Here is a 71,525-nt window from a genome sequence, read left to right on the forward strand (position 1 = left end):
TCTGAAACCAGGACTGAAAGCGATTTAGTCTGAAGCTTCACAAGACGGATGCGCTTTGTGATTTAGGAATTGAAATCTCAACTAGCCAGCTGCCAGGTGTGCTGAGGCGTCCCTGACTACTTGACAGCATAATGGACACTAGGAGCGTGTGTGTGTGTGTGTGTGTGTCCTTTAATAAGACATACGTGCAGATAGCAGCTCTTCCCCAGCTGAGAGGAAATGGCAGCGCTACTCCTGCCTCTGCTAGAGGGTTCTAACAGACAGAACAGCCGCCTCCATATATCTTGCAGCTCAGTGCCGTTTTTTTCTTCTTCTTTTTTTTAAAGAAAAAAAATCTTTTATTATCGCGAATGGCACACGGAAGAGTGCTTCCAAGTATCTGACGGTACAGCCGGCCAAACAATCCTGGGCGCATCAATCAGCCTCGGCCACAGCCGCTGATAGCCGGGACGCAGTGACAGGAGGTGAGTTGGAGGCAATTTGAGCTCGTGATCCGTCATCTGCGGACAGATTGACTTGGGCGGAGGGTCACTTGGGTGGAGGGATTAGAAAGGCAGTCGGTCAGTCATGTTGCAGACTGATGGTTTTCCAAAGAGCCGCTAATGTCACTGACGCCCGTGGCAACTTTTTATTTTTTTCATTTATTTTTTAAGCTTTAGAATTGTCTGTCACACCGCTACAATATGTGACATTATGTAGGTTTCAAGTGCCATATTTCCAGTTAGTGCACTTTCTTCAACATGGAAAATGTGTGTTTCTACCGGCCCTTGATGTTTACAGATGTATCAGAGCGTCTGCATCTCTTGTGAAAACTGTGCTCAAGACACCTTAAAACTCAAGGTTACCTTTTCCAGCAAAGCATATTAAATCTTCCTGTTCTTCTGTGTATTTTCTGCCATTTAACATCACGGCCCCGTGTTTTGTGTGAGAGTGACTTTTTGAACAAGACTGATCGATCTCTGATGGACGCTCCAGGATGACAGCAGCGTTCTCTCTCTCTCTCCCTCCCTCTTTTTTGAATGTGCACGTGCAACATTGTAACAGCCATCAATGTTTATACACTAGTAACCAAACCCCGAAAATCTTTCAAGTGCTAAACTCCGTGTCTTTGCCCTTTTGTGTTTATCACACGCAGGTCTCATGAGGACGAGGGCACGGGAAGTGTTTGACCTCTAGTTTCCTCGGTGCTGCTAAGTTTGATAAATCCGAAATGACACGAATCATTAATTAAACAAAGTTTATGTTATTCATTTGTATTTAAAACTAACAAAGCCCGACACTGTAATTGACCTCATGGGGTTTGTTGGTTTCAGCCGCTGCCACTTGGTTACACAAACGCCACAGTTGACACTGACGGTGGCTTCGACGCCGCTCGCCTGTCGAGGATTATTGTGTCATTTTTCCTTCATTAGCGAATGTCTGCCGTCATTTAATGTTAGACCTCAATGATTGTTTTTTTTTCCTCTCTTGAAATCTCTCCATAATGTTTTTCACTGAAGAAAGGAAGACAACGACCAAGCAACAGGTTGACTCGCCCGCCAGCTCCAGAACACATTATGCTGCCTTTGCCGTGCTGCATGTTTGAGCGCTTTTGATTTTTTTTAAAATGCTATTTTACTCTTTAAGTTCTGTAGAATCATGAAATAGATTTGTGAAATCTCTTTGGGGTCTGAACACTGACGTTGTTCCTTGAAAAAATGAGAAAAAATGACATCATTTCAAAAAGTAATCCAAAATCCAGAAAATTATCATTTTATTGACTGCAAACAAAACAATTACATTTAAATATTTTCTAAATCAGCTCTACAGTCATGTGTTAGACTATTTTTGTCACTGTACAGATTGACTACAATATTTTAATAACAAAAATGAACAGACTGTCTAATGTCAATGTCCTTGAAGAAAATGATCAGACGTCTGCTGTTTGTTCTTGATCTAATAGAATTCTCAGTTCCAAATACGGTAAAAGGTGAAATAAGATGACGGTAAAAAGACATTTTATGTAATTGTTAGTCAGTGATATTCCCTCTGACAATGTTTTCAGATTATCCTCAGAGGACCGGCAATGTATTGACACACACAACAAAAAAAAAAAAAATCAAAAAGGAGACATTGGCTCTGCCGAAGCGCAGAGAGCAGCTTTACATGAACGTGTTCTGGCTGATTCCAGGTTCAAAAGCAGAACCTCAAGGAGTGTCGGAGGAAGTGGTACCACGTAAAGACACCGAGATTTTTAGTGAGCCGCAGTGACTCGTCAATGACTCCGATCGGTTTGCATTGCGATGCAAGTGGTTCTTAACGCGGGTAACGAAAGACATTAAGGCCAATGAACTGGACCGTGTGATCACTACATGACAAAATCATCTTCGCAGCAGCAACAGTTCCTACAGAATAAGGCGCCGGGTGTGAGTAACTCAGTTCATCCACTGCAAAACAAACGCTGCCACTTCCTGTCGGATTATTTGTACATGGCGTTAAAGGATCGTCCAATGATAAGTCGGCGAATTTCACTCGTGCCGGCGCCGATCTCGTACAGCTTTGCGTCCCGGAGGAATCGGCCCATGGGGTAGTCGTTGATGTAGCCGTTCCCACCTGTCGACGGGGCGACACAACAGGTTAGGGGTGCGGTGGCGGCAAAACTAGGAGACCATGCAGATCTGAGTGCTGTTTGTTTTCTTGTTCTTGAAGTGTTTTAATTGTATTTGATTTTTTTTTTCTTCTGTATAGCGTATTGGGACCATGTTTCCTGATGAAGCTAATTGATCGATTGATTGATTGATTGATTGATTGATTGATTGAGTCAACAGCAGGAACACAAGCATTAAGGATTCGAATGGACCACATTACTTCAAGATGTTTTTTTGTTTGTTCTGTGTTATAAATCAGACCAGTTTGGCTGAAAGGCACATATGTTAATACACAGCAAGGAAATAAGTCCAAAGAGGCAAATTCATCATGACAGTAAAGACCATGACAAGGTCATTAGCACAAACACAATAACCACTATAATAAGAACAGCAAATATCAAACACTGACACCTGGCACTGAAACCTGTTGGTCAACTACTGACTTCTATTCCAAAGCGCTTACCAGTACTTCCGAGTTTCATTAAAAAAAAAAAAACAAAAAAAAAACAAAAAAAAACGCCACCTTGTGGCCATAGTTAGTCACAGTTAAATTGAAAATCCTTCAAAAAGCACCCTTTATGTCATGTCACATCAAAAGTTTTTGAATAAAATTCATTGAATAAAAATAAAACACCCTTTCAGACAGGTCACAGATCAGTTCAAAACCATTTGCATTTTCTACCACTTTTGGCTTCTTCTTTTTTTTTTTTTAACTTAAGCCTACTAATTATCCCAAATATATCATATGTTGCAAAAAAGCAGTGATTGATTGGGAAAAAAATGGATATTTGATGAAGATTTACACACTGCCAGAATCTCACACTGGCCTGAGTCTATTTCTGACAATGCAGCTGGTCAGCCTGCTGTCCTGCGCACGCTGCAGCCAGTCACTTGTCATCTTTCTGCTTATTTGGGGAAAGAAAAAGCTCAGTGAAAGTTTCTGCCTCCAGATTTTGGCATTGAAGAACTGAATCAAGCCATAATGCAGCTGCCTGCATCCCAACGTGAGGTTTAGAGCAGAGAACTACAGATTTCTAGCCTGTTCACTTGATTCTCAGCTCGGCACTGCTTGAATAAAAGCCCCCAGTTACAATCTTATTCAGATTTTTTTTTTCTAATCAATCATTTTTCAGCCACCTACCCAAACACTGAATGCCGTCCAGGGCAACTTGGGTGGCGTTCTCGGCACAGTACAGGATCACTCCAGCACAGTCCTGCAAACGCAAACAGCCGCCGGCGCAGGAGAAGATGTTACTACACAAAGCAGTAGTTTTATTTCAAGTCTTTCTACATTTTCTTATGCAGTGAAATAATTGTTTCTTGTCAGTGATAGCAGAAAGCAACAAAGGATTTCTCACCATCGCGCTGAAGTGTCCTCTGTCACAAGCGCGGGCCACGTTATACAGGTACTGCCGACAGGAGCTCAGTCTGGTGTACATGTCGGCCATCTTGCCTTGCATTAACTACACACCAACATAAACAAGACCAGCGTTGGTTGCCACGGCAGTGAAATTACAATATTCAAATTGTACAGAAAGACTCTTCCAGGTATGCATGTCGTGAGGGACCAGACCTGGAATTGACCAATCTTTTGCCCGAAAGCCTCTCTCATGTGGAGGTACGGGACGGCGTTGTCTATGACCGCCTGCATGATGCTGCGAAACAAAGACAGGACTGATTATGGCTAAACAATCAATTTCTTTTAAGCGTCACACCGTCGCAACCTCTAAGCCACCATTATTTCCCACACACTTACATGTTATAAAGGTGTAATGAAACTTTTATATGTTAACAATATGTACATAGTTTGTAAAATATACCAAATGTCAATATAATGTGAACATCTTGTGAATATCTTGTGTTGATCGCCGTTTGTTCCCTTTTAACCCATCAATACATATATTATTCTTATTTAGTCAAAAGGGAGAAAAAAAATAGCAGTAATATCAAAAAAGATCCTCGCAAACGTAAATACTTCTTATTGGATTTCAAGTATATTCAACATAGCACACAGCACACAATAGAAAACAAGAAAGAAAGAAAGAAAGAAACAGAACGACCAGCAACTCAATAGAATCAGTGAGGTCATGTGATGAATAAAGACACAGGAGAATTTACTCGTTTCATCATTCACTCATGTTTTCACACACTGGTCACTGTTGAAAGTGTCTCACAACCAGAACCAAAAATACAAACCAAATACATAAACTGATTGCATTTCACATCACAGGCAGCTCTTCATCTCTTTGCACGGTGACGCGTGACAGGCTCAACCTACCCGACGGGTCCCGACGCCAGCACCAGCCGCTCCAGATCCAAACCGCTCATCATCACATACACGCCTTTGTTTAACGGGCCCAGGATGTTTTCCGCTGCAGACCGTTGAATAAAACAAAACAAAAAAAAAAAAGTCAGGGAAACTGTGAGATGAGAACGTTGCCATTATTTGTAGATGAATGTGCAGAAACTCTCGATGACCAACCTGGGATTTTACAGTCTTCAAAAACCAGCTCGGCTGTGTTGGATCCTCTCATGCCCAGTTTGTCGAGCTTCTGAGCTGTTGAGAAACCTGGCGTTCCCTTTAAAAAAAAGGAGAAGAAAGAAAGAAAAAAAAATCAAAACTCTCCGTAGGGCCACAACGAGCCATTGCCAAAAAAACGCCGCTTGGCCCCTGATTTACCTTTTCCACAACGAAAGCTGTGATGCCTTTCTGATAGGCGTCGGGGTCGGTCTTTGCGTAGACAATGAGGACGTCGGCGTCCGGCCCGTTTGTGATCCAGAACTTGTTTCCGTTCAGGATGTAGTAGTCGCCTGAAGAAGAGAGCGCCACACAACGCAAGACTTCAGAAATGATCTTTCCAGCATTTCGCTGTTGTTGTTCAAACAGCTCCTACCTTCCTTCTTGGCTCGGAGCTTCATGGAGACGACGTCGGAGCCCGAGTTGGGTTCGCTCATGGCCAGCGCGCCCACGTGTTCCCCCGTCAGTAACTGGCGAGGGCAGCAGAGTGCACGGTGAGATCACGGGCCAGTCTGCCACCTCAGTCTGTGGCGGCCGCTGCGAATGTGCTGATCTGCGAAGCCGTTTGTTTGGCTGCTGACCTTCGTCATGTACTTCTCCTTCTGCTTGTCGTTGGCGTGCCGCACCATCTGGTTGACGCACAGGTTGGAGTGGGCGCCGTAGCTGAGGGCGATGGCGGCCGACACGCGCGACATCTCCTCCATCACGATGCAGTGCTCGAGGTAGCCCAGGCCCGTTCCGCCGTGCTCCACTGGCAGTGAGGGAGAAAGGTTCACATCAGGGACGAAGTGGCTCAAACAACAAGAGCTTGAGGATCACGGCACACAAGTTAGTTGATAGAAACTGAATCCTCTCCAGTTGAGGGTGAAATTTGAACCACTTTTGCAAACATCTTCTGACCCTGTTTGCATGTCTGCAAGCTTTTTACACCCACATCTGTATACTCAATTTTCTGTTTGCACCTGGCTATAAACAAATATGTTGACTGGATAAACTTGACCAGACGTCTCACCTGGAGCAGTTATCCCAAGCAGTCCCATCTCTCCCATTTCCTTCCAAAACTCCTGAAAAAGAAAACCAAAAAAAATAATCAATGTATTACCAAGAACACATCCTGCTGACTGCGCCAGAGAAAACGCTGACCACCACAGACTCATTAACCAGTTCAGACTGTCAAGGTTCTTCACCATGTTCATGAAAAGGCTGAAGTTATCCAGGCTAATAAAAGGCGTTGAATCAATGTGATAAACTCTTCTATGCAACTCACGCGCATTCTTGGAAACTCATTGGTCTTGTCGATGTCGTCGGCGTGCGGGGCCAGTTTTTCTGCACAGAACCTTCGCACCGTTTGTCTGAGCTGTAAAAAGACAGACTAAGATGAATAAAAAAGAAGAATAGGATGGAAAAAACAACAACCTTGTCTTGTGCAGTTATTAATATTTCATTTAAGTTATTTAAGTTCAGAAATATGCAAAATAAATTAGCAAAGTATTTAAACAGCAACATAACCACCAGTATTTCCTTGTCGAATGCATGTTGGCAACAGGCAAGACCATTTTTTTATGAATCAGTCTTGCACTGCACTATTCAGTGGCAGCCTCCTCAGAGGGGTGACGGGCCTAAATGTGACTGAAAAGATGCGTGTTAAACAATGCCTGCAGTAGACTTTTGATGCTTCTAATGACAATAATGCGTCATATGTAGACAGATTCACAAAATTTGAGTGACGATGTACAAGCATTTGATAAAGTAAAATTGACAACATTACTATTAATGTGCCCTGACACTCTCCCAGCACAATAAGTACGACTAGAAAATAATTAAATAAATGTATTAATATTAATCATAATAATAATAATAATAATAATAATAATAATAATAATAATAATAATAATAATAATCCTCATAAGTGATGACATGGAAGTAGTGAATAAATAATGAGAACATAATTAGACAAACATTTTTAAAATACAGCCTTGCGTAATAACGCTTCATGGTCACGTGTTCATAACACAACGACACAATGCCTCTGACTTGCGGATTGATCCCTTCATCCAATCAGAAGGCTTTATGTGCCCCCGCCCCTCCTCCCATATCGTTTTCTCTTTGCCACACATCACCGCACCGTTGTCAGCTTGTGACTGGCGATCCAAACTTGGTCAAGAACAAAACAAAACAATTTTGAATACACATTTTGACCCGCGTGTCGAGAAACCTGCGTGCATACAATACGTGACGTCAGGATGTCATCTTGACGTGCTTGACGCTCTCAGCAACCGTTTTACACCTTTCAGCGTGCTTAAAATAATGCACGCCGGACCGGAGACATTTAGGCATCTACTGATATCATTTAAACCCACTATCAGTTTACAACGATAACACAGTCTCCTCGGAGAGCTACAATGAACCCGCTACAAGGTTAGCTCGCTCTGTGTCGGCTAACTTCCATGTTATGTCACAAGCCTCCGTCAATAACCTTTGAGCAAAACACCGAGCTGCTATTTGTTTCAGTCTGAACCTCGTAATATCTGTGTGAAACGGGTGTAACTCTGTAGTCTGCGTATAACAAAAGAATGCTGAAAAGTTAGACTGAGGAGTTGTGCCTGACAAACCTGAATCTGGTCTTCGGTGAGTCCATTCACCACATCGTCCACCGGGACCGCAGCTCCAGCGCATCCCCTCCTCGCCACAGCGGGGATTGAGATTCTGGAGGCGAGGCGGAGAGCGTTTCTGACGGCCAACATGTCGCTGCAACGCAGGAGAGTGTCCACTTGTGGTTGATATTTGTCAAAAACCCAAGCTCGGTCCCTTCAGGGTAAAGAGTAGACGCCTGCCCTTTCCTCTAATTTGGCTTTTGGCAAACTCGAGGCTTTAGTGGCACCCGGCTGCCCTCTGCTGGTAATCGTGCGCATTTTCTTCTTCTTTTGGTTTTATGGTGGGTTGCAGTCATGACGCCGGGGGATATACTGCCATCTACCGTTGTGGCGAGGACCTTGCGTAGCACAATCTCGATAAAATGTTTTGAAATTATATATTGTACAGCATTGTTTGCTATACAAAGCAAACAATGCAGGGCAACGTTTGTAAGTCTCCACATATGTTAAACACATTTGATGTAAACAGTTTAAAATTCAATCAAAACCTCAACTTTTCCATTCATGCTTTTTATGGAATTGAAATTTTGTATGGAAATGAAATACAAGGATAAGTTATTATGCACGCAGTCAGCGGCTACCTCCTCAAAAGACAATGCACTACATTGATTCCAACAATACTGTGCCACAGTGCCCTCCGGTGGGTGGAACGCAGAACAACCAACTCTTGTGACGATCAATTCTGTTCTCCTCGCCACCTCGTGTCCTCGTGTGTTATTACTGGGCCGTGACATCAGTATTCTAATACCTATTTGTCTTACACTACTTTACGGCATTTACGTTATTAATTAGCATGTATCATTGACTCTCAATTAGGCATTTATTGGCATTCTGGGGGAAGTTTTACATTTTAATTTATGTGTATGACTAATCCAAAAATGCTGTCAACTGTCGAATCTCATACTCGTTTGAAACTGATGTAATACTCGGAATGTGCTGCTAATGACAGTATCTGGCGTGATTCAATCACAAGTTGTGAAAACTGAATAATGGACCCATCAAGACGATAGGTCTTGATAGGTCACTCCAGTTCATCTCCAGATTAGAGGGCACTGTGGCTCCATCGACCCTCGCTCACGTCAGTTCAGTTGACTGCCAGGAAGCGGCAGAGAGGTAACGCGGAAGATAAACACTTTGTGAACGAGCAAGGCGCAAGTGCGCCGGCGCGCGCCGCGTGCGTAAACTGCGTCGGAGCGCGAAAGCAAGCCGCCGCCACAGAGGGGTTCCCCTTTCTAGCAGTGTGCACGGCTTGTTCGCTTCTGACAACTCGGAAAACCAACAACCAGGAAGTTTATCTTGAACACAAGAGTGCGATGACGAGATTTGGCGATTAACTGTGCGCCTCTCGCCGTGCGCGGTACTCTCTCTGTCTCTCTCCAGATGCCCAAAGAGTGCAGGAGGCGCGCCTCGAAAGACCTGAAGGCTTCTGGGAGCGCGTCCGCGGAGGGCTCGCGTCTGCCGGCGAGCGCAGCCGAGAGGTCGTCCCTTACCCGGGATGCCGCTCGGATCTCGGGGTCGTGCGCAAGCGAACCGCCGGCCGTGATGGACGGGCGTCCCGTCCCGCAGGTCACCATCACCCCGGAGGGAGGCGGCTCCTCCCGGGAGATGCAGCAGGAGGACATGGAGGAGGTGGTGGACGGTCCCCTGCGCAGGAAGCTGTCCAACTCCTCCATCTCGTCCACGGGGTCTTCTGTCGTGGAGTCCGAGGACGATCTGCTGAGTGACAACGAGAGCAAAAGCAAAGGCATCGTCACTTTGGAGCATCTGGTGGACGCCGGAGAGGTGAGTGCATGGGAGAGACATATCAGGTCAGATCCCACTACCATGCATGGACAAATGTCCATCCATTACATAGGACTTCAGATATGCTACACTTGCTTATTATTACAGACATCATTTGGCTCTTGTTCCTGACAGTAATCCAGGAATTGTGAATACATACTGTCCTCCGAGTTGTATGACAGTCATATTCTGCAGGAAATGTGATTTTTAACCCTTCTCTCATGATTGGTCACTTAATATCCTCCCCCAAAATAATTTTACTTCTCTTTCCCCCCACTAATCATCACTCAAACACACATTATTCAGATTAATAGTAAGAATAAGGCCTATGTGTTTCTCTTTAAATGTCAGTTCATTGAGTCATTCTGTGTTCTAGGACTGCAAATCCAGTCGGCCCCTCCTTTAACACACACACTCACACACACACATGCATACCATGCAAGTACTGAAGGATCACAGAGGGTGTCAATTTGTTTGACTTTGCCATTCTAATAGAGCCCCAGAGCCTTTGTTGCCTCCAAAGATTAGTCTGAAAGCAAATGAGAGGAGCGCCGCCTCCATCCAAAGCACAAATTCACATGTTTGACATTGAGATTTGAATGGAACAGCAAATATTTCTGCAGCTGCAGCGCTGGCTCGACGACTTGCCGCTCGTAGGGAAGTGGTGTTGCGAGTGCAGCCAGTGAGTCACCTCTCGGTTTCTCCAGTCAGCAGCAGGAACAAAAAGAAAGAAAAAAAAAGATAAAGAAAATCTGCTTTTTGTCACCACACCGACGCTCAGGGTTGGATTGTGCGGCCGCACGTGGGCGTGCGTTCTCACATGTCTCCCTACATGGCCGGGCACTTGTCACGTCTCTTGTCAAACACGTCGAGAACATATGGCCTGTTCCAGCCGTAGTGTGTGCGAGGAAAGGGGAAGGAGGAGGAGTGGCTGGATAGCGGAGGGCCTCTGTGGCGCTGCCCACCGACCTCGGCCGCCCTGCCAAGCTTAATGCATCTCCTAAATGCTCCTGAAGTCGTCGTAACCGAGAGGAGAAAAAGGCCCCCGCAGACGCACTCGCGCAGCTCAGTGAAAGCCACCAGGCCGCCTGGCAACGCTGTGTTTTCATGGTCAGTTGCCAGCTTGAAACCTCTGACATTTAACAAAGAAAGCACTTGAGGAAGCGCAGAGCACTTTAGCGGACTTTAGCAGACGAGCGCTTGGCCTTTTAGCCCATTCGAGCTCCTTATGAGCAAATGAAAGGGGCGAACTGTGGTTAGCCTGCGCCAAAGTGCTTTATTTTTTAATGGAAATGTAACAGGGGAGAGAGATGAAATAGAGAGCAAGGGCTTCAAGGTGAACGGAATCGCACGCAGCGTGAGTCACACCATGGTTCCTCAGACCTTTGTGGAAAATGTGGATGGAAAAGTGGAAAATGTCTCTCAAGGGCCCAGCGACATGCGTGTGACATGTGGTGAACGTGACGCAAAAAAGAAGGAGAATAAAATGACAGAAACCAGCTGACGGCGGTCCTGCCTGGAAGTGTTGGAGTTGAACACCCTGAGCAGGCAGAAACACTCTAAAGGTCATCTGCTATCGGGACTGGTAGGGAGACTTTACTCCACAAGTACTGAAAATCCCAGTACAACTGGTATTTTCAGAATCAGAATCAGAAACACATTTATTGCCAAGTAGGTGTTACACTTACAAGGATAAAAATATTAAAAAAAAAAAAAATATATATATATATATATATGTATATATATATATATATATATGTATATATATATGTAAAGGAGAGATAAAGTTCACAACTTACAAATTTACAAAATAGCAGAAATAATAAAATATAATATAACATTGAACTATATAGGGCAACATAGAACCGTTGTGCAAAGAAAAATTAATTTACATAAAATTGTTAAAAATTAGATGGAATTTTCCTTTGGAATACATCAGTTGAACTAGACAGATGATCTAATATCACCAAGAGTAAAATTACTTTTTTTTTTCTCTCTCCAACCTGCCCGTGAAAAATCTAATCACTCGTCAGATTTACCATAACATAGTGGTATTGTAGCTAAAAGTGCAAAAAAAAAACTGTGAAAACCACAAGAGTGAAAAGTCGTCACAGCGGCAATGATGTGCAAGTTGTTTTGTTTTCCAGGCCGTGATGACGAGCAGTAATTCCCAGTGGCAAACCGTGATGACTCGCACGTTTCTGAAAACAAATCATAACGTCTTGCTTTTGCACACTTGGAGGTAAAAGAAATCGAACAATTATACGTCAGACCAAATGTGCTTCTCGCTTGATGTAGCCTTCGTGCTGCCTTTGATTATATAAGAAAGAGGTTTTATTTGTTTTCCTTTTTTTTTCTGTGTTTGAGTAGTCAAATCAACATTATTATTTTTCTTAATTTTATGGGTTTTTTATTTGGTCATGGTTGGCCACCTTTATGTCAAAAAAGTCTTTTACGATTTTCAAAGTGTTTCTTTGGCGTGCCTTTCAGCTTTTTTTTGGCCTGGGGGAAAATTCAGCTTCAGACCGTGTGACGAGAAATATAAATATTGGCCGTGGAGCCGCAGGGCCGATGGGTGTTTACCTCCAAACTGAACGTGTCGCATCGACGCCTCCATTCCCTCCCTGTCGCCCTGTTTGCCGCTGAAAAACGGCAGCCGCCTGCTACAGCGTGAGACAAAATGCACCAACAAAAGTCAAACTACACCATGATGATGCAGTGTTATCGGTAAACAAGTGGCCCCCTCGGCAAGTGAAGCGTATCAGCTGACATTTACACTTCTGCTGGTCGTCAGGACGGCGAGCCGAGAGAGTGAGAGCGAGACTGAGAGAGAGCGAGAGAGAGACGCTGAAGCATGACCCGAGTCACAATCCCTCCTTCGTTTCCTGCCAGAACAAATGACCTCCGTCGACCTGTGAAACACACAACCGAGACACAACTTGACTGATTATTCTTTTGAGGGGGGAGAAAAACATTATCTTCTTTCTATGTGTGTGTGTGATGTGTGAGGAGGAATAAAACAGGCAGTTCCACGCAAGTGTGAAACGCTGTTTGTCTGTGAAAGATGCAAGCTGTTGCTGTGTTTCTGTGTGTGTGTGTGTGTGTGTGTGTGTGTGTGTGTGTGTGTGTGTGTGTGTGTGTGTGTGTGAATGTGCGAAAGAGAGGAGCACAGAATGTGAGGTTGCAGGGGGGAGGCAGCTTAAAACAAAATAAACACCTTTGCCAAGTAAAAAAAAACAAAGAACCTCCCTTCTTCTTTAAGGTCCGATGTATATTTTTCAGTCCTGGAAATGTCGCGGGTGTGTGGGTTTCGTGCGGTAACCGGCCAGTGTAAAAAACCTGCCAGGACTTGGATGACAAACTGCGTGCGATAGTCGGCGTGAAATTCTAAAGCCTGCGCCGAAACCAGCTGCACGATGTTAAGCGCACAAGACACACGGGGGAGAAATGGAAGCCGAGAGCCGGGAAGATTGACGGCGTGTCAAACAGACCCGAACGCGACGGGCCTTTCCACTTTTAATGACGTCTCTTTGCCGTGTCCCTGCATTTTTCCCAGAGCAAGCCGCCCTGGTGGAAGCTGAAGACCATCGTCCACTGGCCCTTCAGCGCCACCCAGAGGAGGAAACTCAACTGGGTTCAGCTGGCGGGGCACAAAGGTCGGTTTACATCATCTCACGTCTCGAATGGAAAAACCTAAGTGCCTCCTTCTTGCCTGCGTGTTTTATTTCCGTCTGGATCCTGTTTGCGTTAAATTGTCAGACTGCTTATGCGAAAAGACGAACGGTGTGTGAATGGACATACTGAACACCCTCCTCCCCCGCCGCCCTCTACTCCCAGGTAACTTCAAGGCCGCAGACGAGGGAAACATCCTGAAGAAGTTCTCGGAAAACGAGATGCAGTGTTTCGAGAAGCTGAGGGGGGACGAGCTCTTCCCGTACGTGCCCGGCTACCACGGCGTCATCGAGAAGGACGGCGAGTCCTTCCTTCACATGACGGACCTGCTGGCCAGCTTCGAGCACCCCAACGTCATGGACTGCAAGATGGGAGTGAGGTAACGAGACAGAGGAGAAACGACTGTGGCGTAGGAGGCTGCGAGCGCTTTGATAGTTTGTCCCGCCAATAGTGCGGAGGTCGATTGTGTCGATTGTGTTGACGCGAGCTGCGCGCCCGTGCGGCTGCATTGATGAGTCGCGGCGGCGGCGGCTGCTGCTGTGCAACCCTGGGGGCCTGTTTTGCTCTACAAGGGAACACCTGTTGTAACTGCAAAGCTATATGCTTGGCTTCCTGCCACAGCGTGTCAAGCGCGCACACACACAGGAAAACACGCTCGGCGCACACACACACACACACACACACACACACACACACACACACACACAGGAAAACACGTTCAACACACAGTACACACACACGGCAGATGCACAGACATTGTGCAGGTGAGCAGTGGAGGACTGTTGTCGTCGTCGTTGTCGTCGTTTTAATTCAGTGTAATAACTAAGAAACCCCCCCCCCTGCGAGCACACAGAAACACACACACACACACACACACACACACACACACACACACACACACACACACACACTGTATCGTGATAGACAGATATCTTTCGGCGTCCACAACAAGTGTGTTTGTGCGACTCTGAGGCGACAAACACACAGTTTTTTTCACTCATGGAGGCAGGGTGTCCCTGGAGACTCCCCTCTGTCAAAAACACACTCGACCGCAAAGCTGCAAAAACCACTTAACTTGCAAGCACGCACGCGGGCAGGCACGTACACACACACACGCACGCATGCACGCACGCACGCACGCACAGACACACACACACACACACAGCGCTGGAGTCTCCTCTGCACTTCCCTCTTCACCGCTGAGGAAGTGCTGCTGCTCGCAAACTGAAACTGAAATTTCTCGTCTGTTGGCACATTTATTTTCTGCGTGTGTGACAAGCGCCAACACTCGCTCGCCGCCCTCGAGCCGAATCTATTCGCCGCACGGCATGTTCACTCTCTGCGCGGCTTGCCCCTCCAGCACTGAGCGAGGGCGTGTTTATTGGTCGAAAAACACCTTACAGATTATTTCCATTGAGTGCAAACACACCGAGGCCGAAGGGGAGAAGAACGCCGCTCCTGTTTGTGCGCAGCGTACCGAGCCCGGCCTTGAAAGCAAATAGCCGCCGCGAATAGCTGACGGAGGGGCGTGCGCGGCGGCAGCACAGGCTAATATCAGTACTGTCGATACCAATGTTGGTATCAGTATCGATTGATATTAGCGTTGTGGAGATCGATGCTTTAGATTTGTATCTAGGTAATGCATTTGTGTGTATTGATGTTCAAACTACTAAATTCAAGGTTGCCCATCAAAGTCGGTTTGTTTGACCTGACAGCCGATAACAATTTAAATTAAGTGCAATTTCTTTTTACGCTGCCCTATATGTAACTTAACAAGAGAATTATTCCCAAAATTCTGTCAGAGGTTTTAATAATTCACAGCTCAAAAAAAAACAAAACACTTGGAACTTGAAAACATCATGGAATTCATTCAGATTTAGCAATTTGATGATAGATTCACCTGAATTCAATAGTATCGGTATCGTATTGGTATTGGCGATACTGGCCCTGTTTTTATTTGGTATCGGCTCAATACGCGCACGCTTCCAATGTGAAGGATTCAACTCCTGCTGCTGTTTCAGGACGTACCTGGAGGAGGAGCTGGTGCGGGCGCGCGAGCGGCCCAAACCCAGGGAGGACCTGTACAACAAGATGGTGGAGGTGGAGAGCGAAGGGCCGACTGGCGAGGAGCACCGCCAGCGGGGGGTCACCAAGCTGCGCTACATGCAGTGGAGGGAGACCATGAGCTCCACCAACACCCTGGGCTTCCGAATAGAAGGGATCAAGGTAGTGAGAACCGGAAAGCACGTATGGCAGCAAACCTATCTGTATGCATGCATGTATGTGTGCGTGTGTGTGTTTGTGTGTTTGTGTGCGTGCGTGTGCGTGTGCGTGTGCGTGTGCGTGTTCAGAAAGCAAGAAGCAAGCACTTTTTTGCCACTTTCCCTGCTGCAGCTCCCCGGAAGGTTTCAGTTCCCCTCATAAACTGCAACAGATGAAAATTACAAAGCTTGAGCAGCCAACAAAAAAAAAGTAAAGTACAAAAGACACGGCAGCTCAGATTCCAACTTGGAAATCTCACTGTCTCGTCATGCTCCAATACACAGTGTTTGCAATTGATCTGTCTAACCGGAATTTCATAATTTCATAATAACAATGGATTCCATAACCTGTCAGCTTTGAATTAAGAAAAGGGGGTTAAAGCGAGAGTGGAAGCTGCTATCGTGGTAGTTATAGCAACTTTTTCTGAGTCCAAAAATTCCTTCTTGAGACCAAGATATTGTCCGACAACATTGGCAAAGGAGAATCAGGCAAAAAAAACAATAGGACCTGTGGATGTCCCAGTTTGGATTGGATCGCAATCCTTCCTTGTTGTGTTTTAACTGAATGCACACCTGCACTTTTAATGTGGCCAGTCAGATTACAGTGTGAAAAAAACCTTCACGACACAGTATGTACGTAAGCAGCATCATATATATTTTGCCGACCTTTCAGAAAAGTGACGGTACGTGTCGGACTGACTTCAAGAAGACCAGGTCGAAGCAGGATGTCATCCAGGTCTTTGAGGACTTCGTTGGAGGAAACGTTTGCATTATAGTGCGTGGGAAAGACTGAGCCGACAGGCAAAACACACACACGCACACACACACGCACACACACACACACACACACACACACATAGTTCGCGTTTCCAGAAGTCAACAGACATGGACAAACAAAACCTAAATGTGCACAGGTACAGGTGGAGCAGGCAGACACCGCACCTGAAAGGTGTCTGTTCCAATTAAAGTAACCAATGGCGTGAAGCTTTCACATCCTGCTCCGTGTTTGGACAATTGGCAGTCATTTTGTTTGCTCAGTCTTTATACAGGGGTAAGATTTGCGCACAGCTAAAGATGACAGCAAACAGCCTCCGAGTATTTAAACTGTCAGAGCTCCGATAAAACTGCATCGCCGCCGAACAAATATTTACGCAGAAGTTCCCAAATTACAGCGAGAGAGCTTCCAAAATTCTGCAAGCTGACATCTTGCAAAGACTCGGAGCCTCTTTCAATTGCAATGTATGTATGTTGTATGTATGAATGCTAATTCTGCATGTTTTTCTCTCCTGACTCAGAAGTCCTACCTGAGCAGGCTGATGGAGATCCAACAGGCCCTGATGATGTCAGAGTTCTTCAAACAGCACGAGGTGAAGACTTGATTAGCTTCATACTGGTCCAACCACTGTTGCCAGTCTTGTTACTTGAACCCAGTTGGACCAGATCAGAGTCAAATTGTCTAATTATACATCAGTCCCATGCTGTTTGATTACAACAGGGACCTTTATTGACTTTTGATGTGAAGCAAAACAGCTTTCGTCCTCCTGCTTTGACCTTTTGCTTTTCAAAGTTTTTCCCACTTCACTAATTACCTTTGCTTCAAAAAACTGTCTTTCCAACTAACAGAAGTGCAATTATGATGGCATCTAAATTCTCCCTTGCCTGGTTGGAATCCTCTGTTTGAAATGTTATATCCTGTCCCTACATAAATTCCATAGTGACAGCTGGGTCATCTTTTAACAAACATATTGTATATAAAAAAAATTAAAAATAGACATTTCACCAAATATTTTCTAATTAAATATAGGAACATCTATTGATTTGTCTTGCATAACATGCCTTAAACCTGTGAAATCACAAGTGGCGTCTGTGAATTATTTCAGGCATAATAACAATATAACGTACGTGAACAAGGTGTGTTGGTGCAGGGAAACATAAACATGTGAAACATGCAGAACAGGCAACAAAGTGCACTTAATGAAATAGCCAGGTTGTCAACCTGTCTGCTTCCAGACATTACGCACCCATCTGTGGAGATGTAGAGAAAATCACACTGTCTCCGACTCACTTCTCCTCCTCGTCCACAGGTCATCGGCAGCTCCCTCCTGTTCATCCACGACCACACGGGCAACGCCCAGGTCTGGATCATTGACTTTGGCAAGACTACGGCGCTACCTGAGGGCCACACGCTGAGCCACGACATTCCCTGGCAGGAGGGCAACCAGGAGGACGGCTACCTGTGGGGGCTGGAGAACCTCATACACACACTAGAGTCCGTGGACTGCGACGGGACTAAACCAGAGAGCCTCGACTCAGACATGGGGGAAACGAAGCAAGGTGCAGACGGGGACGGCCTGTGATTCCCAACTGACCTCTGGATGAAGTGGACTGAACAATACTCCAAAGGGAGGTTCAGTCTACTAAAGCCTCTGACATAAAGTCAGCAAGGGACGCTTCAAGGGGGAAGTGTCTCTGGTTTGAAAAAGAAAAAAAAAAAAACAAGAAACTGACACTAACTCGTTTCCACAAAATGAAGTGAAAGAAAGTGTGGGGATTGTGCAGTGTGCGGGAAGGGGGAGAAACTCACGACCAGAGAGTTTAAATCAAAACGTGAAAGAGGAAGCAAAAATTTTAATAGAAACTGAGTCTCAGTCGTCCTTGCAAAAAGTGACCGAGTAGCCACAGTGTTGTGTACTGTTAGAGCGAATCACTGCTGTTCTGGCAAACAATCTTCCACTGTACCTGATCTTTATTTCACTTCCATAATCAAACTAATTTATAGATTTTTTTTTCCCGGGCACGTCTGCTTGATAGAAGAAGTGAAAGTGAGGCTGGAGAGAGGCGCAGGCAGAGGCCTGGAGTGGAGCAAGCTTGTATTGTGTTCACCCGTGTTAGTGACAGACATGCCACCAAATTACAAGTTGATTTTAATTCAAATTCAAAGTTCATTTCAATAATGAGGATTGGTTGTTTTAATTCCTCGAATGGTTGTCAATGCTGCAATGTTTGTGAAAAATATTTAGCAAGGACATGAATGAACATTTGTACATGGAAATTAGAAAAAAGGGTAAATACACTCAATGATTTTCCATAATAAAACATCACTGTGGTATGTAACAACTGTGCCACGACTCAGTTCACTGTGTTGCCTTCTTTGCTTTTGGGGGGAAAACAACAGAAACAAAATAAAACACTGGCCAACGGTCTAAACACACCTAAGATCAATATATTTATTGGATTTATTTGGGGCACAGTCAGGTTAGACAAAGTGTGAAATACAGGAGTTTGCATAGAGTGCACTTTTGGTTTGAGGCAAAAATATCTGCAGGCTACGTAAGGAACGCAAAGAAAGAAAAAAGAAGTTGTAGAGCTAGTATTTCTTCAATGGTAAACGGTATTTCTACATGGTGCCAATGAATAGTATTTACCTGCCTCTGAAGAAGAGCTTATTTTAAAATGTAATATTTGGAAATTTAAACGACCACACCTTATAACCAAACCGAACAAGAATATACAAGAAACTCAAAAGAACCCCTTTTTAAATGTAACCACTGACTTACAAAAAATAAAAATCAACTTTCAACACATCGAGGCTACAGGCACAGGAGCAGATGCATCTACCAAAAGGACTAAACAAGAAAAAAAATGAAACTAGGTTTTCACAAACACAAACTCCGATTAATTATATGAACCGAGAAACTCACAGCAGCATGTTCGGCATGTCGAAGCTAAATACCTCCCCCTGCTGAGTAAACGTAGGTACAACCAGCACTACATGAGACGCAGTGTCAGGTATCGAATGGCAGTGATCGACTACAAATACAGAACCATCATCAACATGAATAAATAGAAGTGAACGCATAATAATAATAATAAACAGAGTAAATGCAAATGGGGTTAGTCCAGTGTTTGGCTGTCAGTACAAAAATAGCAAATATATTCACAGCAACATTATCATCATCAACGTTCTAGGCTTTGATATTAGTGAGTCCAAGTAAATAATATTAGGACATTGGGTTACACATTAACCAATGGTCAAATTATGGCAAAAATGTATTAAAAAAAAAAATGTAACTTTCACAGCACCGACTCTGATGCAGAACATTTCAATCACTGCTGAAAAAGATGGTTGAAGCAAAAAACAGAAAAGGGGGCGACATGCTGCAACAACTAACAAAGCAAAACACACACCTGATTTTCATTTTGGTATACACACAAAACATAACTGCCAACTGGGCAAAAGAGCCTTTCCAGCGCAATAGCAGCGTCTCCAACAAGAAGTCTCCAGTCACCGAAAAACCAGCAGGATTTAGAGTTGCCACAAAGCGTTGACAGAAGATGCCCCTTAACTTCATCTAACCTCTACGTCTGCTCACACAGCTCTTGTAAAATACTCAACGTGTAAACCTGAGTGTTTTTGTCCTGATCGCATAGTCAACAGTGAACTTAAGCGACCCCAACAGCTTGGTCCATCAAACTTTCTGTTTAAAACATAATAAATGGGGTTATGTTCCAGCCTTTGTTGGGTTTCGTTTTTTTTTAATGAGGAGCTCAAAAACAAAAAAATGGACAAAGATCTTCCCAATGTCTCAATATTGTTTGTCTTGTTTGTGAGTACTGTACACAAAATACTACAAATCCGGAGATATTGCTGACTATGATGCAAAGTGTACTACAAGGAAAAAACAACAAAAATCCAAAAACAAACTAAGTCTCTGACTTTAAATCTAAAACTGAGAGACAAGATACAGCAGTTATGATTGGCCGCCGCGGGGCTGCTTCAGTGCTCAGCTACCAGTAGTATTAGAGGCCCGAGAGGGAGCCCAGAGTCCAGCATCGGATCTCCGGATCACAGTGCGCGGGAGAGGTGTTCCAGTAAGTGAGTTGAATTTTCCCCAGCATTCCAGTGACTTTTTAAACCAGTGTCACGGTTCTCCGACCGTGATGGAGTCCTCTCACTGTTCTCTCAGGAGCCCAGAGCTCCACTTGTGTGACATTCAGTTTCATTAAAAAAAAGAACAAAAAAGACGCTACAAATCAAAATCCCTGCTACAGAAGGAAACCAGGTCCTACATGGGGGTGACACTGAGGTCTTCGGACAAAGAGAAGCCTGAGTCGCGGTCGCAGATGGGTTTCTCGGCTTTGGCGTGTTTCCTCACGTCCTCGTGGCCGTAGCTGGCGTGGCGCTTCAGCAGCAGCTTGGGCACGGCGGACTGTGCCGTGTGGTGCCCCGTGCCGGACTCGGAGGAGACGCTCGGGGCGGAGCTGGTGTTGGCGATGGCGTCGGGGGCTTTGGGCTTGACCAGGGGGAGGCTCTCCGTCTCGTAGCTCTGCTCGTCGTAGGCGTAGTTGACGTTCCCGCACGGGAAACTCTGCAGCTTGGCCAGGTCCATGCCAGCTCTGGTGGCGCCACCTGCTGGAGATCTGTGGTTGGAGGCGGAGGCGGAGGGCTGAGTCGATGGGCTGCAGAGGCCGGAGGGGCCGAGGTGGCCGGCGGCGGCGCCGTCGCACATGCCGTCGTTGCCGTCTGAGGCGACGCTGCCGGTCTGAGGAGCGGCGGAGGAGGAGGTGGAGGAGGTGGAGAGCGGCATGGACTGAGTGTGAGCGAGGGCTTTCTTCCCTCTGAAGCTCTCCAAGACCCAGGAGCCGTAAGTGGGGTTCCACAGGTTCTTCGTCTTGTTCTTCAGCCTCTGGCTCCCCGAGGAGGAGCCGTTCCTGGTGCACGGACGGTGATGAGGAGGCTCAGGGTGGAGCCAGTGTCCCCCCGAGAACACGCCCGCCGCCGCCGTCGCCGTTGACAGGCAAGGTGCGGGGACGGGCTCGGCCCAGGACGGCTCCAGGGCTTCGCGGCACGACGTCACTTCGTGGTGGACCGGCCGGCCCTTCTGGAGGAGCAGGCGGGGTTTGGTGGGCTGCAGGGTGTGGCCCAGAGCCGAGAGACCCAGTTGGGAGGTGGGATCCTGGGGGACGGGGTGAGACGACAGCAGGAGGGGGTTGGGAGGGCGGATGACTTTGCCGCCGTCGTCCTCCCCAGTGGGGGTGTACTCCACCGGCAGGGGCGTGTTGATCACATCCGGGTCCTGGCCCAGCAGAGGAGGGAAGTAGGGTTGGTAAATGAATATTCCAATTTTGAATATTTCTCGAACAGTGTTGTTGGGATTACTCCATAAAAGTAATCCAACTACTTATTACTCCTTTAAAAAGTAATCTAATCTTTGATTTAGACAAGATCAACTCAAAATAACGCTTGTATTTCCAGCTAGAAACGCAATTGCTGCTTTTTCTTTTGCTTGTTTTGGTGCGTTGTCGCATATCCATGACGTAGCATGCATGGCTGCATCATCAATTCGCGACATAATTGTTTTTCTAAATTTCAGACATTTTGTGGATAATAAGACATTTTTAGCTTGCAAAATATTTCAGAAAAGTAATGGAATCGATATTTAAATAAAGTAAATAAAGTCATTATGATACAATTACCATTTTTGCCAGAGTAATCCCATTACATTACACTGATACTTACCTGGGAGCAGTAGTTGATTCTCTCCAGGATGGTGGAGAAGTTGGGACGGTGCTCAGGGCAGTGCTGCCAGCACTGGGTCATGATCCGGTACCTGCGCAACACAAAACACCAATATCAGGTGAATTCTATGTTACAAAAACTGGTCAATCTACATAACAAGGATACTCGGCTGGTAAAAAGAGGACTCAATGAAAAGTGCTGTAGCGGAGAATGATTGAAAAGCTGCCGGAACAGCATCAGGCCTGTTGATCCAGAGTCTTGCCTGCACTGGACCTCCTGTCTATACTCACACAGGGCCCGGACAGTTCTTCGGAGGATCCATCCTGCCTCCGCTGGTGACAAACTCCAGAACCTCTTGGTTGGTTTTGCAGGGGTACGGCATGTAACCCAGAGAGAAGATCTCCCACAGCAGTACTCCAAATGACCTGCAGGGGGAGGGGCGAGATCAAGAACAGAGTTGACCAGGCCACATGGACACTCATGTGCAATATATTAAAAGCCTCGCTAGTCTCTGGATATTCAGACTGAGACTGCCATTAAATTGAAATGAACAACTTCTAGCAGTTTGTTGTTGTTGTTTGTCTTCTTAGATATCAAAGCAATATAAAAACAAAACCTCAGCTGTTTGCCAAGACTATGCAAATCTAAAACCTCAAGTCTAAAAAGAATGTACAAATGGGACTATTTCTTTCATTAGAATCAAATTATGTTCTTCCATTTATTTCTAACAAGGTTACATTCAGCTTGGTGAATTAGCCTTATGAATGTGATGGAAGCAGAAGACATTTGTTTGTTCTGGGTTTACTTGGAAACAAGATTTTGCTTCTTCTCAAAATTTGCATTTTGGTCATTTGTCAGTTTTCTTTTATTCAAGGATTGCAGGATTTAACTCTGTGTCTTAAGTACAGATGCTGTTTTGTCTTGCACTGACTTGCACCTTGCTGCTGAGACTAAGCTGGTGACAGCTATATCTCTTATCTCAGCAGCCCCTACTAATCAAAATATTCACAAAAAGCATCTTGGCCTTATTTGAACTCCCACTGCAGTTTACGTGATGAACTGAGTGCTTTTTTTTTTTTTTTTTACCAGGTGTCAGTCTTGCAGGTGAAGATTCCTTCCATGAAAGCCTCGGGTGGCATCCACTTGACCGGCAGCATGGCACGACCGCCTTTCCTGTAATAGCTGGCTCTGGGAAAAGAGAGATGGAGTCGGACGATGAGGATTGGCGAGAAATCCATCATTTGGAAAATAGATTTAAAAAAAAAAAATACATCAAGTTGGTACCAACCTGTAGATGTCTCGAGCCATTCCAAAGTCTCCGATCTTGGCCACTCTTTCCGGTCCAGGACAGGTGAGCAGACAATTTCGGGCAGCGATGTCTCTGACGAAACACACATACATGAGTTAAACAATGTAAATTCAGAAGGCACGTGCAAAAAACACCAATGAACAAACCTATAGTTCATAGTATTATAAGTAAAATATGAAGTTAAATAATGATAATCAACATTTCTATAATTAAAATCTAAACATTTTATCTCTAAAGGAACTCACTCATGACTGGTCGTTTTTTTTTCCTACTTGTCTCATTATGGTTTCAGCACCTTCAACAACCAACCCAGACAGCCTTAATATACAAGTTTTCACATTTCATTTCCAGACAAAAAGTCGTCTCGAAAACTCAGGAATGACGGGAAAAACCGAGACGCCGCTGCCCCTGCGGCAGTGATCAGTGAGAAAGGCTGCTAACCTGTGAATGAAATGGTTCTCCTCCAGGTACCGACACCCAAAGGCAATGTCTCGGGCCATTTGCAGCAGCTCCCGCATGCTCAGAGAGGAGCACTGGCCCTGGAGAAAGAGTGGTCTTAATTCAATGCACGGCGGGCGCGCTATCTCACACTGGCAGAGAGAGAGAGAGAGAGAGGGGAACGAGGTGAGGTGTGCACTCACAGCTCGGGGTCTGTTCTGCCTCAGGAAGCTCTTCATGTCTCCTCCGGTCATCAGCTCCAGCAGGATGAAACGTGGCAGGATGTTCAGGCTGACTCCAATGCAACGGACAATGTTTTCATGGCTGAATTTGCTGCAAAGCACACAAAAGCGTTTGGTCAGCAGGCCCAAGTTGTGGTTATCATTTGAGTCTGAAAAACTAAACTGCTCGCTGCTAAAACTTGCTGATTCTGCTATTTAGACATTTGTGTGAGGCGTTATTTTAATGGAAACCTCTTATCCTCAGTAACAATGAGTTGTGCATGTGATTCTATTCAATTTTGATGTAGATTTTGCGTGCCTCCCTGTGTCTGTGTAGTTTCTCTCCTGTTCATCCAGCCTCCTCACACGGTCCAGAGACCTGCACGAGGCCAAAGGTCAACTCTAAATTGTCCTTGGACGCAAGTGTAGGTGCAAGTGGTAGTGTCTGCCTCTATAGCCGCATTCAGACTGCCAGCCAAAATCCCATTTTCAGCCCATCCAGATTGAAACTGGATGGCTCTTTTGTAGTCTGAACACTCACAAATCACATCAAATCCGATTTTTGCAAAACAGACTGAAACCACCTTTGGGAGGTAGTTTGAAATCGCATTCACTTCGACTACATGAACCTGTCAGATGGGTCAATAATGTGGCCCAGTCTGAACACAGCCACATCCCATTTGGAAAAACAGTGTGGACAGCCAGCCCTAAAAATTGAGAAGGAATCCGATTTGAATCACATTTGCCTGCAGTCTGAACGCAGCCTATTAAGCCCTGCGAGAAACTGGAAACTAGTTCAGGGTGTAACTCAAAGGCGAAGTGGTGACAGAAAATAGATGGATGGATGAGAAACTGTTACTTTTGCTTTTTACCTCCCATTAACCTGACAAGACTGCAACTGATCTATCAACACGAGCTGAAACTAAATTCCAAATTCAGAAATTTTCCGTTATCTGCGTCATGACACATTATTCCCCAAACATCTCCCAATAGGAGCCAAACACAAAACAGGTGTTTTTCAGTTAGACAATTCATCACTGAGACAAATAACTCACTGCCATCACACAATCAGCTGCAACAAGCAGATAATGGTGTAATAGGAGCCAAATACAGTGCAAGCAAAATCCTCTCCTTTTTTAATGACCACAGTTATACATCTGGCTCCACCTAATGGCCCAACACAAAACAAATGCCGTTTCTGTCTGAGAATGTGAGTGGAGCCAGCAGGGTGTGTGTGCACGAGTGTGATATAAACAAGATGTGAGCTGCCGCCGCCACAGCCGCCACCGCACCTCATAATGAGCGCCTCCATCAGGAAGTCCATCTCATCCTGTTCGGAGCAGATTTCTGGAAGTGTCTGTGGAGCGGAAAGAATCAGGAAGTTTAGGGCAGTTTGCGTGGCACCGCTGAGGAAGAGTAAAGTCACCACTGGACATGATCAGCAGACTCCGGAGAAACACGCGCTGCCTCGGGAATATTTCTTTTCATCTTCTCAACAGAAGCTGCCGATGGGACGCGCGGTGAAGCCTTTATGTGAACATGTTTCTGAAGAAACACATAAACTGAATTGTACTAAATTTGGTATATCAAAGCTCACATCTTTATTATTATAACAATGAGGTGAAGATGATCGTATAAACGATATCAAAACATTGTCTTGGATGTTTTTTTCTTCTAAAATCTTCTAAAAATAAATCAGCTTCCCCTCAATAAATGCATTGTGAATGGAGTGTCATTTCTTATCTGGCGTCAATTTGTGACCTTTAGATGTTGAGCGGAATTACGTGTGAGTCACCGGACTTATCGCGATGTGGTCTCATCTGTGATTTCAACGCAACGTTTCCTCCCGATTATGGACTGACCTTTATGGCCACCTGCATGGGATTATTATCGCCGCTCATTCCAAGGACTTGTCCTTCATAGACTTCACCAAACGCGCCATGGCCCAGAGCCCTGCAACAACAAAAAAGAGAGATCAAAACATAACTGAAAATTTTTTGTCTAAAAAAAAAAAGAGGTCTGTTAAAGTATTTGATTTGATGCAATACCTCAGCAGAGTTATGTTTTTGCGTGGAACTTCCTTAAGCTCGTTGAGCGAGGCGGCCTTGCCCGCAAAGCAGTAGTTGGGGTTGTAGTCCGTCATGATGGTGGAGGAGCGGATCTTGCTGAGTTTGTACTCGGGGCTGTGCAGGCGACCCCTCACTGCGTGCAGGTCGTTCTTCCTGCGGTACCACACTAAGCACAAAGATGAGACACGCAAGCTTATTTTCGCTCAAATGAAAAAAAGAATATCAATAAGAGCACTAACTGGACACCACCCTTTTGCATGTCAGCTGTACAAGTAACTCCCCAACAGCCTGCTGGCCGTAGGAGCGGTAACGCAAGGAGGGGTCAAGCTCGATCTCACCAGCTGCACCTTAATACGAGATGATGCAAGGAGAAGAACGGCAGGGAGGTTTGTGTTTTTTGGCCATAGACAGAATATTTCATCAATAGCACTCCCATGCCACCAAGCAAGCAGGACTTCTTTCCATGCCGGGAAAGTCACATTTTTCCCCCCAGAGATTAAAGGTCACAGTGCTAGTAAGAGGCCAGCTGATGCTCTCAAATTGCAAAGGGCTGCACGGGTCTGGCAACCTCACCTTCATCTAATCCCCAAAACTTGATTGTTTGCTCAAATTGTATCTTCCCGTCGTTCAGCCCAAGTCGTTGCCTGAGGAAAAGTGGCCAAACTTTCTGGAGTGTCTTTTTTTTTTGGGGGGGGGGGGCGGAGGGGGCGGCGCTCCGTGAGATGCAAGTCCTCTCCTTTGTTACTGCTCCTAGACTGTCGGTGCCAGTGAGTTTCCACTCACCCGCCAATGGAGGCATGTTGCCCGATGCAGGTTGGTAGTCTGCCAGGGGATGGGGCGTTGCGTGCAGGTAAGAGGTGCCGTCGAGCCATCGCCCGGTGGAGATGCTAGGTACTCAGGGGAGTGTTAGGGTGGGGCTGGGGTGAGGCTTGGGTTGAGTGTGAGGAGGAGAGGAGGTGGAGGAGGGGGTGGAGGAGGAGCGGGAGGAGGAGGAGGAAGGGGAGACGACAGAGGCAAGGAGGAGGTGGAGGAAGAGGAGGAGGAGGAGGGGGACAGGGAGGAGAAGGGGCGCCCAGGGAACAGACTACCTCCCTGCATGGGGGAGAGCTCAGGTGAAGAGACACCATTAACCTACAAGGTCGGGTGTGTTGGGGGGTGTTCTTCTTTTGCGTGTTTGATTGTTTTTGCAACACAATGCATTTAAATGCACAATATCACATTTTGTGTCTCAGTACCTTATTTATTAACTTGTAAATTCACACAATTACAAAACGGGAAAAAAATTTGCAGTTAGTTAGAACATTTTCCTATAAAGCAGAGGTTTCTCTGACAATGTTGTGCATAAAGGTCAACCTGGTAGCACACTTGCAATGTCATGTAGTTGTGCCTCATGGTTGATTGTTGATGACTGCTTAACATTTGCAACTAAATTTCTGTCCTAACTGGATATCTGATGAGTCAATAATACGTTTTTTCACGTCAAGGTTCACCAAAGCAAGCTTTTGTTTTTATCTCCTTTAGTTTTATTTCAATCAGCATCAGTTTAAGGGACATGTTTATTCTTTTATTAGCTTAACAGAGCTGAAATTAACATCACCATTAGACTGGGCCTCAAGAAAAAAAAACTTTTTTTTTTTATTGTTGAGTATCTTCACTTTGCTCTTTAATCCTCCACTTCCTTTGGACCAATCACTGTACTTACAGAAAATATCATCAGTTTCAACAAACTGCTTTTTCCGCATTTGGCTTTGTTGACAGGTGCTGTCAAAACTGTAAACTGAGAAGTGGTGGCACGTGTCCATGGTATTATCGAGGCTGTCTTGTGGAATTCTGCAGAACGTCCGCGCACAGAATTTTGACGCACTCCAAAGAGAGGCGAAACGCTTGGGTGTGACTTATTATTCATCGCTGAGTGAGGTAATGGAGAGGATGAGCGATAATCTGTTCCAACACCTCCGACAGAGCACATCTCAGAGGATTAGTGGGTCAACGCAAATGTCAGGATTCCCTTCACAATGATCTGCAGCAGGAGTGTGAGGCCGACAAAGGTGCAAAAGTCTACTGGCTGTATAATCCCTCACTGTCCTATATGACTGGAGAATTACTGTGTATATATGTTCACGTCATGGCTACACACGTACAAACTGCGGCTGGCTTGGTTAAATACACACGCGTTATTGCCACTGAACACTGAAAGGTAAATGTTAATTCCCTATTTAATCCTCGAAGCAGTTTATCTGTGCAAAAGTATCCGTTAAATAATTTACAGCATGTGTTAGATTATGTCAGATTACAGAGACAGGCACTTTCATTTGTTCCTGTACAGCAAAATAAAAATCTAAAAAGGATGGATTTTAAAAAAACAAACTGTTACCACTATTTATCATCATGATAGTTAATACCTGAACTGCTCTTTAAAATACCGGTAATGACTAAATAATGAGCCTGACATTTCCTCCCATCTATGTTTATGTTACCCAACACACCTCCTACTGGGAAGAACATCCTTGTTAAATGTCAAATCTCTTTATAGCCAGCGGTGGTTTTTTTTATTCCTGACACAATACTATTAGAATTAATGCAGCCTGTCCCTCTTCAGAAACGCGTTTGAGTTCAAGCCGCTCAGTGGCATTTTTATAGGAGATTAACATCAGGTGGTCATCATTAGTGGCTGTGTTAAGCATGGTCCATGCCTTTTAAATAAGGGCTCACTGTGTAACCAAAGGTGATTGGCCTTGTCAACCTAATTGAATCACACATATATATCAAAGGACTGGATTCATTGGGGTTTCTCCCTAAACAACCAAATGCTTTTCGTAATGCCAGCTCTTAAACCTAAGAAGCGGACAATTGTAAAACATGGCAGTCAAAGGTCAGCTCGTTGTGAGTTAGTTTGTAAGAACAATCCGAGAGCAATAAATACAGCGCTTAAATGAGACAGCGTTTAACTGCATTGTGTTACTACGCAACAACAGTGTCATCTTGTTTCACAATTTGCCACAAAGAAATTGCGACTGTATCTGCACACAGCCAGCTCCACAACACTGAGTCGGCCAAAACAACGCCTTTTCTGTTTTTGCAATAAATTCCAATGTCCATATTCCACATGTGCACACTTTATATTGTGGCACACGTGTCTGTTCAGAACCACATTCCACCCCCCCCACCCCGACCCCCCCACCTCTCAAGCACGCCGCCTGGGGAAAACACTGATACAAGTCCAAAAGCGTTTTTTTCACGAAGGCAACACACGTCCACCTCCGCTCACAGGCGGTGGAAGGTGGAAGGCACAGACTGAGCGCAGAACTGGACGAGTCTCTTACTGAGGATGACGCCGGCGCAGATCAAAGCCAGGCCGCTCGCCGTGGTGGACACCACGACGGCCAGGATCAAAGACGTCGATATCTGCCCCTGCGGCGCCAGTTCTTGAGGACCTGCAGTGGGAACAGAGTCAATTAGCGGAGCTTGAAAACGTTCAACGGGAGGGATAATCGTTCGAACAAACTAAAACACTATATCAATTATAGGGGTGGAAAAATATCTAAGATTCTGAGATTAATCGCAATTATGACATTGAAACAAGAATTCGACCGGTTCCGCCAGCATGTGGCGGCGTGCTGCCGACGAAAACTCGTTTGTTTGTAGCGTGTCGCGCTACAAACAAATATTGTGGGAACACGACGATCATGACAAACCGTATAGCCCGCTCGCAACCGCAGTTGGACAGAAAATCCTGCAGTTGCTCAAAAGCAGACAACCATCCCCAACGCCAGAACCAAGATACCAATACAGTCGCAAAGGGCAAGGCCACCTACAAAGTCCATTGGGACTTTGTGGTTCCACGGTACGTTGAATGCTTTAGATATAATCGTGATAAATCACGATTTTCAATTAATCGCGATTTATTGCATCGTAGTCCTCTGAATCGGAATCAAATTGAATCGTCAGGTGCCTGGCGATTCACACCCCCAATGAATTGAATATTCAAGTCGGGACTGGCACGGCCGTGACGTCCATCAGCGTACTTACTTATGGCACTGACGCACGTGACGTTGTCGCTGGCAAGGACCTCGTTGTCGCAGAGGCAGACGACGAGGTGGCTGTCGTCGTCTCGCTTGCAGCTCTGCGTTTCGCAGTGGCTGCAGTTCAGCTGCACCTTGATCTCGCACTCGCCGTGACCCTCCATGGCTGGCCGGAGCGCAACGTGGAAACATGGGGGAAGAGAGCAAAAGGGCGGAGAAGAGCAAAATGTTCAGAAACAACCTGTACGCGGTGGTTCATATTTCCGATTTAACACAGCGCCATGCTAATAGTGCAAAATCAAAAATAAAACCACTCCCCCCCAAAGAAGAAACACTGCACCAAGCCCGAGTCTAGAATTTTTCTCCAAAGGTCGCCTTGTGTCGCAGTTGTCATACATTTAACATGTGTCTTTCCAACGTGCCGGTTTTTATTATATCACAGTCGCATTACAACCATTTCAATGCATCTCTCTGTCTTGGATGGGTTTTATGCTTGGACAGCGCAGAGGAAGTCATCGTGTCCCAGGCCAAAACAACGGTGTCTTTCACGCGAGAACCAGGGTCTGCCTGATGGCGCCAGGGGCAACAGGCTGCATGACGCTGTGAATTAGTCAACGACTTTCCTTCTCCCGAAGCGAAATAATTAGAATCAGATGGCCACTGACACACACACACACACACACACACACACACACACACACACACACGGGCAGTCTCAGGCACACACACTCACTCGGCACTAACTGGGTCGATTGCCTGCTGAACTAAGTGAGCAGCCAAGAGCTCAGGATTTAATCTCCCCACCGGTGGTGGAGTCTATTTGCATTGAGATCAGCTGTGTTTCGAGCTCTCAACTTCTGGAGTTACTGGAAGCGGCGGCTGCGGTGCTTTCTGCCGCACAACTTCAAAGACGGCCTTGAGTTTTTCCTTCTGTAACAAGATAGAGCCAAACTCGGTCCTGGGACACATGTATCCTCTGCGGGCCACTTCCTGAAACTTCAGTTATTATTAATTCTGGCTTTTTCCTCAGTATTTTGTGCCCGAACTCTGTTGTTACTAAGCTCCCTGGTGTCCGGTCTTTCCACACTTCAGAGTGTCGGTCTCACCTGCCAGAGGCTGAAGGAAAATCTCTCCCATTGGGTGAACGAAAGACACTCCGCTCTGGCCGTCCGCGGTGATCTCGTCCTTTGGGGCTGCATCGCCGCCTGCCAAAACATTGACTTTGTGAATTTTTAGATTCATTCTGAGAAATGAAGGTCCATAAACTGATTCGCTTCAGAGAGTTTCAAAAAATACCAGCAAAAAACAACTCGCCGCACCAGGAGAGCACCCGATTTAGAAATGGCTAGATACGGAGATTGTACTTCAGAGTGCAGGCAATTAAATAATCAGGGTAAGAAAAGGCACGGCAGCACTGTTAGAGGGGCCGTGAGGTGCGGGAGAGCGGGGTTGGAGGTCGGAGATCTTAATGCGGAGATTGGAGAAAATCAAAACGAGTGTAATTAAAGAGTCGGCATAACAAAACTGTTACCTCTGTAACCACCTCCACCGCCTCCAGCTGTGCAGGCCCCACCTCCACCTCCAAATCCCCCGTAGGTTGACCAGCCGAGCCTGGACATGGCCAGAGGACACGACGTGCCCCCCTCGGCTCCCTCCACCAGAGACTTCCCCGCTCTCTGCTGAGGGCTCGGAACGTCCTGCCAGCCTCCGCCTCCGCCTTCAAGGTGGCAAGGAAACAGGACACAAAATGACTCAGACGCTGTCAAGTCAAAGAAGGAAGGTTTAATACCAGCATCGTCAATCAACAAATATTTTTTAATCTTGCTGTATAACAGCTGTGTTCCACGAAGGACGACTCGAGCTTTGAGAACTGCGGAATGTTTCCTGTTGGTTTTTCATTCTTTGCTGTGGAAGAGCCTCTTCCTTGCTGCATTCAGCCCGCTTGTGCAGTGCACTGCACCTTTCCTGTGCAAGTGCACCGGCCCGAAAATGAGTAAGCCGCGCAGGAGCCTGCTAATCTGCTGGAACATGTCCAACTATTTTTCAATAACCCCTCGGTGGGAGAGAGACGCTCCAACATCCTCGGCGCTCCGGCTTCCAGAGGCTTTGTTGGGCAAAACACGGAACTCTCAAGGAGGGAATTTCAATGAAAGCAACCATACAGCACTTTAGATGTACTAGCAAAGATACTTGGAAACAGTAACAGAGATAGTTTTCATCTTTCAACTCCTGCCAAATTGCAGTAAGGAGCTTAGACTTGTCAAATGATTTTTTCAAAACGACATCAATCAATGTGGCTATGACAAATCCACTGGTTTTTGGGTGAAGTCTCAGGGTTTTCACTGATATATCTGCTGACAAGAAAAACAACTATATAGCATATGACTATGCTGTTATATGTTGAGCTTTTTCACTATATTGGCAGGCCTTGTTTCAATAGTTATTGTTATATTGCTTTTAGTGAAGAAAAATCCATCTCCATCCAGCAATGACGTAGATGGGAGGCTAGGACACTTCACAAAACAAATGAACTTCTATCACCTGGAACTAAATAGAAACCTGCTGAGCTTGTGTTGGACTACAGCTCCATGATTACAGCTGTAATTTGAGAGAGATGAAAAACAGGCGCCCAACCAAAGAATTTCCAAAATAAAGAGGTAGAAAGGGCCAGAAGTGGACACCTTTAACTCAGCAGCGCTGAGGATTTATGGGGTGTTCCATTAGACCCAGGAGATTGAATTTACAACTTTGAATTGAGATGAGACAAGATAAAACCTTGTTGTTGCGGGTGAAATTTGTCTCTGGTACAAACTGCTTTCCTCTACATCCAACATACGATTCACATAAAAAGCACGTAGATGACGAAACAAAATACCACACAAACTAAACAAACAACATAAAACAACAACACTGGTTTGCTTTGGTTTGTTTTCGTTTGTTTGCTGTCAAGAATGGTTGCTATATTTTTCTCTTTGATTACTTGAAAAAAATATTCTGTCTCCTCCTCCGTTCAAACATAACGCACCATTTTCACTTGAAGTGAACTGGTCACGTGGCCCCCGTACGACATATCCGGTGACGTGTAACTGTGAAAAAAGTGTTTCCGTTACACTTTTGTGGTATACCTCTATATGGATATGTCTGGAAAACCACCGCATGAGAGCGTAAAAACCTTTCAGCGACATTTGAGAGGTTTTCTGAAGTTAAGCTGTTTCCATTACCAGTTTTTTATTGCAATATTTCGGTTTTGCACAATTCTAGGGGTGTTGGAAACACAGCTACTGTCTCACAACTGTTGATTGTACATTCTGAGTAGAAAAAAAAGGTAAAGAATGAGCAACACCCTGTGGCCAATACAAACAAGCAAGTGACCGCGGAATCAACTCAATAGGATCTGCTGAATCAGGAATAAATGAATGCAAGAATAAAATACAGTAATAAAATTAATAAGATCAGCAATAATATATTGTAACCGCAAGGAGCATCCTTGGAGGGGCCTCCCCTGACACACTGCAGGTTGCTGCAGCCCTGGGGGAAGAGCCGGCTGTTTATTTGATGGAGCAACAGCAGCGGGGAGGAAGGACAGCTTGTATCGGTTACTGCAGTACGATTCCAAGTGACTGACCTAAAATTCCTACTTCAGGGGGACATTCCTGAGGACGCAGTCAGCAGGGAACTCCAATTTAAAAAGGATAATGGGGGCCCACTGTTATTGTATCGACGCATGTGGTTTATTGACCCTTGAGAACCCAAACAAACGACTTAATCCTTAAAGTACACGTGAGCATTTATGTACGTTGCCTGTGGGCATAAGCAGAGGCATCTGTGGAAAAGGCAAAACATCTGAATGAGTTCATAATGCTCATAAAACCTGTTGCCATCGATGAGGAGTGTAACTGCTTTGACTGGCAGAGACCCATTGGTTGCATTATAGGAAGGCGCTTGTGAAGTTTGAACAGGTAAAAATCTGGATGATAATTGTTCTCTTCTGTCTCCAGCACATTATGTTCACAATTTTGAAATCTATGGAAATTAGGACTAAAAGACAAGAGGACAGATTTATATCTCTTTCATTCTATTTCAGATGAATGCATGTCCAGAGAAGTTGCTTCATGTTACCAATGTGTCTTAGTCTGCACTCTAAGGTTTGCTTATAGCTTCAAACAGCAAGGCACAAATTTGACGAGCAAACACGGACTGTGTTTTACCTGCAGCACCAGTTTGACCACTGGCACTTGGGGCTACGGTGCTGTTTTCATACTGTTCCAACGCCAGCAGGTCCTGAGTGGACTCCGGGTCCTCCATGTAGGCGTTTCCTCCTCCACCGGCCGCAATCAACAAGGGTATGAGTTCACCCTCCTCCATCTAAAAAGACAGCAAAACCCTCTTTCCTTCACACTGTATTGAACTGCATATGCTTGCATTTCAATGCTGAAATTATGGAATGCCAGCTGCAATGCGCTCGGCCATTATTTATTAAAATTTGAAATCAGGCACTCGAACATTTTTTGTGAACAATAGTTACATAGAGTTCTTGTCCAATCTGACTTATTGTAAAAGGTTAGTATAAGGCTAGCCAATCCCAATATATATATTTTTTCTGCGACATAATTGCAAAGATTGTACCGCAAAAAACCACACAGAAGACACCGAATATCAGCCAAAAAATATGGGGAAAAAATGTTCTTATATTTCTGTCACCTTAAAGATGTAGGTGGCTCCACCTCCTCCGCCACCTCCTCCAGCCCACTCGGCACCAGACTCTCCTCCAACGTTGTCTTCAATCACAGACGACTCTCCCAGGCAAATCTTCCGGGTCTGAGGATTTCTCTGCAGAGCGAGAGCATCGACACTGTTATGAGAAATGACCCAGATTCTCAAAAGTACGGAGGCGGCAAGCAAGAAACTTTGTTGGTTTTTTTTCCCTGAATACAGCAATTGACATTCCCTTGTCTCGTCACTCCACTGCAGGCACTATCCCACTGGGGAAAAGAACAAGTCAATAAATAAATGTGTGCATTGGCTCACCCCAGGACAGGCGTCTTCCCCTTGGTGGCCAACCAAAATGTAAAGAAAATCTCCTTTTTCCAGGGGAAATATGGCTGATATGAACACGCCGTGGTTCCGCTTGTTGTGATTCTTGGCTCCTTTTCCTCCTACAGCCCCATATGCCGTAATCCTGAAGGAGATCACCGCAGCACACAAACAGGTATTGGCAAGTGGCATTACACACACGTCAGGAGACAGGCGCGGATATCCTCTTGCAAACAACCACTTTGTTGACTCTGACAGCAAGTACAGCTGTGGATAATTTTGCGTAAGTAATTGGACAATCCCATGATTGCCCCTGCCACTCTGCCGATGCCTTGTTTCAATTTGCCAGTGTGCTGCTTAGATGAAATGGTCCGCTGCGCAAAAGCGTTGCAAAGAGCTTGAGGTGCTGGTCTGGCAGGATGACAATCGGTTATGCGGCACGAGTTGAGTTGCCCCAGCGCCCCAGTGCAGTGCATTATTTTTATGCACTGCACTCAGCCACACATAAGTGTCAGCACAGCTGCCTGTTTCATGCTTATTTGTTTTTGTTAGAAATAAAAATGGGATGAAAAAAGACGCAGAGGAATTGAACCGTTGAGCACAAGGGCAGTACTAATTAGAGACCGCTCTGACTTACAGGTATCTGTTAGTGGCTGGGACCCTCCAGATCTGAACCCCTTTCAAAGTGCCTTCCTTTCCCACCGTGACACTGACATTTTTGTTGCGGTAGGTACTGTCACACTGGGCCTGCGTCGGGCCATATGGACCGCTAGCACCACAGGAGTTAAACCACCATGTCATCAAAGAAACCTCTAAGGGGACAAAAAAGAGAGAAAGAAAAACATTGACATTAGTTCGCAAAGAGATAAATTAAGGTACTGGTTATTTTTTGGGAAAATAAACAGAAGCAGCCGAGAAACTCTCGAGTTCTCAGTGAACTTTTTTGGAACAATGCCACCAGTAAATCTTCAGCATGCATATGAAAAGTTCAGAAGGCTGAAACCAGAGCATACCTGAGGCGGAGGGCTCTGGCAGTGGGCTCAAGAAGTCCTCCAGGTCAGACATGGGAAGCAGAGAGTTCAGATCTAAGGAGAAGTCAAAGCATTCCACATAAGAACTGTTAGTGCCAAAGGAATTCAAAGATTTACTGTGTTCTACAAGAACATAAAGCATTTTCAGACACATTTAGAGGAGACGTTCAGGTTTATGCTCTTTGGAGGGAGTGTGGAATAACCTTCACTGACTTCCTGACAGAATACAAGTCTTTTTCATATGTCTCAGTTTAGTTCAAAGAGAGCCGGTGTTCTTAGGTTGCTCTTCAGTGGTAATTTGAAGTGGCAATGTGAGATTTCTTTCATCGCTAGAGAGCACAAGTGAGCACAGCATGTAATCTCAAATAAAGAGGCGTCGTGGTCGCGCTCCTCATTTCCAACTCGTGGCCATTGTCTGTGTGAAACAACAAACAGCACATGCTGTGCATGTGAACAAGCTGGACATGCTAACATTATCTTAAATTATGCTGGACATAACCCTCAACCTGGAGGGTCGCCTTCTGTTACCAGAACTCTGTCGTGTTTCCAAGGAGACCACTACCTAATCTGCGCCTTCCTACTTTTTTTGTATTAATGTTCTTCCACAGTCTGTTAAAATAAAACTAAACCACTATTTTATCCCATGACGTGAGCAGAATTCTGTGTCGGATGCAGATCACTGTTAGTTTTCCCCTTGAAAACAGGATGTTGTAGGAGTTCTAGGAACAAATGGCGACTCTGTGGATTACGGGTAATATCCAGCTTAATTCAATTCAATTTAGCTCATGTTAGCATTCATTTAGCATCTGTTTCATGCTACTTGCATTGTTTTTCTGGAGTTGCGGCACATTTTTATTACCATAGCCAATGATGAAAATCCCTTATTGCCCCTTCAAGGCCTCTGCTGCTCTGTTTACTCTTTGAACCTGACGTAATTGAAAAAAATACTACACTCTGGTGTAATTGCAAAAAGGCAACAGCCATCTGTATACTATTGCCAACAGCTAGTAGCATACTTAGAGCTATTATCACTGTTTTCCTGGCGTTTTTAAACCAGTATCCCCTTAAATCACAGCAACAGATCACAACAAAAACAAATATATCCCTTTAATCCAAGGGAAATAAAGCACATTAACACATTAAACACATTTTACATCTATAAAGAATGACGCACGCCTGGAGAATTGTAATTTAAGTGATTTCTTTTTTGTTTTATTTTGTTATTTCACACAGTCGAGACAATGAGAAACACAAGGCCTACAAAAGACACAGGAATGTTGGCGTGCATTGCTGTAACATGGTTGAATTGCAACACAACATTCAACATTGGCTATAATCGCACTAAAAGCAGTAACTGCAACAGGCATCAAAGAAACAGCTCCAGATGAGAGCCAGGAGTCAGTCCCACCACTGAAGGAGACTCCTTGTGCTCCCCTGCTCGCAATTTCATTCTAATCATCTTGAAATGTGCAATTCAGTTTGAAGGAACGAGCAGAGACATTAATGGGGCAGATCTGTATGTGTTTCATTTCCTCTGCCATGATTTCCGTGACCTCAAGTGCTAATTTAACATTCAAAGCAATTCACTAATAAACAATGGTGCATGAACCAGAGACTAAACAGACACATTCCATAAAAGTTCCTTCTTATTTAAAAAGAAAACCACTTTAGGACAACAACTATAGGACTTTCTATTTGAGCTGACAGCTTTATTATAAGAGAATTTACAACAATAGGAGTCCTATGATTCTGATCCACTGCCACGTAGATATTTAGAATTTTTTTTTTGTTTAGCTCTCAAGCTTGAAATCGTCTGACGATGGCTGCAGTGTACCTGTATCGAAGCAGGCTGCTCCAATGGCAAACTCATCAAGGGCGACGTCAACATTGGATCCCTGCTCCCAGGACGCTGTCACCTTCACACTGAACCTACAGAAACGCACAAGGAATTCCAAGATTTGGTGAACCACATGTTTTATGTTTTTGGCTGATTTGACCTTTATTTGCTCAAAGCCCAATTCATTCATTCATTCATTCATTCATTCATTTTCCATACCCGCTTAGTCCCGAGCTCAGGGTCACGGGGGTCTGCTGGAGCCTATCCCAGCTGTCATAGGGCGAAGGCAGGGGACACCCTGGACAAGTCGCCAGTTCATCGCAGGGCCACATAGAAACAAACAACCATTCACTCACATGCACACCTACGGACAATTTAGAGTCTTCAATTGACCTCACATGCATGTTTTTGGACTGTGGGAGGAAGCCGGAGAGAACCCACGCAGACACAGGGAGAACATGCAAACTCCACACAGAAAGGTCCCAGGCCCGGAATCGAACCCACAACCTTCTTGCTGTGAGGCGGCAGCGCTAACCACTGCTCCACCGTGTCGCCCTTATTTGCTCAAAGCATTCAAAGAATTCAAGGTTAATTCTATGACTTAAAACATATTTTATTTAATTTAAACATATTGAATTTTTTCATACCCATGCTGGAGGCCAGTAAGCTGTAGGGACACTGCCTCCCAGTCGTCTGTCCACGAGCCATTTCTCTCCCACACCGTCAGCGCCGCGTCGGCTCCTTCTTCCTCTGTCGCCACTCGTAAAGATCCATTAAAGTTTCCATACAGGTACAAAGAGAAATGTATCTGTATTTAAAAAAAAAAAAAAAAAAGGTGCACTGTTAATATTAACAAACCGTGGGGGGAGAACAAACTGATCGTTGAAGCCATATATTCACCAGGCAAGCGTTGGCAGAGGAGAGCGGTGGCGGGAAAAAGGAGCTCTGCATGGAGGCGTGTGGACGGGAATTTGTTTCTCGTACCTGCAGGAACAGGAAGTGCCCTGCAGAGCACAACAATTATCAGGCAGGATATGGCTGACTCGAGAGCAGAATGAGTATTCAGGAACTCGGGGAGGCGAAATACACAAGGCAGTACATACAGAAGGTCATAGGTCGGAACAAAGGAATAGACTAGAAAAGGGGAGACGCACGCACACACATAACCAACCTGGTGTTCGCTTCAAAGCCACTCCATGCATGTCTTCCCTGTTGAAAAGCTCGTCTCCAGCCACCCGTCTCCAGCCAGAGTGCTGCTTGGACACGGACCAGCCACATGCATCTTGTTCAAAAGAGCAGTGCGTGCCAAACGGAAGAGCATCTGGGGGAGCAGGGACCTTGTTGTTATATCTCCATAAAACAAGTGATCAGCGCTGATGGGATTGAGCAAATTATTATTTAGAGGGGAGTGTGCAACGCACCCTGACAAGAGACTGTATTTACTGAGGTTAAAATCTGTTTTTAGTGAGCAGTTCGGCACGTTTTCGTGTTCTCGTTCGCAATCAGGTTTCTGTCATGCTTTTCTATCACTTTACTTGAGTTGTAAGTTATAAAGGAGTACCAAATAAATATGGCAAATATGATTCTACATGTGTGCGAGTGTGTTTTAGCCTTTTTACCTGTTGTTATATAAATCAAGACAAAGAGAAAAGATTATCACTTATGAATCATTAAAAATCAGTAAATAATCTCAATCCGTGTCGGGGTCCAATGGATTGTTACCTCCCCAGCTGTATTTTCAGTTTGAGTGCTTGGTGGTTGTTCCTATTTTGTCTTTGCAAACTTGTTGGATCGCCTTGTGTAACATTCTGCCAGAAAGACTGCGTTGCCTTTTTTTTTTCTCCCTTCTTCCTTGTTGTCCACACTACATCCGCTCAGTTATCGGCTCAGCGTCGCCATCGGCATTTGCTTCCAAAACTCTGCTGTCAGTCTTTCTTGCATCGACCTCAGATACGCTGTTTTGGTCATATGCATAGAATTATAGCATGTAAATAACACCACGCTTGAGGTTGTGTAGAATATGGGAAACATCTTGCCTCCAGATAAATGGGCCAGCTGGAGATCAATTGTGGTGATAGAGATCAAAGCCTCACATGAGGTCAAGACTCGGAAGGCAAACAATGAGAAACAGAAATTGCACAGTGTAAATTAGAAACACAACATCGCTCGTGAGTCATCATTGTGGTTGTGACAGTCCTGTTGAAAGATCTCTTGCTTTCAAAATTTCACGTACAATTGTCACTTTTCTGAGCCCTTACTCAAGCACTCGATTCAGTCCTAAATTCAGTCAGTTCATTAGCCGAGTTAACCTTGTCGTTCTCAGAATGACGATGCCTGTTGTATTTCAACCATTGAAATGATATTAGATTATAGGTGTCGAAGTACCTTATTTTCTGAAATACAGTATCCAAAAAATGAGGGTGTATCGTAATCTAAAACTTGAGTTCAGAGTAAAAACCTCTTTGAAAAAAAACAAAGATATGAGATACAAAAAACAAACAAAAAAAAAAAAACACTCCATCTAGCCTTTGACCCACATTTGATAAAATGTGAGTCAAAGGGGCCCAAAAAAAGTACACTCAGACTTGAAACACAAATTTGATCTCCACTTCCTGTACTTTAAGTAGGCTGAGGCCTTTGGCACACAATAATTTGGCACCTCCAGTAATAGGATTAACAATTTATCACGGATATAAACTTTAATACAGCTAATGCAAATGGATTATAGTCTGCCAGTAGATCTATACACAGCTTTAGGACTCCTGCACTTAACTCACCACCCACAAAAGTACAGAAAAGTACTTTCCCATTCACATCTTTTAAGTGGGAACAGCGAGGGAAATTTACTGAAAAAATAGCGTTTTGAATTTACAACAGAAAACAATTTGACTACTACTTACTACTACTACTTTAAATTTTGATTTTTCAGGTGTTCATAAAATAATTATCTTAATGCTTTCTGAGATTACAATTAAGAAGAAGAAGAAGAAGAAGAAGAATAGGAGGAGGAGGAAGAAGAAGAAGACACCACTCACTGCAGATGAAGCCCTCATCCTCTCCCAGCGGACAGTCAGTGTGGAAGTTACAAACTTGGCTCTGGTCAACACATTCTCCCGAGCTTTCACAGTAAAAAGAATCCCCACATGTTGATCTTTGCTCGATGTCTTGGTAGTCTGGATTCAAGCAACCACAAAACAATTTAGCCATTTATGCAAAAAAAGCATAAGCAAAATCAAAATGCCTGCATTTTAACAATTGATCAAACATCATGGTTTGAAATTATTTGAATAATTTGCAGTTAATAAGATGTAAATTTGTACGTTAGGGTAATGATATGTGACCTTGTAAACTCCAGTCTTTCTCTTTCTCTTCTTTTGGCTTTTGTTTTCTGTCCCTAACTTGGGACAAGAGTTTGGAAACTAACAGTTTCTAGCTATGATCTCTGGAATGCGGAGATGTTGAAGTGATACTATGGTAACCTGTATAGTCCCTATCAAGTAACTCATTCATTCATTCATTCATTCATCTTCTATACCCGCTTATTCCTATTCAGGTTCACGGGGGTCTGCTGGAGCCTATCCCAGCTGTCTTAGGGCGAAGGCAGGGGACACCCTGGACAAGTCGCCAGTTCATCGCAGGGCCACATAGAAACAGACAACCATTCACACTCACATGCACACCTACGGACAATTTAGAATGTTCAATTGACCTCACATGCATGCTTTTGGACTGTGGGAGGAAGCCGGAGAACCCGGAGAGAACCCACGCAGACACAGGGAGAACATGCAAACTCCACACAGAAAGGTCCCAGGCCCGCGCCCCGGAATCGAACCCACAACGTTCTTGCTGTGAGGCGGCAGCGCTAACCACTGCACCACCGTGTCGCCCATCAAGTAACTCAATCAAATTAAATTACACAATGTCATAAATACACAATTACTATCTCAAAGAAAGAAACCCGAGACCAACATCAAAAATACATTTATAATTCAATAAACCAGTGGTTGATGGACTAAACTGTGGGGGGAAAAAATCCTATTTTTTCCCTTTAGTTGACGCTCCGCATGGCTCCTCTTGGAGCATGAGAAAAGAGCGAGGTGCAGCATCTGAAACACAATGAGATAAACCAACCTGATTCACAGTTGATGAGCTCTAGAGAGTCGAGAGCCACAGTGGCTCCATGTTCCCCCAGACAGGAGGAGTAGACCAGGGTCACCTTAAAAGGCTCATCCACTTCACCAATCACCGCCTCCAACACCTCCCACGAAGCCCTGCAGCCAGATACGCACCATTATTTTGTTTGTCACATCCTCAGTCACATGATTACAGTATCAGACCAAAAAAACATCAAAGTTGTTCCCATCTAAAAGCTGTTAGATAAATGCAGGAAAACACGCCTGAGCAAATTTGTATAATTGTCTCATAATATCTTGTCATGAGCTAATCGGCCAATAAAAAACAAACTCTCGAGAGTAATTACAAGCAAAAATAGACTAATTAAACAGAGAACAAATGATTACAAAAGCTTTATCCTGCCTACATTACAGTAATTAAAAACTAATTGCTCCCATTTTAAATTCAGAATATCCATACTGAGTAGTGCCACTCGTCTTTCTCCATTAAAAGCCTCACAGTGTTCACAGCGATGACTCTTTCAGGGCTGCTGCAGATAGCACGTGCCTTGTGCATGTGTTCCAGGATTTTCATCTGAGTTTGGCTAATCATGTTGCCGCAGTCCCCCCCCTCCTCCTTCCCATACGCATTCATAACACATTGTGTATGTGGTACGTGAAGAACATTGCGTTCCTGAAAAGTTGTTTTCACTTTTTACAGAACGTAACACATATACTGTGTTGTTCTTGCCCACTGAAGAGGGTCAAAAACTATCAAATCTATCTCCCATGGTTCTTCATTTGTTTCAACAACTACAATGTGTCAAACAACCAAAATGCCTTGTAGATCTTTAAAATACAGACATATTTTTGAGCTTCAATTAATGTGCAGTTCTAAGAATCCTATGAGATAATCCCACACTGTAACTTCTTTCTTAACGTTGCCCATTTCCGTTGGATTACCTGCTTCACGACAGTAGCACAGGACAAAACAAACAGGCGTAATTGCGGTCGCATGTATGGGACCATTAAGCTTTTGCTCCGTGGTTCAAGAGGGTTAATTGAAGAGCATATTTCCCACAACAGTACGTGGAGGTTAAACATCGAAATTCAGGGTCAGGTATCAACTGCAGCGCAGAGGCCCCCCAACTGTTTGAGTCACGTAATTGAATTGCCCAGTGCATTACTGCATGGACAAACTCAGGACAGCGTACAAACTTATTGCATATGCCGATCCATCCCTCTGCTGTCCTGACCAATTACATATACATTTATTTTCTGCGTGCATTTAGACTAATGAGGGCTTCTTGCTGTTGCAAAGAAGGCTGACGGCTTCACCAGTAGATCAATGGGGAAATATCTGTCCCTGTTTTCCAAAGAGCAAACCAGGAATTACGTTCCCACTTTCCCAGAAATCTAACATTACGTGCAAAATGAAGGGAAATAGTATTCCTTTGATTAAAATTACATGGGTGATCATAACTATAGTGCAAACGGGAACGTTTTTACATTCTTTTCCCGTGTTTGAAAGCTCCGGCCACCTTCCACCACAGTGATTCATGCTTGTGTCTATAGCGAGCTGAACCTTCAGTCTGGTCGGCGAGCACTTCAATTAGGAAAGATGCAGGGTTCTGCTTTTTGACACTAATTTAATTGCCGTGTTTGCTGCGCGACCGGCATGCCAAGAAAATAAATAAGTGTTCTTTACAAACTGCGCCACAGTGACAGGAAGGGCCTATTTGCTGACCTGCGGTCGTCATGGCTCCTGCGATTAAGAACCACAGAGCGGCGAGGTGAACTCCAGAGAACAGGCTGTATCATCAGTGTGAGGTTTCCCACCGCTGGGCCGGCCTCGAACAGGGCCACTTGGAAGATACAGTATTCATCGCTTCTGGGCAAAACTGGGCTGGTTAAGTGGTATTCACACATCCCAGAGTCTTCGGCAGCGGGGGAGACGCTTAGCAGGAGGAAATGTCCTGGGGGTGATAAAACAGAGTGGAAACATAAGCTTTGACAGAGTCATGACAGCCTCATCATGAAGTCACTTCAGGAAGCCAGTTGGGGAATGTCTTAGAATTGAGAGGTATGTCGCTACCGATAAATAAAACACCAAAATAAATGTTCAGGGAGGTTGTTCGGACAGTAATTCAAACGAGTCTAAAGATCAACAGACAGAATAGGGCAAATCCTATTTAATTCATCTCAGTGTGTCTTTTTTCTCTTACCATTGGAGCTTCCCACTGAGTGATCGGCGGCTGGTGTTGTGCCAGTTTGTTCACTTTCAACCTGGCTTGGAGATGTCACCTTCCAGTCCCCCTGCTGGCTGTGGTTTGATGGAGTCCAGAGGCATTCTGACTCAAAATCACACAAGGTAACTGAGGGATAGAGACAGAAGCACTTACACACACAAACCGGAAACATTTTTACTTGTGTAGGAGTAAAAAAGTGAAAAATAAGAAGAAAGAATCTTTCAAAACAGAGTCTACGATATTTTTCATCCATCCAAAACAGCCTTTCTTATTCTTTTACAGATACAAAAGAGATTTAAACCAAAGTAAGCATTAGAACTGAATTTCAGTTTCATATTAAGACATGAAGACATATTTAAGACAAAATTCATTTTCTCACTTTTTAGAGGAATGACACTTCACGCTACGCGTTCTTAACAAAGACAGTTAATAAATCTTAACTCATTACTCTTGTGGCTTTGATAAATTATAATTAAAGTTGACGATCATAAAATTACTCAGTCACACCTGGTTCATAAGCTTAATATCGGCATAAATCTCTTCCTTGGTTCAAGGCCAAAATCATCATTTTAACTGAAATCCAAAACCTGCTTCACAAAACAGAAGCTTTTCATAAATTTGGAGTGACTGTACATCTGTCTGGAGGCCCCCAAGACATCATGTGATGGCTGCAAATTAAACTGTTGCGACAGATAATGAGTCAAACCGCCATTTCAATCTCTCAGGACATAAATAGCAGAAAAATCACATATTTTGAAAATGTTTTTGTTTTCCTCCCCACATTAAATACCGATTTGCTTATTCTTGAAAGTGAAAATATTTCACTTGTGATCACACATGAGCCACTGCGAGTGCCGCAGAGTTTTCCTGCTGTTGTTGTGCCGTCTGTCTGCGGTTGGGAGCCATGACTGGCGACGCAGTGCCACCAGTCTGGCTTCAAGCTTCATTCAAATCAACAACTGCTTACTGTTTAATACCACAGTAGTGATACTTGCTTACTATTGGCTCTCATCCAAAGGTCCATCAGCAAATTGAACAGTGCGTAATTCTTACTTTGGCCGTCATCTTCCATCCCCATATGAAGAGAGAAGCGCTGGTCTGAGTTCTCCTCCAGGAATCTGTCCGAGATGGAGTGGCAGGCCCTGCAAACTGAGGTGAGGCAGAGAGAGGCTTTCTTTTAACGTAAGCCATGCATAGAGGGAGAGTATACATCTTTATCTATTTCCCTGGGTGAAATATCAATATCTCTGCAAGATCTGTATGTGATCATTTCAGACAGTTTCTCATAAATCCTGACTCACAAAAACACCGGTTTTCAATCGATGCTGTCATAAATGCTTTTGTTTCTTTTTTCTTGAGGTTTCACTCATGATAAATTCCCTGGTCGGAATTTCTTGGCTTTTATAAATCAAGATTTGTCCATGCACTTACTACGTCATGTGCATATGGAGGCTAGTGGGCAACGATAACGATAGTGCAGCAAAGCAAGTCCGATGTACAAGGACACTCAAGGAGGCCCCCTGGAGGCTGCATAATAAATTGGACCCACCAACAGTAACAACGTCTTTGTAGAATAATTGTAAAAGGCCAAAATTGTGTTAAGCTCTTAATATAAGAGGATACGTGTTCATTAACTAAAGGGTGTTATTAAAGACAATGAAGCTGGGGTTTTGAGACAAAGGACAATAATAGCGTTACCCTTTTATTCTTCTGAACATAATTTCCTGCAGAGGCTAAATGTCCAAACCCTCCAGTGCCATACTTTACAAGCAGCTCAAAAAATAGAGGACCTTCTTCACAGTTTCAAACTAAAGCCTTGAGCACATCAACCGACATCAGCTGGACAGCAAGGATGCAAATTATCGATTCATTCATTAATCGTTAGTTGGTTGACCTTATCGATCGATTAATGATTCATTGATAAGCTGCGATTTTTCCTGAGAACCTAAATTTCATCATAATGATATTAACTACCCATGTAAAAAAAATAATTCAAATAATTGTGAGTAATTTAATTACATGAAATCTATTAAATTCTTAATTGGCAATTAATCCATAATCGATTAATTGTTAACATCCCTAGTAAGCATGGTGTGTATTTTTATAATTGTATTATTATTTATCATTTTTATTCATGCAACTACTGGTGCTCTTTGTAAGAAGTATTAGTACTGTACGTCTCTTGGTGGTTAACTTAAGTTTGAACCAACATGTGACGTTACGGAACCATCACAAATTCATATGATTCTCTGTAATGGGTTGAGCTGTCTCAGTCCAGTGTGTGATGGGATTGCCTTCAGACATCAAGAAGGTCAACAGATGTGTGTACAAAACACAGAGTTCATCCAGAAATAGGCTCAGTCCACGCTGACCACACTAAACACAAACCAGTGACAGACACTGCGTTGTTTTGGAGGGTGGCAGAATGGGAGGACACTTAAGACGAGCAACACAATTCACTTACTAATGAACACCATGACCGTCAGACAATGGGGAAGATGATGTGGGTCACTGCAACTTAACTTGTGCTTAACTGGATAGTGATGTTACTGTTCTCTGAGGCCCTGGAGGCAAGGTCCCACAGGTCAAGTATGAAAAATTAGATTATTTAAAGGACAGTCTATTAAAAGCAGTTATGATAGTGATGGGGTGAGGGATGGTAAAGGGCATGAATGGAAACCATGCACTATGTGAGTAATTATAGAATAAAATCAGCCATGGATGGATGACCAAATATGGAAACCAGAAAAATCCAGTAATTTAAAATGTGGAGGAATTTGGACAAAGAAAAAACTTTTAATGGACAAGTTTGAAAGAGGAGACAGTTTTATGGGGAATTCCCCCGAAAATTAAAATTTCCTTTATAGTGACTTCTTGCTTCCATGACATTGAGAAAAGTTAAAACATTAGATGTATAACATGAGAGTTTCCCCTTTGGTGGAAGACAAAAACAAAGCAGGGAGTTGGAGAACGTCCAAGATGCCATCGAAGGCCTGCGGTTTTACAAAGTGCCCTGATGTCTTGAAAGGACCCGGAGCTTCCAGGCTTGGATTTTGAACAGTTTGGGAAGTTGATCCAACGCAAGTCTGTTCCTAAACCTTTTTGAGAAATACTTGCATGTATATTAACAAAGGAAAAGGAAGGTCAAGAAACATGTGACGTGCAGATATAATGAGGTGGCTGCAGACAAGAGGGAGTAAATCTATTTCTAACTACGCATCCCCAGATTTGTGTTCAGCTTTAACCAAAGCAAACCAAGGGATGTAACTAGAGGGAATTTATTAAAAGGCATTAATAGCACTGCTTTGGTGCCTTGAGGAGAAAAAGAGAGTAAAGCACTCCAACACTTCGGGGAGCTGCCGGGGCCTTCATAGAAATGTTCTATTGGGGCTTTTACAGCTGGAAAAAAATGATACCAAAAGAAATATAACTCACAATAGTCTCTCAACAGACGTTTAGGTGCAAAACAAGTTGTCGAAGAATGGTTTAGATTTAGCCGTAATCCTGTAAATGGTAAGCTTCAGCTCTAATCATCCCTCCTACACCCACTCAAAAAAGTCAAGATCCCCTCAAACGGCAACTCACAGTCTCAAGCATGCAGACAGATGAGAGCTTGGAGGAGGATTTACTGACAAGGAGACATCGGGAGGAGAGTTGCACAGGCACCTAAAACTGCTCTGATGAATGCATGCAGAGGCAAGTATTTTAAAGAGTTTAGTCACGGCCTGTGCTTTATGGCTGTTTAACATGGCATCGGAATTGCTGGTAAGCAACAATCAGAACAGTCAAGCACTTTGAAAATGTTGACGATGACTGAGGTGTAAAAACAAAGGAGATTCCGACACGCCCTCTCTCTCCAAAAGGTGATTACGGTAAGATTCTAGCTATTTTTGAAAATGAGGTACTTTTGGTTTTATTAACTCTATTAACTCATCGGCTCTTATGTTTATAAATACTTTGCACTCTGCACAGAAGGGCCATAAAATTGGACTGGGTAATGTTGAGCGGGAATGAGCTCTTTACTGAACTCATTCCTCCTCGTCCTCGGTGGTAATTATAAATGATTGTGTCCTTGTACTGTAGGCACAGATTTCATTTATGAATGAATTAAAACCACTGACACAAGGCACTTTTTTTCAATATTTTGGAACAAAATGTCCATCCAACCACAGGTTTTTGCTCAAGGTTTCTCCTGCATTCGGGCTTCAGGGACAAAATGTCTGTTTATGTATCAATGTATGTATGTAATGTATAATGTGTGGATAAAATACTTATATAACTGTTTTTTGGGTTGTTTTTTTTTAAATAAAACACAACCAGACATTTTGTCCCACCATCAAATAAAGTCTAGTGTGACTCAAATCTATAAATTTCTCCTGAAATAACATGGAACTGTTGGTTCAGTACAAGGTTTGGTATTTGAAGTGTGTTAGCTTTCCAGACCACTACCTAAAACTCAAACACAGAAGTCAGTGTCAGATTTCCAGCACTCATCCGTCTGCAGCACACATTTTGAAACCACATGAATACTTAGTCTCTTTTCTGGGCGCAGCTCATGATCCCAAATTAACAAAAGCGCTATCACCTCCAACCAGTTTATCTCCGGACGAACCGACACATATTTGGAAACAATTGGTACATACCAGCGAGTGCCTGAACTCTGTTTCTCTCCTCAAACTCCATGCTGTTCGTGGGCAGCTCATTTGAAAACAGAGAAATCACACATGTGGAGGCAAACTCCAAAGTCTCCCTGGAGTCCCAGGCATCCACAAGGGTAATAAGAACAGACATTCAGGCAATAAGGGAACAATTTCTGACAGTCTTAATTACTACTGGATAATCAGACTGATAATGTATTTGATTTAGATTATTCAGGATTGTAGTTGACTTCCAGGACATCTGTTTGCAGTTTACAGACTTTAATGTCTTTCCTCATTTGAAGGTTTATTAATGACAGACAAAATTCAGGTTATCAAAGTTTAAAAATATGTCTGGACTTCAGCCTACACATTCAGCCACCAGCTTCACCTGGCAATTATCATTATCTATAAGAGCAGGCCTGGACTTCTGTTGGGGAACTTTGGAATATTTCATCATTATCCTTCAGTCTCAATAAACAGCAGCCTGGAGGTTGAGACATTTCTGAAAGGGCCATTCATCTGCACTTAGTCCGGCATGTGGTATTTCCAAGAGCATTAAGTCCCATAACTTAATTTATGATTTAATTGGACTCATCTTGGCTTCAATTAGCAAACTGGTATGCAGCTTGTCCTGGCCCTTACAAACAAAAACACTTTTCGTCTTCCAGCCTATCATGTTGGTTTTGAACCTTTGTTTTCTTCAGGCAGCACACACACACACACACACACACATGCAAGCTGTAATCCAAGGTTACTTGGAACAATTTAGCTGAATTGGAGGCCAAATGTGATTTTAGGGAGAAAAATTTACTGAAAGGTTGACGGTAATAAACTTTTGCTGGACAGGCTTGAGTGTGTGTCTTTTCTCTATATTTGTTACTGTCAAAGTCTGAAGGTGGCAGCATTTATTTTTACAACTGTCATGATCCAAACAAGTTAAAGCTTGTCCTTTACTACCGTAATTGTAATTCTTTATGGCTGCTGTAATAATAGTAGAAACACATTAAGGATATCCGCCATCCTGTCTGGTCCCGCTGTTGCACTCAATTTGAGTAATTATGTGTCGGGTGTAAGATACATAACCGTGAAGTGTGAAATTCTAAATCACTGGCAGCAGTTGCTCGACAGGACTGGTTTAAAAAAAAAAAAAAGTCAACCGCTTTCTTATGTCAAGCATTACTAAGATCAAGACTGGCCATCTGGTAAACTGATGACTTTTAAGATATGTTTACATTCTTAAAGTTACTCTGAGACGTATGCTTCTGCTTACATTTCCGTTATCAAAGATCAGCTCTCAGAGTCCCAATTACAATGGATAGGTGGACCAAATTATATTCAAATTCAAATTCCAAACATTAAACCGCAACTCCAAACCGACTCGAGGTAATTCATTCTGCGAACTAACAGTGATTGTACTTTGAATGCCCTGCTGTCTGTCTGGTAAACATCCTGAGGAGGAGTGGGGACTGATAGACTGAGAGTGCTTTCTTCTCTCTAAACCACAAAGTCCGGCTCCCACTGAGTCTGGATGCGCCGCTGACATTTGTTCAAAGAGATCAAACTGTGGTGACTTTAAAAAAAAAAAAATGCACACAGAGACACATTTGAAGTACGCCTCTCAGTTCAAGACTTGACTTGCGTCAAGGCAGATGTAACCATGACCAACGAGAGCCAGCACACTGCCCTCCTGTGTGACATAAAGTCATATGAATCACAATTCCTTAGTAATAAAGCCCTACCCCCCAGATATACCTTAACACATGCTTTTGCTAAATGCACTGAAATTTAATGAATAGCCTCAAATAGCAGTTGTAGGAACTGTCTGTTTGTTTGATAGGTATGCATGCTGCAAGCACAGCAGAGCACAATAAAGGAAATTGATGCTTCGGGAGGCAACAAAACATGACTGACAACCACAGCGCATTTGTTTGGGAGCCATTTGTTATGGTTCCCTCATTTATATGTCAAAGAGTCTTTGTGTTTTAAATTGTATTACTCCCATAATCAACCACGAGAATGGCTAACTTCAGTCAGAAGCCGTAACATGACAAATCGACATGTGATTGTGACCATTTAACAGCCGACGCTGTCAAGCTCTATGAGAACAACTTGAGAAAGAAGTTTTAGCCAAGTTTGACTGCATCACATGGACACCAGGGTCCACAAAGTCTTTTCATGTCAACATTAAAAAGCTATCCTGAATTTCACATTATGTTTTCGGGGGGGAAAAAATTGAATAATGAACAGTGGAAAAAGCTGTCTGCTGTGTTTCATCTCAGCCCTAACTTCTAATCTTTTATTAATACCATCCATCCATCCATTTTCCATACCCGCTTAGTCCCGAGCTCAGGGTCACGGGGGTCTGCTGGAGCCTATCCCAGCCGTCTTAGGGCGAAGGCAGGGGACACCCTGGACAAGTCGCCAGTTCATCGCAGGGCCACATAGAGACAAACAACCATTCACACTCACATGCACACCTACGGACAATTTAGAATGTTCAATTGACCTCACATGCATGTTTTTGGAGTGTGGGAGGAAGCCGGAGAACCCGGAGAGAACCCACGCAGACACAGGGAGAACATGCAAACTCCACACAGAAAGGTCCCAGGTCCGGGCCTTTTATTAATACATGTCAGTAAAATTCTTTTCCCGGATCCTCAGCTGCGGCTGAAACTGTTGTTCCTCATCATTAATTCTAAACACTCATATACGACATGAGAATTAGGCTTCATTTGAAGTAGAGGGAGTAAAAGCACCAAATGGTGTTTTTTTATTGACTGGAATCCAGAGCAATCAAGGCTGCAATCAAGGTCCGATTATACTTATCATGGCTATATCTGCTTAAGGTCAGGTTATTTACTCTGCTATTCATTTCAAATGACGATAAATGACTGAAGCATTAGTCAGTGCCTTTGAAGCATTTGTTTGTCCTTTTTGTTCAGCCATGATCCAATCATTGCCAAATTCCTCTAAATAAAAAATAGCAGCATGAAGTAACGAGCTGAAAATTGAGATTGATGCCTCAAAAACAGCTTGAACTATGATAAAGGTTACCAAACAGATTGATCAATTAATGAACAACTCCAAAGTTATCTCAACTTTGTAATAACATTTAAAATGTATAAAAGGCTTCATTGCAAAAAAAAGAAAAAAGAATATTCTAACAGCCATATAAATACGCATTAGAAGATCCCATCGACTGAACTAAAGATTTTAGTCATGTTTAATTGGTTTTCCATAGTCCCAAATTAATTAATTAATAAACAAATACATACAAATCTGACTTCACAAATGAGTACATTTGGATCCAAGTAGTCTGCAAAACATCTGGATCTCCAGTATATAAAAGTGCAGCTGCACCTTTGCTGACATTTTCATTCACCTTAATCAGTTGTTATGGTGGTGATACAAGTGACGTTGTGCACTATTCCAAAATGTTCCTGGTTGTTGTTTTTGCTGACTTCCACAAGCTGTATATTTCATACCATAATACTTTTGCTGACAAGAATTGAAAAACAAAATTTAATTGGCTTTGTCCTTGAACAATAAGGAAATGCAGCTGCTTGGCATCTGTTAGCCAGCCAGCAGTGATGCCCCTGAGCCACAACTTTGATCTGCTGGCCCCTCGTTGTTTGCTACTAACATCACTGCACTCGATCAGAAACTCTGATCAACATGCATAGCAAGAACATCCAGAAACTGCACAACAAAACTGCAACATAAAATATTTTGCCTGTCACACTGCGTTACACACTGTTGACAGTTCAGGAAATGACAAAAAGACTTTTAACAAATGATTTAATTTTTCTATGCTTGTCCCTAGTGTTTCCCGAGTCCCAACTCTTTTCATTTCTAAATGATGTCTTCTTTTGGGAATACTGCTCCAATGTCAATGTTTTGCTATATTTATTACCAAACAACACTCCATAGTAAATTAAATTATGAACATCAGGGTTTCCTTTTTGTAACATTTTACCTTTTATTTTCTGTTTCTTGCGAGTACAGAACATTTTTCCTGTCATTTGACCAGTCTGGAATATGGAAGCCTCAGCCGGTGTGACTGAACTGCTGTACCGTGTAGCGTGGACCTGTTTCTGATTAAATATTTTGTGCTGTCGCCTGGCCTGAGTCTGCACTCGAATCCAGCGTCTATTTCGTGATTAAAAAAAACAAAAAAACAACAACATCAAAGCAAAAGCAGAATATATTGTGACCAATTGCCTGCCAGGGGAATTAAAAAAAAGAAGCAGATTAGGGAAGCAAGACAGCATGAAAGGGGAATAAAAACCCAAAACGCAAATGCATTTAGCATTGCACTTTGGAAAATGCTACACAGCGGTATACCCATTCACTGGTAAAAGTCACATGCACGGTTCGATGCTAATTATATGAATTGATACGTTTCTTTCAGCATCTTAGATGAATTACCTCATTTTCATGAAGAACTCTCAAGTTGCCAGTTTCAGAAAAAACACATTTTCAATTCTCTGATGTTTCAAGTACAGTCAAATTGTACTGAAGCCATGTGGGCCATTTGGAGACAGTAACAATGAGAGCTGTTACATTTCCCCTCGAGAACATCCTCGGCCGCCGAGCTATGTGGCAGAGAGCCGCAGCTCATACGCTCAGCTACCTGAGAAGTGGATCACCTGCTGGTATTAGAGAACAGCTTCACTTGCAACTCATCAAGTCTGCATGCTGGCCGTGATTCAAGAACGGGAGAGGGAGGAGGGAGGAGGGAGGGGCGGGGGTTGACATAAGAGTGTGGTTTTTGGCAAAGCTCACCCTGGATTTTTTGCTGTCACTAGGACTGACTGCGGTATGAGCCCCCCAACACAGCGTAGCGGTCCAGCAAAGCCAATAGCTGCACACTCACGCCTGCGTCTGTCTTCGCTCTTCACATGTAAAGTGGCACTGCTAATCACATTTGCTATAACTCTTCTGGAATTGCCATTGCCATTGCCTGGGAACACAAAGTAAGGCTGTAAGCTTTGCACAAAGGGCCATGGTTGAAAAGCCTGCAGTGGCTCGGGTAGGAATCTTTTATTTTGATAGAATGAAACCGTGAAAAGAGATGATGAAATAAAATGAAAAAAGCCTTTGACAAACCTGCCATGAGGTGATGAAATCTGTTAGAGGACTCAAAGTTGCTTAAAACAAACAAACAAACACACACACACACACACACACACACACACACACACACACACACACACCTTTTTTTTGTCTTTTTATGCTGCAAGTAAACAGGCTAAAATCATAGTTCCTCGGCCTCAACACACTGGCATACGGCCTTATGCTTTCTACCAGAGGAAGTAAAACACACACACACACACACACACACACACACAAAAAACAACCTTCATAGGAATACTATCGACCACTTAGTGAAATTACCCCGCAAACGGCTGCAGCTTCATTACGGCTTGCCCACACAGCGACGGAGTGATGAATGAAAAGTGGCCTAACAGCGTGAACGGCGAATTGACAATTTTTTTTTTTATCACAAAAAAATTTGCCATTGACAATTTGACTCGCTTCACTCACGACGCTTCATCCGGGCCTTCAAATTTGAGCACGTGATTTAATCGCACGCCACAATTACGGGCTAATTTCAGCGCGTGGAGAAAATACTTGAGATGGTCGTACGGCTCGAAAGTAAAGTTGCGCCCGTATTCTTGACGTTTGTAGCGTGTTTTTAACTACAACTATTTACCCGCCGGCGCAGACCTGTTCTCAACCTTTTATCCGGGAAGAAGTAACGTGTGTGTGTGCTGACAAACAAACCTGCACTAGCCTCCATGGTGGTCGCGCTTATCGTGTGTATATATATATTTAAATAAATAAATAAATAAATAAATAAAAATAACCTTCCATTCACTTCTTGAAAACTTCACAGGGGGAAAAGTACATGCCTACCAGTCGACACGACGTTGTCATTTATCCGGGGGAGTAAAAAGGCAGACTTGAATGGGTTTTACTCGGAGCGAAAGAGAGGAGAAGGGGGAAAAGTTTAACTGCGGCTAAAAGCATCCATCGCTTCCGCGAACGCAACCTTGCTCAGCGGCGGTAAATAAGTCTGTACTTGCCCATCAGAAAGACGATGGAGAGCTGAACGTGGTGTTTTCTGATATATTCCATGGCTTCCCTCCTCCGACAGAACCCCTCGGAGAGCTCGCTGTCCCTGGAGCCGTTTACGTCCTCATGAAAACTTGGTGCCAAGCCGTCAAGTGTCGCGCCGGCAGCCACTCTTGTCTGTTTGCTCCTCCGCAGCCGCGCACTTAAGCCCAAACTTGCGCACTGTTAGTCATTCCAGTGATGCTGATGCTGCTGCTGCTGCTGCCGCCGCTGCTGCTGCTGCCGCCAGTGACGACAGCGGCACCCGCCCCGCCCCTCATCTCTCCTCATCTCACTGTCACACTCTTTACTCGCTCACTCCTGCTAGCACTCCGGCCATCTGCGCCCGTGCGTTAATTTCTGTGACGCACGGAGCATGTTTAGAATACAATAGATTCATAGACTTGGCTGATGCTAAATTGGGAAACTACACAACGTTTGTTGATTTGTTTGCTTGTTTTCACTCTAAGGTTTGGTTCCTTACTAGATAACAAATGGGTCATCATGGGTCTGAAGCTTTAATTAAGAATAAAGAGAAAGTTTAGGAATCTTTGTTCTAGGCCAGGCCACATGCGGCCCGTTAAGCTTTCTAATCTGGCCCACCAAACTTGAAGAAATGATAATAATAGTAAGTCATAAAATAACTGTATTTCAATCATTTTTTCAGTGTTTTAATCATTTCAATAAAAAAAAAAAAAACTATCTGTTGTCCAATGACCAAAGGGTTGGCGGTTCAAATCCCGCTCTATCCCAGTCTGTCGTTGTGTCCTTGGGCAAGACACTTAACCCGCATTGCCTCGTACAAATGTGAGTGAATGTTGGGTGGTGGTCTCAGGGGCCATTTGGCATAGATTGGCTGCCACGCTTCCATCAGTCTGCCCCAGGGCAGCTGTGGCTACACATGGAGCTTACCACCACCATTGTGAATGTGGTGTGAATGAGGAATGGGTTCAACGTAAATTTTCTACATACCCCATGATATATTTTTTCCCCTATGAGGTGGGTCACCAAAACACTCCATCCATCTGCTCCAGCTCCGGCCCCTCTATCAAATTTTAGAACCCACTGTGGCCCCCCACCAGTCATAAAGTTTGCCCTCCCCTGTTCTAGACTTGGTCAAAGGGTCACAGTGGCGAGGTGGCAAGTGGCGATAAGGAATTCCCTTTATTGAATTAGCTTACCACCATCTTCCCAAAAATGGCACCGTTTAACGCAAAGTCTTTTATCAAGCCTTTTGATTTACGTACAAGGTGCACTAAACGCAATGACACAAACTCAGGCAATAAAATAAAGGGTAATCCTGGGATATGCTGCACGTTGTGTTCCTACTCGTTCTGACTCAGCTGGATTCAAACAGAAATATGTAGACTAAGATTCAATCTATTGCAGACAATTTACTTACAACAAGACCTGGAATGACTGAATTATTAAGCTTCTATTGGATATGAGGGAAATACATTTTGGTTGGTATAGTGATGTTGCGGCTGGCACTATTGTCTCACAGCAAGAAGAATCAAGAATGTCGATGTGGGTTGCACAACCACTCATCTTCCGTTATAGGAAAAGAGGTGGGAAGAGTCATCGATGTCTAGCTGCTTTTAGAAACATAAAGGAAGACAAAGCCAATCCATGTTGTAAACTTTTGGCTACAGCTAAAGAGATTAGCGTTATTAGTGCTTTGGCAGGAGTTTCCTTCAATCTGACGGCGCACATCAGCGAGCTGCTGGGGCAGTGACGCAGAGCTGATGTCACATAATAACAAATCTGATTGGTCCACTTGAATGAGATAGTTTTGACTGCAGGGAATGCAACAGAAAGTCCTCCAAGTCAGGCTGCCTATAGCCACTTCAGAATTGTGCATATGAAGTAAGTGTCTGCATAGAAAGCAATATGGCCATACACAGTAGCTCTTCAATGAAGCAAAGCCCTGTGCAGGTTTGTTTAAAATTCTGACTATTCTGCTGCACAGCAATGTCAAGGTAATTACCGCAGCTCAGTATGACAATTCCGCATCCAAAGCGATATCTTTATTTATCAATTATGTATAGCCACAGCAAGAGTCGAAGCAGTTTGAAGCAAATCTGGCGTCAGGCTGCGTCTCAATTTAAATATTGCCCAAAAATGATCTGCTTGACGGACATAACAGGGATGAACAGCAGACCCCCGCAGGAGATCAGAGAAACAGAGCCGACTGGTGGCTGCAGGGGAGGTGGTCGGATTGCAAAAAACCAGCAATGTAGCAGTAAGCGTGCAGAGTAGCAGGAGATCAGCATTAAACACGCACAGCAGCAGGAGCATTAAGGGCACAGAGCAGCAAAAGAGATGGCACCTTATCAGGTGAGGGCAGCGTGTTACCCGTCAGCTGACCAGTCACATGACGCAAGCTTGAAGCGTCTGCCTGGAATCGCTCCGCTGGCTTTGCATAATAAAATAGACACACACAGCAGTTTGCACTTTAAAAATCTGTTGCGTAAAATTCTTTCCTTTGACATTAAAGATGAAATTCATTAATTCAATTTATGATTATGAAAAATTATGGACAAGGATACAATCGGGTTAATTTTCTACGCAGATAATGAAGTTTTTAAAAGGTCTCCTTTTATTAACTTGTTCTGCACTGATGATTTTTCCATGTGAACAAGAATCCTTCACCCTCTTTTTTGTGTGTGATTGTTGACAACAGCTGATACTGTCATGCGTCATGAATTAACTGCCCAGCGCACCAACCATGTCCCTGTGGAAGACTTGAAATGAGTTACTCCAATCCTTGACTCTGTGTTCAAAGGTCACGTTGTCAACATGTTGATCTGCCGTCATTTATTCGTGACCCAGAAAGTAAAATAACACTCCAGTGCACGTGATTGGAAACAGATTGCCTCGGACAGACGTTTGCATTCTTTGTTGCGCATCAGTTGAGTGCATCAGGCGGCAGTTTTGCAGCGTAAATGCAAAGATGAAGGCAGAGAGAAAAGGAGATATTTCATCTCGGAGCCAGGGAACACAAAAGAAAATACCTTCTCCCACTGAGGAGATTAAGACATACTCAGAAGATGTTCGCGAATTTTGAAGCCTCTTGAAGCCTCGTGCTGCCAGTTACATTGATAGAGAGCTGTCACAATAAGGGCTTTTCCTGAAAATGATGTTTACGTACTGAATGGACTAAATTTGATGAAGGCTATCTCAGATTTATTGGCTATTTGATTTGCAAAACAAAGCAGCAGTTTTAAAACAATGTCTTGTCATCCATCACCTTGCCAAAAAGCTAAAAGCTGCCACCTTTTGGGCCTTAAGGGCTCATCCAACCAGAAATATTAGGGCGCCCCCTCGCAATTATTCAGGATGCAAATCAGTCGAGTCTTCAGCCCGCTCTGACCCACAATCCTCCAGAAGATTAGTCACGTCGACTGAGCAGCAGACGAAGTGCAGGCAAGTCGGAGCTTGCTGACAAACGCCAGGAGCGGCTGTGACAGGGGGAGGAAGTGATTATTTTTATTTTTTCATTTTGGCAGCATGTGGGAGACTTACACGTTTAAACAACTCACAGATATATGAAATATATGTACGTGCAGGTGTGTCAAAGATCAAGGCCGGTGTAATCATCAAATTGTGTGCTGCAGTCGGCCGTGCGTCACATCCAGCCGAAAGGTACAGAAAACAAATTATGCAATTTGGAGCACAACGCCACTCTGTTGTCTGTTTTCTATCAGTCTATCTATGTGTGTGTGTGTGCTTTGTGCATGTGTGCACATGCACGTGTGCTTGTGTTCTCCCTGGAAATGTCTTAAAGGGAAACATACAACAAAACCCCCAAAACCATTTTTTTCGTCTGTAACTCGGTGAAAATATGGATGTGGCAGCAACTTATTTTACACCCAAACGTGAGTGCGAGACCATCAGGCTGCACTGGGTGGCCTTTTAAGCACCGCACCTCAGCATTCATCAGACGCCCACCACCTCTCTTGAAAACTTATGTAGAAGTTGGAAGCTGTTTGTAAGGAGCCAACTTTTGTATCGATACCTTCAAGGATGACGTGCGAGAGCACAAGAAATCAAAATCCTCCAGAAAGCAGGACGTCACCATGTGTCAGACATAGCAGACAGCGTAACTGTATATTGAATTTTCTGTTTGAGAATGTATCCGACACAGACAATCAGACGGAGAGACAGACAGGGCAGGCATTGCGAGACATTAAAGTTTAAGTCCCACTGATTGTCAAAAGGATGTGAAATTTGTCCTCCGCATCGGACCCATTGCCCTGAGGGAGCAGTGAGCAGCAGCAGCAGCAGCAGCAGCGGTGCCGCGCTCGGGAATCACTGGCTGATCTACACGTGGGAGGGAACTATGTCTACTATAGACGTGCAAATCTACTGGCCAGATCAATTCTGGATCTCATGGTTCTCTGTAACAAGTTATTTCAGTCTGACTGTGATGGAGGAGCGAGATATGACACAAGTATTTCAGTATTAACCCCGTCATGGGCGGGTGATAGTGTACTATGTGCATTTATTTATGCTTGATGTAGCACTATTACAGCAGTACAACAACAACAACAACAACAACAACAACAACAACAACTACGATTTCTACTATTAATACTCCTAAAAATATATCAATTTGCTTAAATTTGACAGGAGTTTTGCTGGGAAAAGTCATTCAGGTTAAGTCAAACATCATTTTTTGTGGGTTATATCAGCACGTCGTGCCATCTTTAACTTATTCACAGCACGTGGATGACTGTGCAGACAGGAATATTCCCGTTGCCCCCGGGGGAATATAAACACCTTAAGAGCAAAGTGCAGCTTGACTGTCAGAAAGTCGTTTTTTTTTTTTGGGGGGGGGGTCCTTTGGGACTCAATTTGGCTCTCTGTGTCGACTTTGCACAAGCAGCCGTTTCTGCAACATCAAAGAACAGCAGAGGAGGTTATGAGGAGTTTGACACAAAAGGAGAGAAGGAGAGGATGCCAAGCTCCACTGAGGCCTTTAGTTAAAAAAAAAAGAAACACTCTTACACATCCAAGCATTGTCTCCCTCCTCATCCGCCGTAGCAGGTTCAGGGAAGAGAAACTGTATTGCAATAGCGTGTGGCAACACATCCTGCCAGCAAAATAACACCTCATCGGTGAATCTGAAATCTGAAGATGTTTCATGTATGAGGTTGTGTCTTCTTTTGGTTTAGTGTTATAATTAGTATCATATTTTGCTCTTTTTTTGAACGTTTTTTTTTTTTATTGAGAGTGAAACGTTTTAGGTGCGCGACAAATTTCAGGAGGAATTCTGACTGTCAATCACTCAATCTTGACTAGTTTACCTGTAAATCAATGAGCGTTTTTAATCAGGTGGAATGAAACGTTTGCCATCATGACTTCCCCCACAGTGTGTGTGTGGCAGTGGTAGTGGGTATTTTTGCACAGTGTTCTATTCCAAACAGGCCAGATTAATCACAAAGTTATCACATGCTCAATTTATTTTTATTAATATATGACTAATGTGCTTCCTATTGCTGTAGCCAACAGGAAGCGCAGCGGAATAATAAAATGAATGAGGAAGAGGGTTTAATCATGGTTTAATTAAATAATGGACAAAGACCTGTAGTAAGAGGTGAGCTGCAAAGTTAATAAATAAATAAGTGAATTAATAAATAACAGCTTATTAGCAGTGGTGTGCGAATCCCACCTGCATCTACTCTGAATAAACTTGATTTAAGACAATTTCCATATTTTCTACAGTACACATGTATGATTATGAAAACTCCGCTGTACGCTGCAAAGTCAAATGACTTAATATGTTTCCTGGTGCAGGGACTGAGTAGTAAGTAAGTGAATTAGAGACACATGATTTCAAAGAAACTTTGCAAATAGTGAAATTCATTTGAGTAAAAGCATCTCAGAGTCCAAACACAAAGTTACCAGTAAAGTTCAGGGTCAAGGTTTAAAATCTAGCAAGACCATGGCGCAACTCTGAGTCAGAAGAAGAGAATTGTCATGTTTTTCTTCCTGAAACAAATAGTATGATCAAATTCACAACCTGTGGGATTTTCCTCCATCAATATTCCATCCAAGACAAAGTGAAAGACTACCAGAAGATAATTTAACCACGGGGGATTTCGAGACAAGCTAAAACGGCAATCACATCAATTGCAATTGCCTGAAATATATTTTCCTGTGTTTCATCATTTCTGCAAAAAGGGCTTTTGCGCTGTGCAAATTTTGACACAGTTGTGTTTTTCTCCGTGTCCCAAGTGTTACATCCTGAGTCAGTCCAGACATGACAATCCATGTGTGTGCGACACCCATACACAGTAATGTGTTTGCCTGCGTGTGTTTGCCTCAACATCTGCTGTGAACAGAACATCGTAAAGTCTGATAAGTTGTAAATTCAAGGGTAGAGACAAGAAAATCACATCAAAATTATAAAATTAAGGAGTTAAAAAAGATCCAAAAAACATGCCGTAAATCAGACTCCTCCGGGAAATGTGTGTCCCAGCATTTTCGGTTTCACCATCTATGCTAAGAGCTGTCCGCAACTGTCTGCATATTTCATCCTCTTCTCAGTCCACTTGCAAAGAACGCTGAAGTCTACGGTCCCGGGCTGCAGAGAGAAGGCCTGGAGATTTCAGCTGATTGCTTTTATAACACTTTCCCCTCTAAAAAAAAAAAAGGAAAAAAATGACTGAAGAACTTCAAAGAAGAGCAGTTAACACCCCCGAGCTGTCCGGCTGCTTAACAGAAACTGATGCATGATGGGTTTTAATCAAGGGGCTGACAAACTGGATTTTTACGGGGGGTTTTTTTCTTTAATTTTTAACAGGCCATGTAGACTTCATGTATGGATTGCTGCTAATCCGTGAACTTAGTGTTTATTATTTTAATTGTTCCAATGGTCGGGTTTTTACTATCTTTCATTTTATGTGCTTGTTTTGTCCTGTAGCGTGTTGCAAGTAAGTAAATAAGTAAGTTACTCAGTGCGTTGAGTCAACAAAGCCATAACTTTAAATGTCAAATATTGACCCGTAAATGTTGAATCCGCTTGCCACAGTTTCATCACGTAACATCTGAAAAAAAAATTCAGGTCAGCAAAGTGTGAAACGGTGAAGGGGAACCATCGCCCTAGTTGACTTGTTTCTCGCAGTAACATGAGAAACAGGGAAACACTGCGCGAAGATGTAAAATTAGAATTTCACTGTCGAGCACATAAAACGTGTCATTGAGGGCCGAGGCTTTTATCACGGAAAAAACACAGATCCGTGATGCATCTGGCGCAGACCCTCGCAGACCAAGCCCACCGAGCCCTGTTATTTTTCCTGGCAAACAGAAACGCAGGGCCAAAAGAGGTGAATTAGATTATTCTCTTTCATAAAATAATAAGATGTGGAATGCGGCGAGCATCACTTACGGTTGCTATCAAACCTCGGGGGATTAGAGGAGTTTGAATTTGGACTGGAAAGTGACAACGTCAAGACGGAGGCTGTCGAACGCAAAGCCAATACCATCATGGACCAAACCAAACGACCTGAGGTGAAAGGCAACCCAGCCTATTTATTATTTTTTAATTATTATCTTTTTTTTTTTCTTTTACTTGCAGGGCTGTTTCAGAAAATGATCCGGACATTTGCAGCTTCTGCTTTAAGTCGAAGCAGCTGTACAACCAATACTTAAACGATTGCGTTAACGATGCCGATCTGGCGGAAAACCTCGCGTCAACCTTCCAGACTTGGTACTTTTTCAAACTAAGCTGCTCACTCGGCTGATGTTCATGCCAGGGGCCCACCGTCTCTCGTGGACGCACACCAGCTAACGACACACTGTCATCGACTGGTCTTTGCAGACCAAAGAGTTACTAGAGGAGGGTCAGTTCAGTGAACTTTTCACACAGAACTGTTATTATCTGATTCATGGCCCCGCCGCGGGCCCTTAATGGCAGCCTGTCTGCGCACAGATCAAGTGTCCCAGCCTTGTTGTCGTCCCACTTTCCCCACACTCCTCTGACCTTTTCTTGACTATAAACACCATCGCTCACCACCACCCTGAATCTAATCATCTGATTAAATTAGAAAAACCTTGTTCACTTTACTTCGGGTCTCATTACATGATTTTTCTTTTCTTTTTTTTTAAACCAGTGAGACAGAGGTTGTATTCCATCAGCCAAACGTGTTCTTTAAAAAAAAAAAAAAAAAAAAAAAAAAAAAAAAAAAAGCTACACTAAGTACTAAACTACAAAAACACCTTTCATGACAAATTTTCACACTGTTGCAATTTGTTCAAGCTGAGGCATTTTCCATTCTCACAGTTGTGCTGCCCTTTTAACAGAGACTTCACAAAGCCATATCCGTGCAGGGGAGACAGCAGTAGAAAGCCAGCATCAACACCGCTCTGACAGCGAACACCGACCTGGCAGCGGTCGATACTTTCAGCAGTTTGGGTTTTCCGTTTTAATTACAAGGTCCTGAGGGTTGGTTCATCTGAAAAGATATCTTTCGGTGTGTGTGTGTGCGTGTGTGTGTGTGTGTGTGTGTGTGTGTGTGTGTGTGTTTATGATAGATAGATAGATAGATAGATTTCTTCAAGATGTGCAGCACAGACATGTTCTGTAGTTTTGACTGCAGGACAAAAGGTAGAAACAGAAATTAACAGAAAGTAATGAGGATAATGAACAGTAAGTTCTTTAAAGAGGCACAGTTTGTGTTCATTCTCGCTGTTGTCTGCCTGTGGAAACCTCATTACATGCTATTCCTCTCTCAATTCGTCATTCAAACTTTATTGTCAGTCAGGCAGATGTACTGAGATTGTTTGTGCCGGCAGTGTGCCCCGGAAACAACTTGCTCTTGGTGTTTAATCAAATAAATGTGAGAGAAGAGGCAGCCTTAGACAATCTGGATGTGTTTCTTCCATGTTCAGTGCGTGTCACTCTTATCCTGGGCAATCAGAAAGTGTCTCCACATTAATTATGAACACGCAACTGTATACATGTCTCCGATGCCAAGACAAGGCACCTTTGATCTTCTTGCAACAACAAAAAATTTAAAAAAGAAAGCAAGAAAAAAAATCAGAATAACCTCCTTTTCCCATCTCTGTCATGCAGGTGTCAGTTGTTGAGGCTGGTAGATGGCTCAATACCAAGCAGATCACATAGCCTACCTGTGCAGGTTTGAATGCACCAAAATGGGAATGCGGTAATTTTCACTTTGTAATTCCCCAAGTAATTAAAGGTCAGCCTGCTTTTAACTGCTTTTGAACGATGAAGACTAATTCAATCTTCTATCGACGTAAACGTATTTGCGAAGCTTTGTTTTGTTGCAATATCCAGCAGCTGGACGTCCCAAGACATCTTGGCACTGGCACCTTGTCCTCCTTTGTATTCAGTTTCCTTTCTTTAAGGGAACATTGCATCTACAACTACATCCTCCACTGTCCAGTAAAAACATGGAATAACAGGCGATGCTATCATTGACACCGTGTGCTGTCCATTGCCTGCTGTGTAATTGCCTTTGTGTTTCATGCCGTGGCATCAAATTACATTTAAATCGTCAGTCCCCCTAAAGAGTAACATTATAAAAATAAATGAATAAAAAAAACTAAATTAAATAAAACCACAAAAGAGAGGTTAGGAATTGTGCAAAACCAAAGGCGTGGGTTCAGAAACAGTTCTTTGTTTATTGATTTCTGCCTCTTTTGTTCCCCAGTCAGGCCCCTCCAGCCCTGACCGCCGCAGCAGCCCTTTCAACCTGATCACTTTTGACTGACTGCAAATACAAACCACGCATGCTGAAACCATTTTGCTTTTTATGCCGATGAAGTCCATAATCACATGCAGTCTCCCGTCATCGAGATTAAAAAGCAAACTGGCTGCGAAGAGGCTACCTCTTGGCTGCCGGCTGCGCCATGCTGCTGCTCACACTAAACACAGCAGCGTGGAAAGGCGGCAGAGCGGGGACTTCCAACTCGGCAGGAAATACTTTGACAAAGCCAACTCGCAGGGAAGGGAATGTCAAAGAAAACGACGACAAAAAAACAGTGGTGAAATCGAGTGAAATACACTGATCTAGTTTGACGATCCGTCCCCGCGCGAGGGGTTTTCTGGGAAGGTGGCAGCTTTGGTGGGACACCAAGTCGGGAATATTGTGGTATAAAGCTGAATTCAGTTTTCTATAACTGTATTTTTTCTGATGAGATATTTTGGAATCGTTGGGAGTTTTTTTGGGGTTCTCTGAGAGGAGCCACTTCCTGCCTCAGTTAATGTCACACGTTCTGTCGGTCGTCACGCCAGCGGTCACTTCCACAGACTGTGTTGTAAAGTCTACCGTGTGTCTGCCTTGGTGTTATTGGTCTCCTCTGTCACCGGCTCACGAGGAATGTTCCGTGTCTATATGTAAACAGCCGGTGGTGGTGTTCCCCATATTTGGTGGCGTGGCCAAATGTAGCCGCTGGTAGAACATGTCTTAGATGTGTTTATTTTTGGGAAGCTCCAACGAGGGAAAAATATTAAATGTGGTGAGTTGCTTCCACTGGCCAGCAGTATTGTTCGAATTACTCCGTAAAAGTAATGTAACTACTGATTACTCCTTAACAAAGTATTCTAATTACTTTTATTTAACTACTTTGTTTCATAAGTAATCAATTACTAATTACTATTTGCTTAAAAAAGTTAAAGCAACAGTTGGTCAGTGCTTTGGAGTTTGGAGTTTTGCCACAGTAATCCTGTTACATTACTCAGTGACTCCAAAAGTAGTGTAATTACAGTTGTGGATTACTTAGTAATAGATTACTCGCCAACAATGCTAGCCAATGAGGTAAAAGTTGAGGCGGGAGCTTTGAGTCTGCATCCTCTAAGACTACAAATGTTTTTTTGTAAATTGCCCATGTCATTCAATTGGTTATTAGCTTCTCGGCTAGAATGTTGGCAGACATAAAACAGGAACTCTTGATGAGTTGAACGGCAGCCCTCCAACCGCACAAAATATCAATGACAGGAAATATGACGGGCTGGATTCCTTCCCGTGAACAGATCATCTTCACGTGGGAGTGTAACTATGTGCACACGCAGACACCATCCGACGTGAAGCAGCACCTCATCTCCTCCTAACAGTCAGTCTGCTGGTGTGGCTCAGAAACAGTTTGCAAACCACTGAAAGGGTGATTGTTTCTGAGGAGGACACGTGGCGTTCTACGTCGTACTCATCAAACACACATGAGAATGTTATCTTGACACAAAAGTGTTTTGATTCTTCGGAATATTGATTCTTCTGACACATGATCTAAAGTAAAGGGCCACCTGTGGTTTTATAGGAGACTTGGGTAGAAAACGGTGAGATTCTTGCTTATTGTCAGCCTCCAAGACTGGTTCAGGTTGCCAGCAGAGGTATTCCAAATTATTGGACAGCAATATATTGGCTTTCATAAGTTTCCCACTCTAGCGGCTGGTCAGGACAAAGTGGAACATTTCACAAGCATTTTTCAGATAACAGATTCCATTTCCATAAGTGAATTACACTATCTCCGATATTTGTGCAGGGTGTTTTTAAAATATCAGAACCTGGGAACTGGGCTTAATATGCCACAGTTATTTCGATTTGTCATCAACAATAACAATCCGTGCCCTGGTAAAGTTATTGTAACGTTCAGCTGAACATGTTTAACGCCGCTGAAAAAGCTGCAGTTTGTTGATCCCAGTGGGATTTGACCACAAAACTCCTACCTTCTTTTGAAAGCGGAGCTTGGGAAACAACAACCACAGAGGCTAGAATTTTAACGAGAGGCCGCTGTCGCAAAGACGTGTGAGTTGAACTGAACTGCTGGGTCAAGGCCGAGAGTTAGGCACAAAAGCCAAACTTATTAGGACTGTCTTGTGACTACGACTTGAAAAATGACCCCAGAAATGTCAAGTAACCCAAATACCAGGCATGGGTTCACCAGAACACTCCATCCATCTTCGACCGCTCTGGCCAACTTTTTCAGATTTTGGGCCCACCAGTCAAAAGGTTTGCCCACCCCGGCCATAGACTGATGGCAATATGTCCAGAAAGTCAGAATATATTGATACATAATGCTTTACTTCCTCTCAAACCACAAATGTCCCCATTTGTCCACCATATGGCCAATTTGTGGTCAAAGGCGGCCACCGCGTTATGCTGATTAACAGTCTTATTTGACAATAACCACTTTGTGTTCCAGCATCTTTATTGAATTAACTTTCGCCAAAAACAAAAATCTAATATTGCTCCACCATGTGTTGCATGGTGCTGAAAATCCATGTTCAATTAGGTCAGGAAAACGTACCAAGAGGGAGTCAAAGGGCTCTCACTCTCCTGGTAATGGAAGCCTTCTGCCTCTTATTTGAGCCATATGGTGGCATGGCGGAGGCAAGAGAGGCTGAGTGACAAACCGGTGATGCTCATCGCGCCCCAAAGTTCCAGCTGTGACAGACACACAAAACCACACAACACCGTTGGTGACGTTGACAACAACTGAACGACGGTGACTGAAACGCAGCACGCGGCCGTACTTGCAATTCTCGGCTGATCCCGAGTACCGAGTCGGAGCAGCGGTCTGAGGACGAGAGCGATGCGAAACGTTGACCTAGTTATCGGTTTTGACGCCCTGCTGCACTTTGTGTTACCTCAGAGTTGAGCGTGTCAGAGTGGCAACAGGGGATAAACAGCGAGCGTTCTTCGTTACCAGTAAATGTGAGATTTTCCGGTGGGAGGAGCCACTGGTAAGACTATCTTGCTTGTCACTCTCTGAAAGAATGCAGTGTTTAGATGTTAGGGGCAATAAATATTCTGATCTGGGCCAACAGAGAGGTGAAGAACATCAAGGGCACTAAATCTAATCTCTGAGGGACTCCTCAGGTGACACCAGTCACACTTATTTAAGGGACAAGAAAGTTTTTCAACTCAGGGGATGTTTTTGCGAGACTTCGCAAGAGGAGTTCCGAGCTAAAAATCTTTCCCTTGTTTTAACACAACCACATGTGTGTGTGATTTTTTTACACCCAAAAAAAGTGGGGAATTTATTTGCTTTAATATTTCCGTAATTGTGTGGAATTGGTAAAAGGGGAATAATGGTTGTGGCTTTCATGCCAAAAAGAATCAGTCTGCCACAGGCTGAATGAAGTCTAATTCATGTATCACTGGTTTCGCTGCACAGAATCAAAAAACAGCACAAGCTGTGCCCAGATGGTTTGACTTTCTTTGACAATATCGAAATGCCTTTAATAAGAGCTTGATTATAATATTTTCCAGGTTAAAGATATTCTGTGTGATTTTGTTGTTAAATGAGGTACCTACCGGTTATACTTAAGTTATTTAAATGTGAAGTATGTAGAAAATACTCTTCTGCTGCGACATCTGGCCAACAGATCAGGACAATGATCATGACTGAGGCAGATGTAGAATGAATTAGGAATGTTTTATGTCTTCCTGGATAATAATAAAGAAGAAGAAGAAGAAGAAGAAGAAGATGATGATGATGATGATGATGATGATGATGATGATGATGATGGAAAAAGAAGAAGAGGACTATAATAAAAACATTTTTAAAAAGAGCATTTGCATTTACTCAATCATGCCAAAGCTAACCATGTGATTCACGGCTAATTGGAACACCGTCGCTTTTAACAGCGAGCTTTTATCGAAAACAGGCCAATCGAGCCATTGACCCCTTTTGACCCTGTGCAATCTTCAGCAAACAGCCCCATTATAACAGCAATTGGAAACAACACAGGCACTGAAGTGCAGGATAAACGCACTTCTAACCATGCAACACATGACTGTGGCAAAAACAGCACGAGACAAAAATTCATTTTTAACACAGGGACAATACATTTGAAGCGCCGTAGGGTTTTTGCAGATTGGAACGCTGTTTGCCTTCATCTGTGGTGCCTGCAATCCACCTAGCAATCAGACACAGGCAAACTCAGGTAGGGAGAAAAGCAGATTGTCAGGATAAGAACAGTGCAGACAGTGTGGATGATGTACAGTCAGCGATAGGTAACATATCGCCGCTAGTATTTCATAAATCACAAACTCCAGCAGGCTGCAAAGTGAACTCATCTCAAGGGAAGCTGACTGGTGATCTGTGAGCTGACCACAAACTGCAGTGACTCCCTGTGTTTAAACAGCGGGAAAATAAACGGGAGGAGAGAAGGTATTAAAAGACACATTGCTGCATATTTTTCTTCTTAAATACTGTTTTCTAAGCATAATAACAGTGTGGCTGTGACTCACATTGATGATTCATTCCCTGCAATCTGCATTTGTCAACCAAAACAATTTTTCATGAGGGCTGCGGCAAGAAAAAGAACAATACAAGTCAAGAAATCAGGAAAGAGATTTCCGTGTTACCCAACTCCTTTTGTAAGAAATTAGACTGTTGAGTGTTGAATGTTCTCTTGTGTTATGCCTTGCGGTCTGACTTCACACTGGGCCATATTCCACAGCAAAGATGAAAACTAACCACTTCCAGAGAGACGCCGTCAGAAAATATTCCTCTATTTACTTTTGGTGGAATCAAAATAGTTGCATGACACTACGGAAAAAGAGGTAGACTTCTCATTGACTTTATCTTTCTAACCTTTTTAATCAGCTGGTTGTCTTTTTCTTACCCTCTGCATTTGTTAGTCATTTGTAGAATTAATAGCATAACTCTCATCCATTTCAACAGGCAGACAGGAGAGCAGGGTGGGAGCGAAGAATTTAGTGAAATTATGCACCGGACATTGCTTAATAATCACAACGTATTTGTCAGTGCAACTCTGGCCTTGGGATGAGGAGTAGAAGAGGTCAATTCTGGTTTTAATTAGAGCTGAAAGGAGGGAACGCTCTCTGTTTTTTAGCTGATAGAAATTCTCCAAGAAAACTGAGCTAAGTCGCCGAGGTAACTTCCAAAATGTTGCGTGGCGCACCACCACCCAGTGCAGTGAATTCTACAGAACATCGTGCATGCGTTTCCTCACATTTCCCGTCACCTCCGGGAACGGCACGAGCTCTCCCTGAAGTAGGGATACAACAGCTGGGAACAGATGTTGAAGGAGGCGATGCGTCTCCAGAAACACAAACCGTGCAAAACTTGTTCCCATCGCACTCGAGCTCGCAACGCACAATGGGCTGGCTTCAAAACGAAAAGCGCTAAAATATTCATGTGTATTAACGCGCGCAAGCCAAGTGGACACATGAAACAGACCCAAAGGCCGGGAATATCACAGTTTTTATTCCCCCTGTGAGGCTATAACATTAACAGGGTGGGAAGTAAATAAATCTATGTGAACTGAGTATGTATTCTATAAGTAACAGGGACGGAGGACACGCAACAGATACCAGAACAAAAGGGAGACACACACACGATGGGGGTTCTGAATATTTATGTACGCTTTTGTCTTGGGGCCAGAAAAGCTGACAGGACGAGCTTCCGTCCACGAGCATCCGGCTCGCAGCTGTGGATTCAGTGGAGAGCTCCTCGACTTGGAGAGCTCCACGTCAGGAGAACTGGCGGAGGAGGAAAAGAGGCTTTCCCTCCTAAAAAAATAAATATATATCTATATCTCAGGCCAGATTTTTCTCTCTCCGTGTCTTTTGTTTTTGACAGTAATACGACTGTGCAACTCCCTAAACTGCACCTCGCTGTCTCATGACCGTTGGACGATGACGGACGAGAAGTTCAGCGATAATCAAGTGGAGAAACGTTTCCCTCTAAAAGGCTGGAGGAGAAACCCATAAAGTTGTGACAGAGATTAAAAACCCGAGGAGAAACATCTGCACTTGCTGCTTCGATTTGGCAGCGCAGATGTGGCAGGACTTTTTCGTAAGCGTTCTCAAGAAATCCCGGCATCAAATAAATGGTGACGTCTCTGTCGGAATGTGATCATTGTCATTGTTCGGGTGATAAAACTGTTTGGCTCTCGGTGGGCAAAATCAACTGGTGTTTATTCCCCAAATATATTTTTGATTGTTTGTTGTTTATTGCCAGGCTACAATCTGAGTCATGGGAAACTTTACTCCATTTTTATACAGTGACCATTGTTTTGAGTGAGCTGCGAGATCTAACCGAAAACAAATGGAGTGCAGGAGTTGGACCGGCAAAGGGACAAAAAGGCACTGTGAATTTGCCCTCCTTGCTCCACACAATAATGTTGAACATTTGTTCATGTTTATAGACTTTGATTCCATCTGAACTTAGTATTAGTGTTATTCAAGAGGTCCCATATTTTACCCATTTTCACATCTCTTCATCCAGGACTCTGGCGAAGCAGCCAAAAATGTGACAGATTTCGAGATGCAAACGTGTTTAGCTCTTTGTTTGCAGCTTCCCGTAAAAAAAAAAAAAAAAAAGACGTTTTGATGTCACAGCTAATATTTATTACGCTTTGTTATTTTCTGCATTTCAGCGAGGCAAACAAAACGAGGCGGCGGAGAGGACTG

General features: G+C 43.7%; 3 protein-coding genes across 3 annotated transcripts; 1 reads left to right on the forward strand and 2 right to left on the reverse strand.

The window, feature by feature from the left end:
* Positions 1–1,736: 1,736 nt before the first annotated feature.
* Positions 1,737–8,032, reverse strand: ivd (isovaleryl-CoA dehydrogenase). Its single transcript, XM_076017840.1, has 13 exons — positions 7,758–8,032; positions 6,413–6,502; positions 6,158–6,209; positions 5,727–5,896; positions 5,522–5,615; positions 5,308–5,438; positions 5,110–5,206; positions 4,906–4,999; positions 4,201–4,282; positions 3,986–4,090; positions 3,769–3,841; positions 2,078–2,592; positions 1,737–1,935 (listed from the first exon to the last, which is right to left on the reverse strand). The coding sequence occupies exons 1-12, from the start codon at positions 7,887–7,889 to the stop codon at positions 2,459–2,461; spliced, it is 1,254 nt and encodes a 417-aa protein (XP_075873955.1). The 5' UTR covers positions 7,890–8,032; the 3' UTR covers positions 1,737–1,935; positions 2,078–2,458.
* Positions 8,033–8,945: 913 nt separating this feature from the next.
* Positions 8,946–18,017, forward strand: itpka (inositol-trisphosphate 3-kinase A). The gene is made up of 7 exons (XM_076017839.1): positions 8,946–9,581; positions 13,138–13,237; positions 13,419–13,632; positions 15,275–15,479; positions 16,188–16,289; positions 16,810–16,881; positions 17,599–18,017. The coding sequence occupies exons 1-7, from the start codon at positions 9,180–9,182 to the stop codon at positions 17,869–17,871; spliced, it is 1,368 nt and encodes a 455-aa protein (XP_075873954.1). The 5' UTR covers positions 8,946–9,179; the 3' UTR covers positions 17,872–18,017.
* A 710-nt stretch (positions 18,018–18,727) lies between these two features.
* On the reverse strand, positions 18,728–55,289 carry ltk (leukocyte receptor tyrosine kinase). The gene is made up of 29 exons (XM_076017838.1): positions 55,086–55,289; positions 45,410–45,505; positions 44,333–44,482; positions 43,855–44,083; positions 42,127–42,266; positions 41,031–41,168; positions 39,167–39,316; positions 38,896–38,999; positions 38,643–38,803; positions 37,993–38,087; positions 36,141–36,212; positions 35,765–35,939; positions 35,122–35,272; positions 34,795–34,923; positions 34,302–34,458; positions 31,625–31,810; positions 31,200–31,298; positions 30,101–30,259; positions 29,395–29,505; positions 26,051–26,237; positions 25,865–25,955; positions 25,295–25,359; positions 23,985–24,114; positions 23,785–23,882; positions 23,323–23,415; positions 23,121–23,222; positions 22,325–22,459; positions 22,035–22,125; positions 18,728–21,591 (listed from the first exon to the last, which is right to left on the reverse strand). The coding sequence occupies exons 1-29, from the start codon at positions 55,135–55,137 to the stop codon at positions 20,581–20,583; spliced, it is 4,557 nt and encodes a 1,518-aa protein (XP_075873953.1). The 5' UTR covers positions 55,138–55,289; the 3' UTR covers positions 18,728–20,580.
* Between the last annotated feature and the right edge of the window lie 16,236 nt (positions 55,290–71,525).

The sequence above is a fragment of the Nelusetta ayraudi genome, unplaced genomic scaffold, assembly GCF_046127955.1.
Source record: "Nelusetta ayraudi isolate G7.1 ecotype Tasmania unplaced genomic scaffold, CSIRO-AGI_Nayr_v1 ptg000007l, whole genome shotgun sequence".
Taxonomy (NCBI): Eukaryota; Metazoa; Chordata; class Actinopteri; order Tetraodontiformes; family Monacanthidae; genus Nelusetta; species Nelusetta ayraudi.

What these genes read in the sequence shown, in the direction of transcription:
- ltk (XM_076017838.1), bottom strand. Translation starts at nt 55,137, where the DNA reads ATGGAATATATCAGAAAACACCACGTTCAGCTCTCCATCGTCTTTCTG. An exon ending in CACGTGCGTCAGTGCCATAA is followed by an intron (nt 29,506 to 30,100) that starts GTAAGTACGCTG and finishes TTCCCACTGCAG; the next exon opens with GTCCTCAAGAACTGGCGCCG. An exon ending in GGCAGAACAGACCCCGAGCT is followed by an intron (nt 23,883 to 23,984) that starts GTGAGTGCACAC and finishes CTCTTTCTCCAG; the next exon opens with GGCCAGTGCTCCTCTCTGAG.
- ivd (XM_076017840.1), bottom strand. Translation starts at nt 7,889, where the DNA reads ATGTTGGCCGTCAGAAACGCTCTCCGCCTCGCCTCCAGAATCTCAATC. An exon ending in AGGAGAAGTACATGACGAAG is followed by an intron (nt 5,616 to 5,726) that starts GTCAGCAGCCAA and finishes TGCCCTCGCCAG; the next exon opens with TTACTGACGGGGGAACACGT. An exon ending in GAGGACACTTCAGCGCGATG is followed by an intron (nt 3,842 to 3,985) that starts GTGAGAAATCCT and finishes TTGCGTTTGCAG; the next exon opens with GACTGTGCTGGAGTGATCCT.
- itpka (XM_076017839.1), top strand. Translation starts at nt 9,180, where the DNA reads ATGCCCAAAGAGTGCAGGAGGCGCGCCTCGAAAGACCTGAAGGCTTCT. An exon ending in ATCTGGTGGACGCCGGAGAG is followed by an intron (nt 9,582 to 13,137) that starts GTGAGTGCATGG and finishes CATTTTTCCCAG; the next exon opens with AGCAAGCCGCCCTGGTGGAA. An exon ending in TCAGCTGGCGGGGCACAAAG is followed by an intron (nt 13,238 to 13,418) that starts GTCGGTTTACAT and finishes CTCTACTCCCAG; the next exon opens with GTAACTTCAAGGCCGCAGAC.